We start from the raw sequence: 72,089 nt of genomic DNA, 5'->3' as shown, positions 1-72,089 counted from the left end.
ATTGGTTGCTCCGGCGTGACCAATTCTCTCACATGCCTTTTGCTTCGTAAGATCCATGAGAATAATCCTGATGATTTCAGGAACTTTCTCAGAATGACGGACCCCTTTTTTCACTGTTTGTTGGCTTTGCTGACCCCTTATATCAGCAGACAGGATACCTGCATGAGGCAAGCCATCACTCCGGAGCAGAGGCTAGTCGCTACGTTGCGGTACTTGGCAACTGGGAAAAGCCTGCAGGACAAGTTCTCGACAGTCATCTCCCCCCAGGCTCTCGGGATCATTATCCCAGAGACCTCTTCTGCTATAATTCAGGTCCTGCAGAAGGACTATGTTAAGGTAAGATTTTTCCTTCAACATCACATTTTATTGGATTTAATGTTTGCTAATGTGTTGTATTTTTTTCCTCAATCCCTAATTACCATTATTGCAATATGCTGTGAATGTCCCCTTTGTCCTCATGCATGCTGTAATCTTTTAATGCTCCTTTTTTGCCCTTCATGCATATTTGCCTTCACTAACCTCCCCAGCATGCTAAGCTGAGCCCATATCCACCTAATCTAGTCACTTAACAATGTATTTTGTCAGCTCCATTGTAGTGCTTTACCCTAAACACCCCCTTAAAATGTTTCGAAATGGTATGTGTTTTCTTAAAATTAATTTATAAGCCCCCCGTAAAAATGTTTCCAAATGGTCTGTGTGTCCTTAAATTAATTTATAAGCCCCCCCTTAAAATGTTTCGAAATGGTCTGTGTGTCCTTAAATTAATTTATAAGCCCCCCATAAAATGTTTCCAAATGGTCTGTGTGTCCTTAAATTAATTTATATGCACCCCCTTAAAATGTTTCCAAATGGTCTGTGTGTCCTTAAATTAATTTATAACCCGCCCCATAAAATGTGTCCAAATGGTCTTTGTGTCCTTAAATTAATTTATAAGTCCCCCACCTTAAAATGTGTCCAAATGGTATGTGTGTCCTTAAATTAATTTATAAGCCCCCCCCCCTTAAAATGTGTCCAAATGGTATGTGTGTCCTTAAATTAATTTATAAGCCCCCCCTTAAAATGTGACCAAATGTATTTGTGGCCTTAAATTAATTTATAAGCCCCCCTTAAAATGTGTCCAAATGGTATGTGTGTCCGTCAATTAATTTATAACCTCCCCCCTTAAAATGTGTCCAAATGGTATGTGTGCCCTTAAATTAATTTATAAGCCCCCCTTAAAATGTGTTCAAATGGTATGTGTGTCCTTAAATTAATTTATGAGCCCCCCCTTAAAATGTGTCCAAATGGTATGTGTGTCCTTAAATTCATTTATAAGCCCCCCCCTAAAATGTGTCCAAATGGTATGTGTGTCCTTAAATTAATTTTTAAGCCCCCCCCTTAAAATATGTCCAAATAGTATGTGTGTCCTTAAATTAATTTATAAGCCCCCCCCTTAAATTTTATCAATGGGCCATCAGAGGGGGTGAGGAATCTGATAAGTGAGCCTTATATTTTATTCTTTAAATAATAATTAAAATAAATGTTATACTGATGTTGGGCAAGAATGTTTTTTGTGTAATCTGCTTGCAATGTTATGTGCAAAAGTACTTATATTTTTTTTTCTTGTTTCACTCCCCAGTTTCCTTCAACGCCACAGGAATGGCAGACTGTGGCATCCCATTTTGCCACCCGTTGGGACTTTCCCAACTGTGGAGGGGCTATAGATGGGAAGCACGTCCACATCGTGCCACCACCCCATTCGGGGTCATACTATTTTAAATATAAGGGGTTTCATAGTATTGTGTTAATGGCGGTGGTGTCAGCACAATATGAATTTCTGTGTGTGGATGTGGGGAAGAATGGCCGGATGTCGGATGGAGGAGTCTTCGCCCAGATGGAGTTCTACCAGCGTCTCCAGAGTGGTGGCCTGGGATTGCCACCTGATGTGAATAACATGGAAGGACTCCCCTTTGTCTTCATTGCAGATGAAGCCTTCGGTCTGGGCAAGCACTTGATGAGGCCATTCCCCCAAAGGACCCTCACCCCGGAGAGGAGGGTTTTTAACTACCGGCTGGCCAGAGCAAGAAGAGTTGTGGAGAATTCCTTTGGGATAATGGCCAGCCGGTTCCGCCTGTTTCTGACAGCAATCCATCTTGCAGAATACAAACGTAATCATATTGTCCTAGCATGCTGCATCCTGCACAATTTTTTAAGAAAAAATGCCAGAAATTATATTTCATCAGTTGGGCCTGAGGCCGGACTTGCAGACAATCCTCTGACGGGTCTGGATACTGGCCGTACTGGCTTGGCCCCCCAAAATGCCCGTGAAGTTAGGGAGAAATATGTTACTTATTTTACGGGTAGGGGGGCCATTGCAATGCCAGACAATGTCTGATTTTTATTAATAAAAAAATAATGATCAGATAAAATCTCGAAATGTATTTATTGCTTGCTTTTCTTTTTGCCTGTCTCCTAGGTTCTCCTAGTGCACTTGTAGTGCCAAGTGGATTTTCCTTTAGTAAATAAGCCCCATTGTCACTGTAAACACAAAATTACTTACAAAACTGGTATTAAGCATTGAAAGAAGAAGCCACACATTGTTGATTAGCAAACGTTTTAATCTGTGCACATTCACATGTGCGTTTATAATAATTAATGTTTTTAAATATATATTTCTTTTTTTAACAATATAGTTTTTTTAAATATATATTTCTTTTTTTAACAATATATTTTTTTTAAATATATATTTCTTTTTTTTAACAATATAATTTTTTTTAACCACTTCAGCCCCAGAAGGATTTAACCCCTTCCTGACCAGAGCACTTTTTACAATTTGGCACTGCGTCACTTTAACTGCTAATTGCGCAGTCATGCAATACTGTACCCAAACAAAATTTGCGTCCTTTTGTTCCCACAAATAGAGCTTTCTTTTGATGCTATTTAATCACCTCTGCGGTTTTTATTTTTTGTGCTATAAACGGAAAAAGACCGAAAATTTTGAAAAAAAAACGATATTTTCTACTTTTTGTTATAAAAAAAATACAATAAACTCAATTTTAGTCATACATTTAGTCCAAAATGTATTCAGCCACATGTCTTTGGTAAAAAAAATGTCAATAAGAGTATATTTATTGGTTTGCGCAAAAGTTATAGCGTCTACAAACTAGGGTACATTTTCTGGAATTTACACAGCTTTTAGTTTATGACTGCCTATCTCATTTCTTGAAGTGCTAAAATAGCAGGGCAGTACAACCCCCCCCCCCCCAAATGACCCCATTTTGGAAAGTAGACACCCCAAGGAAATTGCTGAGAGGCATGTTGAGGCCATTGAATATTAATTTTTTTTGTCCCAAGTGATTGAATAATGACCAAAAAAAAAAATTACAAAAAGTTGTCACTAAATTGTATATTTCTCACACAGGCCATGGGCATATGTGGAATTGCACCCCAAAATACATTTAGCTGCTTCTCCTGAGTATGGGGATACCACATGTGTAGAACTTTTTAGGAGCTTAGCTGCGTACGGGGCCCCGAAAACCAAGCACCGCCTTCAGAATTTCTAAGGGCGTAAATTTTTGATTTCACTCCTCACTACCTATCACAGTTTTGAAGGCCATAAAATGCCAGGAGAGTTCAAACCCCTCCCCAAATGACCCCATTTTGGAAAGTAGACACCCCAAGCTATTTGCTGAGAGGCATGTCGAGTCCTTGAAATATTTTATATTTTGCCACAAGTTGCGGGAAAATGACAAACTTTTTTTTTTTTTTTTTGCACAAAGTTGTCACTAAATGATATATTGCTCAAACATGCCATGGGCATATGTGGAATTACACCCCAAAATACATTCAAGCACCGCCTTCAGGATTTCTAAGGGCGTAAATTTTTGATTTCACTCCTCACTACCTATCACAGTTTTGAAGGCCATAAAATGCCAGGACAGTTCAAACCCCTCCCCAAATGACCCCATTTTGGAAAGTAGACACCCCAAGCTATTTGCTGAGAGGCATGTTGAGTCCTTGGAATATTTTATATTTTGCCACAAGTTGCGGGAAAATGACAAACTTTTTTTTTTTTTTTTTTTTGCACAAAGTTGTCACTAAATGATATATTGCTCAAACATGCCATGGGCATATGTGGAATTACACCCCCAAATACATTCAAGCACCGCCTTCAGGATTTCTAAGGGCGTAAATTTTTGATTTCACTCCTCACTACCTATCACAGTTTCCAAGGCCATAAAATGCCAAGATGGCACAAAACCTCCCCAAATGACCCCATTTTGGAAAGTAGACACCCCAAGCTATTTGCTGAAAGGCATGGTGAGTATTTTGCAGCTCTTATTTGTTTTTGAAAATGAAGAAAGAAAAGAAAAATGTATTTTTTGGTATCCCCGTACTCAGGAGAAGCAACAGAATGTATTTTGGGGTGTAATTTCACATATTCCCATGGCATGTTTGAGCAATATATCATTTAGTGACAACTTTGTGCAAAAAGAAAAAAAAAATTGTCTTTTTCCTGCAACTTGTGTCACAATAAAAAATAATGGACTCGACATGCCTCTCAGCAAATAGCTTGGGGTGTCTACTTTTCAAAATGGGGTCATTTGGGGGGGTTTTGAACTGTCCTGGCATTTTATGCACAACATTTAGAAGCTTATGTCACACATCGCTCCTCCGCCCCTGCTGCCCCCATGCTTCGGCATATATCACCTCCGCTGGAGTCACGGCTTTATATATCGTGGGAGCAAACGCTGTTGCTGTCAAGATAAATAAATCTGCGCTGCAGCTGAATGGCGTACCTGAAAACAAAAAAATGGTTAACAATAAAACACAGTAAACAGTAAAGTAAAAAAATTGCATACCTGAAAAGCAAACATGATAAAACATAATAACAATAAAACATTGCAGAATAGAATACAGTAAAAAAGAGCAGAACAATAGAGAGAGAATAGAGAGAGAGAACAATAAAAGACAACTATTTTTGTTTTGTTTTATTTTATATATTTTTTTGTGTTTTTTTTTTTACACTTTTTTTTTGTAACTGTAACTTTTATAACTGTAACCGGTTCCAGGTTCGGGTCTCTCAAAATGCAATGGCATCTTGGGAGACCATGTGAAAGTGTGCCTAGTCTGTGCAATGCTGTACCCTACGCTAATACTCAACTAGTGTATGGTAGCGTTCAAAACATTCACCAATGCAAAGACCAGGATTGTCAGGACAGGAGGGACAATAATAGCGGGTGTCACGCCTATATCCGCGCTTGTTGCAGACACGACATACATATTTTTGGGGGGGGTTCGTTGGGTAGGGGTACTCGGGAGGACATAAAGAAAATGCCTCTCATGCAGCCGACTGCATTTGGTTGGGGATGTGAATGGGGAAAGTACAGGTGCTGCAGAAGTGGTGGGTTCCCAATTAGGATTGGCGAATGCAGCAGGAAGGGCATTATGGCCACGACGGGCCTGTGTTTGTCTTCTTCTTAGTGGCAGCTGGACACTACTTGTGCTTGCCACCTCACCAGCTTGAACTGCACTTATGGGACTCGCCACGTCACCAAGTGTTACTGCAGTGCTGGTTTGACTACGACAGGGGTGTACTAGGCCGCTGGTGCTTGCCAGTTCACCAAAACGCTACCAAAAAAACTGTTAGCGATCGCAGGGATCAGGCCTGACTCTGCGAATGCTGCAGTTATGCATTTAGTGTTTTGTAAGTGACAGTAATCGATCGATGCTGCACTTGGGTGGGCTGGGCTGGGCTGGGCGGAGGGGCAAAAGGCAGGTGCTAGCAGGTATCTGGGCTGATCCCACTAACACTGCGTTTTTGGGAACCCTAAACTGCTGGGGACGCTAGTACAGATCTGATCAGATCAGATATTGATCCATTCAGATACTATACCACTAAGGGAGGTGTATGGTGCATGCGTGGGTGTTAGCGGTACTGGCGCTAACTTGACGCTGCCTGGGGCGATGCAGACCCTATCTGACCCTAAAAATTATATCACTCACCAGGCGATCAGGGGGTCAAACCTTTACTAGGTAATAAACGGTAATAAACGGCGGGTGCCCTGACACTATAAAAAACAAACTAACTAACCAGCGTCACCCGTAACAGTCACAAATGATACAGCAGCAGAGGAAGAATCTTCGTGGGGAGCGATCGCGAGGGGGTGGCCATGAATGAGTGGTCTCCCCCTCAGCCTGGATCGCTCCCCTAACGAAGCTGACGTTTTTGGTAGTGTTTTGATACAGTCGCAAACAGTCAGGAGCTTTTTTACCTGTGAGTCTCACTACTGTACTACTAAATTTACAAAATGGCAAATCGAAGGTACAGTAGTGAAGAGGCGTACATGTTTCTGAGCATGACAGATAGTGAAGAGGAAGTCACTCATCTGTCAGATTCAGGCTCAGAATACGATCCTGTAGACGACAGCGGCTCCATTAAAGATAGCTCTGACGACAGAGTTGTGGTCCCTGCCAAGGTCAGGTGTACCTGACCCCGTTCTTCTTCTGCTGTTGTTGAGGTGCAAGAACCGCAGGTCCCTCGTATGAAGCAGAGCAGTACTAGTGCCGCTATTCCTTCTGGTAAACTGGAAAGCACCAGCGGCCTAGTACACCCTGGTCGTAATCAAACCAGCACTGCAGTATCACATGGTGACGTGGCGAATTCCAAAAGTGCAGTTCAAGCTGGTGAGGTGGCAAGCACAAGTAGTGTCCTGCTGCCACCAAAAAAAAGACAAACACAGGCCCGTCGTGCCCATAGTGCCCTTCCTGCTGCATTCGCCAATCCTAATTGGGAACCCACCACTTCTGCAGCACCCGCACTTCCCCCATTCACTGGCTAACCCGGCATTCAGGTGGAAACTTGATTTTTATTCGCTGTTTTTCACCGAAGATCTCTATAGATCTATTGTGGACCAAAGCAATTTGTACACTGGTCAACACATCGCCACTATTCCCCAGTCCTCCCTTGCCAGAGATTGGAGACAAATTATGGTTTCCGAATTTAAGCTCTTTCTGGGTCTATCCCTCAACATGGGCATAACTAAAAAGAGTGCGCTGCGGTCATATTGGTCCACTGACCCAATTCACCATATGCCTTTGTTCTCTGCCTCCATGACCAGGGCACGATACGAGCAGATCGTGCGGTTCATGCATTTCAACAACAATGAACTCTGTCGTTCTCGTGGAGATCTGGATACGATCGGCACTACAAAAACGGCCCCTCGTAAACCACTTCGACCAACGTTTTTCAGACTTGTTTACTCCCCATTAGGGATGAGCTTCGTGTTCGAGTCGAACGCATGTTTGACTCGAACATCGTGTGTTCGGTCGTTTGCCGAATTACGAACTTAGCTAGATCCTGTTCTTCTCTTCCTAATATACTGACAGGCCGGCAGGTGTTTTTACAGTATTTCCAGTTACTGTACTGTGTACCCTGCACAGTTGCACCTACAGTATAGCTACCTGAAGCCAGGTGCTTGTGTAGGCTCTTTGAAGTATTTCCAGTTACTGTACTGTGTACCCTGCACAGTTGCACCTACAGTATAGCTACCTGAAGCCAGGTGCTTGTGTAGGCTCTTGACGTATTTCCAGTTACTGTACTGTGTACCCTGCACAGTTGCACCTACAGTATGGCTACCTTAAGCCAGGTGCTTGTGTAGGCTCTTGATGTATTTCCAGTTACTGTACTGTGTACCCTGCACAGTTGCACCTACAGTATAGCTACCTGTAGCCAGGTGCTTGTGTAGGCTCTTGATGTATTTCCAGTTACTGTACTGTGTACCCTGCACAGTTGCACCTACAGTATAGCAACCTGTAGCCAGGTGCTTGTGTAGGCTCTTGATGTATTTCCAGTTACTGTACTGTGTACCCCACACAGTTGCACCTACAGTATAGCTACCTGTAGCCAGGTGCTTGTGTAGGCTCTTTGAAATATTTCCAGTTACTGTACTGTGTACCCTGCACAGTTGCACCTACAGTATAGCTACCTGAAGCCAGGTGCTTGTGTAAGCTCTTGACGTATTTCCAGTTACTGTACTGTGTACCCTGCACAGTTGCACCTACAGTATAGCTACCTGTAGCCAGGTGCTTGTGTAGGCTCTTTGAAGTATTTCCAGTTACTGTACTGTGTACCCTGCACAGTTGCACCTACAGTATAGCTACGTGAAGCCAGGTGCTTGTGTAGGCTCTTGACGTATTTCCAGTTACTGTACTGTGTACCCTGCACAGTTGCACCTACAGCATAGCTACCTGAAGCCATGTGCTTGTGTAGGCTCTTTGGAGTATTTCCAGTTACTGTACTGTGTACCCTGCACAGTTGCACCTACAGTATAGCTACCTGAAGCCAGGTCTGTATGAACAAGAAAAATCCCGGACTGCTGCACTCTGAAAAACGATCACCTTTATTCCATCTTTATTCCATGGTAAAAACAACAAAAGTCATCCACACAGACAGGAGATAGCAATATCTAACGCGTTTCACTTGCAAAGATGCTTACTCATAGCTAAAGTGTGAATAGACGTAATTACAAATATATAAGTAGAACAATTACAAAACCACCAATAGAAAAAGTAGTGGCAATTAATCAATTAAATAAATGAACTATAATAGGTAAAAATAGAAAGGACACACCTGTATGGAATCACACAGCCCCAGATATTAAGCTGTCACAATATAACATGCTTGAAAACCATTAACATATAAATGTATATTATCATGCACATTTAGAACATAGAACTCAGCCTAAAATACTGAAATAAGTAAATGAAATACAAATTAAAATATTACTTGCCCCAGGAAACTAAAATGTTTCCTCTACACAAAGCATCAGCCAAAGAAAAAGGTAGAAGAAAACACATAATTGTCAAATTCGTATGACCGCATATTAATATCCCATGCATGTATCTAGACCCATAAATTGACACTGGATGTTGAAAATCCCATTGAAATATACTTGAATTATGTAATATTTGGGCAAAAATAGAAAATAGAAAATGGACTGACAGCTGAGTCATAAGCAAACCCACTATACTTCTGCCGCGTACACACGGTCAGACTTTTCCTCTACAAAAGTCCGACGGACGCCGACGGACCAAATCCGGCGGACAATTCGATCGTGTGTGGGCTTCCCCGGAATTTCAGCGGACTTTTCCAGCAGCAAATCTGACAGATTTTAGATTTGAAACATGCTTCAAATCTTTACGTCGTAACTCCGCCGGACCCAGAAATCCGCTCGTCTGTATGCTAGTCCGACGGACAAAAACCCACGCTAGGGCTGCTACTGGCTATCAACTTCCTTATTTTAATCCGGTGTACATATGAATCCATTGGACTTTTGTGTGATCGTATGTAGGCAAGTCCGTTCGTTAGAAAGTCCGCCGCAAGTCCGCCAAAAGTCCGTCGAAAGTCCGTCGAAAGTCTGTCAGACGGGCTGTCGGACTTTTGTAGCCGAAAAGTCCGACCGTGTGTACGCGGCATTACTGCGATGCTATGGCTATAGACAAATCAACTAGACAAGAATAAACTAGCATTTTAGAAGCCGTAAGTAGTCTCACTGCTCCTGCCGTAACATTATAGCTATAGATAAATTAACTAAAAAAGACGGGTCCAGTCTTCTGACTTTTTACTGGCATTAGAAGCCGTAAGTAGTCTCACTCCTCCTGCCGTAACACTAAAGCTATAGATAGTTAAACTGAAAAGACGGATCCTGCCTAGTAACAATCCTCCTGCCGTAACACTATAGCTATTGATAGCTTAACTAAAAAGACGGGTCCTACCTTTTGACTTTTAACTAACATTAGAAGCTGTAAGTAGTCTCACTCCTCTTGCCGTAACATTATAGCTATAGATAGTTTAACTAAAAAGACAGATCCTGCCTTCTGACTTTTGACCTTATGCAGGAAAATGCCAGGTTAGATGTCTTCCAATTATTAACATTACACCAATTAATGTAAAACTATGCATCGGGCTTAATACCTTTTCAACAAAAAGACTTTTATAAAGGAGAAACCCAGACTTATTGTATATACATGTAAATTTTTGAATACTGATATACGGTGGAAAGCCTAAGTGTAAATATAAATTCTTAAAACTTGACAAACAAGATCCTTATTTATATAAATAACGAAAAATTGTATCATACTTACCGTAATTTTCCTTTCCTGGTGCCTATCCATGGCAGCATACTAGTGATAGAGCTCCGCCTCGACTCCTCCCTCAGGACCAGTGAATAGCATAAATTAAAGACGTAGTCCCTCCCCCAACATTCTCCATCAAATAGGATACCGAGGGTGGGAGCGTATGCTGCCATGGATAGGCACCAGGAAAGGAAAATTACGGTAAGTATGATACAATTTTCTGTTTTCCTGGTGCCTCCATGGCAGCATACTAGTGATAAATAACTAGCTGACACGGGTGGGATAATGCTTAACAATAAATGTTTAATTAGAATGAGACATTGCAGCCTGAACTGCCCTTCTCCCGAACTCAACCGTTGTGAGAGCTCCTGGGTCGATATGGTAGTGTCTGAGGAAAGTATTGCGAGAAGACCAGGTGGCGGCCCTGCACACCGTCTCTAATGACACGTTAGCCCTTGCTTCCCAGGAGGTTGAGACTGCCCTTGTAGAATGAGCGTTCACTCGAATATGGAAGTTCCATATTCTTCAACCTGTATGCCTTCTGGATTAGCTTTACCACCCAAGATGCCAGAGTTCTGATGGAGGCTTCTTTGCCCCTGTATTTACCGAATGGTACAATAAAGAGTCTTTCCGAGCACCTGAAGGATCTGGTGGCCTCTAGGTAGGCTCTGAGCACTCTGGATATGTCCAGCTCGTGACAAGATTCCGAATCTGCCTCAGTAAATACTGGTAGTGCCCAGGGCTCCAAAAGGTGGCTTGGAGTAGTGACCTTAGGTGTGAATCCCCGAAGGGGACGAAGCTCCACTTTATCGTGGAAGAAAGAGATGTGGTCATCACCTATCCCTAACGAGTGGAGTTCTGAGATCCTTCTACCAGATGTAATGGCTAGCAGGAAAACCGTTTTTAATGTTATGTTCCATATTGTCAGATGTTCCACTGGGGCAATTGGATGGTCAGAGAGGACTTCAAGGACCAGGGATAAATCCCACTTGGGAAAAGAGCGTCTGACAGGTGGACGAATCTTTAACACTCCTCTGAGGAAAGTGACTACTAAGGGCTCTTCTGTCCATCTTTTATTTGTTGCGGCAGAAATTGCTGCTACTTGGACTTTGAGGGAACTTAGGCCAAGACCCAGATCAAGTCCTGACTGGAGGAAACCGAGAACACCTGATGTAGAAGGAGAGATTGGATTAAACTCATTTGATGCAGCAAATGACAAGAACTTGTCCCGTATTCTTGAATATATAGCATTGGTTGCTGGTTTCCTGGCTCCTAGGAGGGTTGTTATGACTCCTGGGGAGCATCCTAGGGACTCAAACCTTCGCCTCTCAACCTCCAGATTCGAAGGTTCAGCTTCTGAGGGTCTGGATGAACTAAACTGCCCTGCGTCAGAAGTTGAGGGAAAGGATGGATCCTGATTGGAGAGCTCACACTGAGGCGCATAGCTAGAGGAAACCAGGGTCTCTTTGGCCAATATGGGAGTACTGCCAGTACCTGGACTGTTTCTCTGAGAAGTCTCAGGAGGAACTTGAATATTAATGGCCGGGGGGGAAAGGCATATGCGGTGGTGAACCTCCAGGGGCATGACAGGGCATCTACTTCCTCCGCTTGTGTATACGGAAGGCGAGAGACAAATCTGGTCAGTTTGGCATTCCCCGGAGTGGCAAATAGGTCTACTTGAGGAGGATCCCAGAGGTTGGCAATCTGGTGGAAGACCTGGGGATGAAGAGCCCACTAGTTGTTGTCCAAGAATTTCCTCGACAACGTGTCTGCTTCGTGTTCAACCTTCCCGGGAGATACATCGCCCTGAGGTCTAGGACGTTCTTCTCTGCCCAGAGCATAATCGGCTCTACTTCCCTGAGGAGTGATGTGCTGCGAGTGCCCCCCTGCCTCTGCAGGTACGCGACAGCTGCCCTGTTGTCCAGGCGTACAAGTACTCTCTGGCCCCTGATCTGAGAGGCCAATGAAGTTAGTGCCAAGAACGCTGCTCTCATCTCCAGTATGTTGGATACTACTCCCTGGGTGGGACAGGACCATCTCCCCTGTATCCTGGTTTCCCCGCAATGGGCTCCCCAGCCCTGTCCACTTGCGTCGGACGTAACTGTGATCCAGAAGAGTGAACCCAGATGACGAGGTTTGGAGAGGTTTCCTGGAAGAGTCCACCAATGAAGGCTCCTGCGCATTGCTCCCGTCAGCAGAATTGTCTGAGAGAGTCGCTGTCTCTTCCACTGCGCCAAGAAACCCATCTGAAAATACCTCAAATGCCAATGGGCCCAAGGAATCATCGGTATACAAGCAGACATTGTGCCAATGAGGCTCAGGCATTGCGATGCCGTTAGATACCGGATCGCGATGGTTTTGACCATCTTCTGGATAATAATCCTCATCTTCAGGGAAGGTAATGACACTGTCCCCTCCCGGGTGTCGAACATCGCACCTAGATAGATCGTCCGCTGTGTAGGTGCAAGCTGACACTTCTCTGAGTTTATCAGCCATCCTAGTTCTCTCAGGGACTGGAGAAGAATGTCTTGGTGATACACCAACTGACCCGGACTGCTTGCTAGGAGGAGGATGTTGTCCAAATAGTGGTATATCCTCAAACCCCTCTCCCGCAGGGGAACCAGAGCGGATATTAGAATCTTGGTGAACACCCTGGGGGAGGTGCACAGACCAAAGGGCAGGGCTTGAAACTGCAGGTGGATCCGATCTACTGCAAATCTGAGATACTTCTGAAAGGCAGGTAGAATTGGCACGTGTAAGTACGCATCCTGCAGGTCGATTGAGATCATCCAATCTGTTGGCTGTACTGCCTGAATAATTGTTTGTAGAGACTCCATCTTGAAGCTTTCTGGGTGTATGTGTTTGTTGAGTCTTTTTAGATCGATCACAGGCCTCCATCCACCCGTTCTCTTTGGGACCAGAAATAGAGTGGAATAGAAGCCTGCGAAGCGCTCCGCCCAAGGAACCGGCACCGCTGCTCCCTGAAGTTGGAGTGACGATACGAATTGTCTTAGGGCTTGAGCCTTCAGCAGAGAAGATGGAAAGAAGATGGAAAGAACGAATTTTGAGGTGGAGGATGAGAGAAACTCCAAAAGTGTCCCCATTGGATTGTTGAGAGAACCCAGGGATCCTGGCATCTGCTGGCCCAGACTGGAAGAAAGAATTTTAGTTTGGCTCCCACCGGGAGTGTCTGGGCTAATCTGGCGTCAAAAGGATTGCTTCTGCTCATGTGGAGTCGGAGGGGCCTTCGACTTTCTGCCCAAGAAGGATGCCTGAGTGCCCCTCCAGGGTCTTCTGCCGTCTCTGAACTGCCTTGATTGTCTGAAATCTCTAGGGTTTGACTGGCAGAACCTGGAAGAACCCCCTCTGGATCTTCGCATCCTTCTGTCTTGGGGAAGCATACCTGACTTTCCTCCTGACAGCCTAGATATGGCTTTATCCATCTTGTCTCCAAATAATGCCTTCCCGTCGAACGGGATTTTGCACCAATTATGCTTGGAAGCCAAATCCGCCGTCCAGGGTTTTAACCACAAGGCCCTTTTCGCCATTACTGAGTGCAGCATAGATCTTGCTGAACACCTAATCGTGTCTATAGCTGCTACTCCAACGAAGTCTGCTGACAATCTAATTTCTTCCAAGGCTTTGATTATGTCTTCCTTGGGGACATCCTGGCGTAGAGCTGTTTCAATGTTATCCGTCCAAGCTCTAATGGCATTAGATACGGAGGTGAGGGCGATCGCTGGCTTACATGCCGCTCCTGCAGCTAAATAGCTCCTCTTGAGATCCAGATCGATTCTTCTGTCAAGAGGATCCTTGAAAGAAGCGGAATCTTCCATAGGCAGGGTAATATTCTTTGCGAGTCGCACCACTGATGCGTCTACCACCGGCATGGAGTTCAGTGACTGTGTTCACGACTCTGGTAGGGGATACAATTTATTGAAACGGCCCAATGACAGTTTTTTATCAGTTCTTGACCATTCGTTTTGAATGACTTGGCTAATTTCTCCCATCAAAGGGAAGAAAGCCTGTTTCCTTTTAAGGAATGGGAAGTAGCTTTTTGCTTCCTGGGGAGCTTCTTCAGTATCCTCCCAAGCTATTGCAGCTCTAACTGCCTGGATAAATGGTTTTACCAATGAATGGCTGAAGCCAGAAGGATCTGACTCATCTGACGAATCGCACTAGAGGTCTTCAGGTGGGGAATCTCTGGCCAGTCGGCCTGATGGAGGTAGAGGCGTACTGGCTGCAGAAGGACCAGGAAGAACAAGTTCAACATCCTGAGCCTGGGATGTCTGCGGGACTGGCTGGGCAGGAACCAAGGCCGCAAGCTCAGAGAAGGAGTCCTTCATAGTTCTTTTGATCAGGTCCACCACCTGTTGGTTTTCTAACTCAAGGCTGGACGCATAGTCCGCGAAACAGTCCTTGCAGACTACTTTATTCGGCAGCGGACTAGCCCCACAGGTCCAGCACTTCTTCTTCTTATAGGATCTAGGAGAGGGGGACCGGTCCCGTCTTCTGGATCTTGATCTATGTCGTGAAGAATGGGACTCACGTCTTGATGAGCGGGACCGGTGGCGTGAAGAACGAGATCTGCGACTTGGGCTGTCGTCATCGTGGTGCCTTGAGGATTTTTCGGTCCTCTTGGAGTGGGCAGGGCTATGATTTTAAGAAAAATCATGTCAGGCCAGCGAGCGCACTTTTTTTTTTTTTTTTTTTTATACTCACGTATAGGTGGTCCCATACCTAACGGAGGTGTGAGGATCTTTGTTACGAGATGAGTGGCTCATTTCGGAGTTGGGCACAAGGATCAGCTGCCGAAACAAAAAAGGAAATTGCAGAAAAAAAAAGGTAAGGAAAGAAAAAGAATGTTTTTTTTTTTTTTTTTTTTATATAAGGTATATATTTCATTTTATTCTTCTTCTCTTTTTTTTTTTTTAAAACTTACCACAGAGCAGCTCAGAGAGACCTTAGCAGGGCAGCCGAGGAAACTCTGACCACCAGTCCCCAAAGCCGATCCTAAATAGCCTAAGGGTGGGTGGGGTAGTCCCATAAACCCCCAGTCTCTCTGCCCCCTTTTTCTTTTCTTTTTTTTTTTTTTTTTAAGAAAAGGGCAAAATTTGCCCTTTTTCCAGTATCAAAGATGGCCGTCGCGGCGTCGAGAGACCACGCACGCGCCCGCGCATGCGCAGTAGAGCCGCCGCTGAGAAGACACCGGGAAGCCGAGAGCGACGGCTGTTTAGCTTCCCGGCTCGCGCATGCGCAGCACCACGAAGGGGACGCCGAGCCACGCTGCCTGCAAGGGGAACGAACAACAACACTGCCCCCAAAGCAACAGGACAACGGATGTTGCCAGAAAAACCACCAGGTAACAAAAGGAATATGTTACAGCCTACTATCTCTATATTTCATTCAAGGGAAGGAAAGGAATAACACAAAAGAAAAAAGGGGGGGGGGGAAGAAGACAAAATGCAACTTTCTTTCTTTTTTTTTTTTTAAAATGAGAGATGGAAAGAAAATGAAAAAATCACAGGCCTGGCAGAAAGGGAGCTGATCCTTTTGCGACTCCTCCGCCATCATCAAAGGATATGGTGGCAGACTGCGTTCCAGTGAGGAAACTCTGCAAGAAGACCCCAACAGATCCACAGAGGGGTTCCCAGTCTTATTAGCGCTGTGAGCGGCCCAAGAACAGGGACTGCGCACGGGAAAGGCTAAACCCGGCGGATGCTGCCAACTGCAGAGGTATGGACATACTGCTACTCTTCACCAGCACAAGAGGTATGAGGAAAAAAAGGAGAATGTTGGGGGAGGGACTACGTCTTTAATTTATGCTATTCACTGGTCCTGAGGGAGGAGTCGAGGCGGAGCTCTATCACTAGTATGCTGCCATGGAGGCACCAGGAAAAACTCATACAGGTATTATACAATTAGGTTCCTGTTAGAGTATGTGTATGGCCATCAGACTGCTGGAAACACAAAAATAAATAAAAATAATTACATCGCCTGAACCCTGGGCTAATATACCGTATCGTTTATAATAGCCCTAGCCTTGAGTCTGACCCACATTGCTAAATTTGGGCAATATATGGCAACATGGTTTAACCCTAAACATATTCCAACTCATCAAAATTATTGCCATAATTGGACGGAAAGTCATTCTGCCCACTGAAAAAACGGAACCCACTCTCGGTGATAATAACCATAGAGTGGGGGGGAATGCATAGCATATATCTAGAGCTAGTTTCCTTTCACTCTCAGTGAATACGCAGCAAGTGAAAATGGAGCCATGACTTTCTGTGGTTATTAACACTAAACAAATAAAATTATTAGTGTATATCTAAACGATGTCTCACGAACGGATCCAAGAGAGCTGCAAAATGAAAGAAAAGATGGATAAATAAACAACTGATTTAAAGGCTACTCTTAGCTACAAGCTGTACTGCTTTTTTAACCCTTGATTAAAGGCTAAATGCCTATATGACCTTCCAACGGATTGACACTAGTAGGTTACTGATATACACATATAAAGTGTCTCGACGCTAAACAAATTCGGAGACTCCAAACACATCGAGGAGGATATATGCTCAATTTAAAGACTAATAAAAACTAAATTACGTGCCTCATAAAAATCAGAAATTTATTCATAAAAATGGGAAACGTTCCATTCAAAATTAAGGCCAAATGGAAGACGAGTATTTAAAATAAAGATCCACCGACCTTCTCGTTTGCACAATAAATTAAATTTATCTCCTCCTCTTGGTGGTCTCAAAATTTTATCAATAGCTTGAATGGACAGGCTGGAAGTATTTTTATTATGAAAGTCATTCCAGTGCCGTGCAACACTGGTATTGTGATTTTTCTCAATATCATAGAGGTGATCGTATAATCAATCCTTCAATCTACGTATAGTCCTACCTACATACTGAATAGAGCATGTAGTGCATGTAATAGCATAAATCACGTAACGAGTGTTGCAATTGGCAAAAGAATGAATCTTATGAGATTTGCCTGTTGATGAGGAAATAATAACGTCTCCCCCTTTTATAAATGGGCAATAAGAGCAATTATGTGTTCCACATTTGAACGTGCCCTTAAACTGCAGCCAGTTTTTTATATTCATTTTACTTGAGAAAAGGCTGGGTGACAGTAAACTTCCTAGGGATGGTGCCCTCCTAGACACGGTACGGATCCCACCAGTCAAAATCTGAGAATAGATGGGGTCATGTGATAAAACGGAAGGATGCTTTTTGACTATTTTGCGTACTTTGTCATATTGAAGACTATACGGGGTGGTAAAAATAGGGGTAACATAGGTCCCACTTTTACCATTTGGTTTTCTAATTCCGTTTCTCGGTTTTTCTCCTAACAGTTTTTCTCTTGGTGTCTCAGAAGCTATGGTCAGACCCCTATTAATCATTGATACTGAATAGCCTCTCTCTTTAAATCTGGAAGTCATGTTAATAGCCTCGGAGACAAAATCAGACCCCCTACTGCACAGTCTCTTTAGCCTCAGAAACTGGCCAACCAGGATGCTACGAATAGTGTGACCCGGGTGGCTATAGTCAGCCCTGAGAATCGTGTTCCCTGCGCTAGGTTTTCTAAATAAATTTGTAACTATTTCATTGCCAGTTCCTGTAAGCATAACATCTAGAAACTCAATCTTGTGAGGATCCAACTTGCCAGAAGGCAGGACTTGTCTTTTTAGTTAAACTATCTATAGCTATAATGTTACGGCAGGAGGAGTGAGACTACTTACAGCTTCTAATGTTAGTTAAAAGTCAAAAGGTAGGACCCGTCTTTTTAGTTAAGCTATCAATAGCTATAGTGTTACGGCAGGAGGATTGTTACTAGGCAGGATCCGTCTTTTCAGTTTAACTATCTATAGCTTTAGTGTTACGGCAGGAGGGCTGAGACTACTTACGGCTTTTAATGCCAGTAAAAAGTCAGAAGACAGGACCCGTCTTTTTTAGTTAATTTATCTATAGCTATAGTGTTACGGCAGGAGCAGTGAGACTACTTACGGCTTCTAAAATGCTAGTTTATTCTTGTCTAGTTGACTTGTCTATAGCCATAGCATCGCAATAAGTATAGTGGGTTTGCTTATGACTCTGCTGTCAGTCCATATTCTATTTTCTATTTTTGCCCAAATATTACATAATTCAAGTATATGTCAACGGGATTTTCAACATCCAGTGTCAATTTATGGGTCTAGATACATGCATGGGATATTAATATGCGGTCATACGAATTTGACTATTATGTGTTTTCTTCTACCTTTTTCTTTGACTGATGCTTTGTGTAGAGGAAACATTTTAGTTTCCTGGGGCAAGTAATATTGTAATTTGTATTTCATTTACTTATTTCAGTATTTTAGGCTGAGTTCTATGTTCTAAATGTGCATGATAATATACATTTATATGTTAATGGTTTTCAAGCATGTTATATTGTGACAGCTTAATATCTGGGTCTGTGTGATTCCATACAGGTGTGTCCTTTCTATTTTAACCCATTATAGTTCATTTATTTAACCACTTGCCAACCGCCTAATGACGATATACATCGGCAGAATGGCACGGGCAGGCAAAATCACGTACCTGATACATGATTGCCTTCCCGCGGGTGGGGGGTCCGATCGGACCCCCCCGGTGCCCGAGGCGGTCGGCTTTGGTCTGGGAGCGTTCAGTGATGAGGGGGAGGCCATCCATTCGTGGCCCCCCCCTCGCGATCGCTCCCAGACAATCAGAATCTTCCCCTGCGTCTGTATAGTACACAGAGGCAGGGGATGTGACGTCATCTCTCCTCGGCCCGGCATTTTCCATTCCGGCGCCGAGGAGAGAAGACTGCAATGTGAGTGCACAACACTACACATCACAGTAGAACATGCCAGGTACACAAAACACCCCCCTTTACCCCCCGATCCCCCCCCGATCACCCCCCAATCACCCCTCCCTCCCGTCACACTGACACCAAGCAGTTTTTTTTTTTTTTTCTGATTACTGCATGGTGTCAGTTTGTGACAGTTAGTGTGTTAGGGCAGTTAGTATTAGCCCCCTTTAGGTCTAGGATACCCCCCTAACCCCCCCATATAAAGTTTTAACCCCTTGATCACCCCCCGTCACCAGTGTCACTAAGCGATCATTTTTCTGATCGCTGTATTAGTGGCACGGGTTACGCTAGTTAGGGAGGTAAATATTTAGGTTTGCCGTCAGCGTTTTATAGCGACAGGGACCCCCATATACTATCTAATAAATGTTTTAACCCCTTGATTGCCCCCTAGTTAACCCTTTCACCAGTCATCACCGTATAACTGTTACGGGTGACGCTGGTTAGTTCGTTTATTTTTTATAGTGTCAGGGCACCCGCCGTTTATTACCGAATAAAGGTTTAGCCCCCTGATCGCCCGGCGGTGATATGCGTCGCCCCAGGCAGCGTCAGGTTAGCGCCAGTACCGCTAACACCCACGCACGCAGCATACGCCTCCCTTAGTGGTATAGTATCTGAACAGATCAATATCTGATCCGATCAGATCTATACTAGCGTCCCCAGCAGTTTAGGGTTCCCAAAAACGCAGTGTTAGCGGGATCAGCCCAGATACCTGCTAGCACCTGCGTTTTGCCCCTCCGCCCGGCCCAGCCCAGCCCACCCAAGTGCAGTATCGATCGATCACTGTCACTTACAAAACACTAACCGCATAACTGCAGCGTTCGCAGAGTCAGGCCTGATCCCTGCGATCGCTAACAGTTTTTTTGGTAGCATTTTGGTGAACTGGCAAGAAACAGCCCCAAGCAGCGTCAGGTTAGCGCCAGTAGCGCTAACACCCACGCACACACCGTACACCTCCCTTAGTGGTATAGTATCTGAATGGATCAATATCTGATCCGATCAGATCTATACTAGCGTCCCCAGCAGTTTAGGGTTCCCTAAAACGCAGTGTTAGCGGGATAAGCCCAGATACCTGCTAGCACCTGCGTTTTGCCCCTTCGCCCGGCCCAGCTCAGCCCACCCAAATGCAGTATCGATCGATCACTGTCACTTACAAAACATTAAACGCATAACTGCAGCGTTCGCAGAGTCAGGCCTGATCCCTGCGATCGCTAACAGTTTTTTTGGTAGCGTTTTGGTGAACTGGCAAGCACCAGCCCCAAGCAGCGTCAGGTTAGCGCCAGTACCGCTAACACCCACAAACGCAGCATATGCCTCCCTTAGTGGTATAGTATCTGAACGGATCAATATCTGATCAGATCTATACTAGCGTCCCCAGCAGTTTAGGGCTCCCAAAAATGCAGTGTTAGCGGGATCAGCCCAGATACCTGCTAGCACCTGCGTTTTGCCCCTCCGCCCGGCCTAGCCCAGCCCACCCAAGTGCAGTATCGATCGGTCACTTACAAAACACTAAATGCATAACTGCAGTGTTCGCAGATTCAGACCTGATCCCTGCGATCGATAACAGTTTTTTTGGTAGTGTTTTGGTGAACTGGCAAGCGCCAGCTGCCTAGTACACCCTGGTCGTAGTCAAACCAGCACTGCAGTAACACTTGGTGACGTGGCGAGTCCCATAAATGCAGTTCAAGCTGGTGAGGTGGCAAGCACAAGTAGTGTTCCGCTGCCACCAAGAAGAAGACAAACACAGGCCCGTCATGCCCATAATGCCCTTCCTGCTGCATTCGCCAATCCTAATTGGGAACCCACCACTTCTGCGGCGCCCGTACTCCCCCCATCCACATCCCCAACCAAATGCAGTCGACTGCATGAGAGGCATTTTCTTTATGTCCTCCCGAGTACCCCTACCCGACGAACCCCCCCAAAAAAGATGTAGTGTCTGCAGCAAGCGTGGATATAGGCATGCAACCCGCTATTATTGTCCCTCCTGTCCTGACAATCCTGGTCTTTGCATTGGTGAATGTTTTGAGCGCTACCATACACTAGTTGAGTATTAGCGTAGTGTACAGCATTGCACAGACTAGTCACACTTTCACAGGGTCTCCCAAGATGCCATTGCATTTTGAGAGACCCGAACCTGGAACCGGTTACAGCTATAAAAGTTACAGTTACAAAAACAGTGTAAAATAAAAAAAAACACAAAAAAAATATAAAATAAAAAAAAATAGTTGTCGTTTTATTGTTCTCTCTCTCTCTCTTAGGTATCATTCTTTTCAGCCAGCGGTCGGCTTTCATGTAAAATCAATCCTAGTGGCTAATTAGCCTCTAGACTGCTTTTACAAGCAGTGGGAGGGAATGCCCCCCCCCCACCGTCTTCTGTGTTTTTCTCTGGCTCTCCTGTCTCAACAGGGAACCTGAGAATGCAGCCGGTGATTCAGCCAGCTGACCATAGAGCTGATCAGAGACCAGAGTGGCTCCAAACATCTCTATGGCCTAAGAAACCAGAAGCTACGAGCATTTTATGACTTAGATTTTGCCGGATGTAAACAGCGCCATTGGGAATTTGGGAAAGCATTTTATCACACCGATCTTGGTGTCGTCAGATGCTTTGAGGGCAGAGGAGAGATCTAGGGTCTAATAGACCCCAATTTTTTCACAAAAGAGTACCTGTCACCACCTATTGCTATCATAGGGGATATTTACATTCCCTGAGATAACAATAAAAATGATAAAAAAAAAAAAAATTAAAGGAACAGTTTAAAAATAAGATGAAAAAGCAAAAAAATAATAAAGAAAAAAAAAAAAAAAAAGCACCCCTGTCCCCCCCTGCTCTCGCGCTAAGGCGAACGCAAGCGTCGGTCTGGCGTCAAATGTAAACAGCAAAAGGTATCACCGCGAAGGTCAGATCGAGGGCAGTGATTTTAGCAGTAGACCTCCTCTGTAAATCTAAAGTGGTAACCTGTAAAGGCTTTTAAATGCTTTTAAAAATGTATTTATTTTGTTGCCACTGCACGTTTGTGCGCAATTTTAAAGCATGTCATGTTTGGTATCCATGTACTCGGCCTAAGATCATCTTTTTTATTTCATCAAACATTTGGGCAATATAGTGTGTTTTAGTGCATTAAAATTTAAAAAAGTGTGTTTTTTCCCCAAAAAATGCGTTTGAAAAATCGCTGCGCAAATACTGTGTGAAAAAAAAATGAAACACCCACCATTTTAATCTGTAAGGCATTTGCTTTAAAAAAATATATAATGTTTGGGGGTTCAAAGTAATATTCTTGCAAAAAAAATAAATTTTTTTCATGTAAACAAAAAGTGTCAGAAAGGGCTTTGTCTTCAAGTGGTTAGAAGAGTGGGTGATGTGTGACATAAGCTTCTAAATGTTGTGCATAAAATGCCAGGACAGTTCAAAACCCCCCCAAATGACCCCATTTTGGAAAGTAGACACCCCAAGCTATTTGCTGAGAGGCATGTAGAGTCCATGGAATATTTTATATTGTGACACAAGTTGCGGGAAAGAGACAATTTTTTTTTTTTTTGTTGCACAAAGTTGTCACTAAATGATATATTGCTCAAACATGCCATGGGAATATGTGAAATTACACCCCAAAATACATTCTGTTGCTTCTCCTGAGTACGGGGATACCACATGTGTGAGACTTTTTGGGAGCCTACCCGCGTACGGGACCCCGAAAACCAAGCACTGCCTTCAGTCTTTCTAAGGACATAAATTTTTGATTTCACTCTTCACTGCCTATCACGGTGGAATGCCCAGGTGGCACAAACCCCCCCAAATGACCCCATTTTGGAAAGTAGACACCCCAAGCTATTTGCTGAGAGGTATAGTGAGTATTTTGCAGACCTCACTTTTTGTCACAAAGTTTTGAAAATTGAAAAAAGAAAAAAAAAAATGTTTTTTCTTGTTTTTCTTCATTTTCAAAAACAAATGAGAGCTGCAAAATACTCACCATGTCTCTCAGCAAATAGCTTGGGGTGTCTACTTTCCAAAATGGGGTCATTTGGGGGGGTTGTGCCACCTGGGCATTCCATGGCCTCCGAAACTGTGATAGGCAGTGAAGAGTGAAATCAAAAATTTACACCCTTAGAAATCCTGAAGGCGGTGATTGGTTTTTGGGCCCCCGTACGCGGCTAGGCTCCCAAAAAGTCCCACACATGTGGTATCCCGATACTCAGGAGAAGCAGCTAAATGTATTTTGGGGTGCAATTCCACATATGCCCATGGCCTGTGTGAGCAATATATAATTTAGTGACAACTTTGTGCAAAAAAAAAAAAAAATTGTCACTTTCCCGCAACTTGTGTCAAAATATAAAATATTCCATGGACTCAACATGCCTCAAAGCAAATATCTTGGGGTGTCTACTTTCCAAAATGGGGTCATTTGGGGGGTTTTGTGCCATCTGGGCATTTTATGGCCTTCAAAACTGTGATAGGTAGTGAGGAGTAAAATCAAAAATTTACGCCCTTAGAAATCCTGAAGGCGGTGATTGGTTTTCGGGGCCCCGTACGCGGCTAGGCTCCCAAAAAGTCCCACACATGTGGTATCCCCATACTCAGGAAAAGCAGCTGAATATATTTTGTAGTGCGTACTCCTCACAGTGTTCAGCTAAAACTACAAGTTAGTGTAGTGCGACCTCTGCACAGTGTTCAGCTAAAGCTACAAGTTAGTGTAGTGCGTCCTCTGAACAGTGTTCAGCTAAAACTACAAGTTAGTGTAGTGCGTCCTCCTCACAGTGTTCAGCTTAAATTACAAGTTAGTGTAGTGCGTCCTCCTCACAGTGTTCAGCTAAAACTACAAGTTAGTGTAGTGCGTCCTCCTCACAGTGTTCAGCTAAAGCTACAAGTTAGTTTAGTGTGACCTCTGCAGAGTGTTCAGCTAAAGCTACAAGTTAGGGTAGTGCGTCCTCCTCACAGTGTTCAGCTAAAGCTACAAGTTAGTTTAGTGTGACCTCTGCACAGTGTTCAGCTAAAGCTACAAGTTAGGGTAGTGCGTCCTCCTCACAATGTTCAGCTAAAGCTACAAGTTAGTTTAGTGTGACCTCTGCACAGTGTTCAGCTAAAGCTACAAGTTAGGGTAGTGTGTCCTCCTCACAGTGTTCAGCTAAAGCTACAAGTTGGTGTAGTGCGTCCTCCTCACAGTGTTCAGCTAAAACTGCAAGTTAGTGTAGTGCGACCTCTGCACAGTGTTCAGCTAAAGCTACAAGTTAGTGTAGTGCGTCCTCCTCACAGTGTTCAGCTAAAACTACAAGTTAGTGTAGTGCGACCTCTGCACAGTGTTCAGCTAAAGCTACAAGTTAGTGTAGTGCGTCCTCCTCACAGTGTTCAGCTAAAACTACAAGTTAGTGTAGTGCGTCCTCCTCACAGTGTTCAGCTAAAACTACAAGTTAGTGTAGTGCGTCCTCTGAATAGTGTTCAGCTAAAACTACAAGTTAGTGTAGTGTGTCCTCCTCACAGTGTTCAGCTAAAGCTACAAGTTAGTTTAGTGTGACCTCTGCAGAGTGTTCAGCTAAAGCTACAAGTTAGGGTAGTGCGTCCTCCTCACAGTGTTCAGCTAAAGCTACAAGTTAGCTTAGTGTGACCTCTGCAGAGTGTTCAGCTAAAGCTACAAGTTAGGGTAGTGCGTCCTCCTCACAGTGTTCAGCTAAAGCTACAAGTTAGTTTAGTGTGACCTCTGCAGAGTGTTCAGCTAAAGCTACAAGTTAGGGTAGTGCGTCCTCCTCACAGTGTTCAGCTAAAGCTACAAGTTAGCTTAGTGTGACCTCTGCAGAGTGTTCAGCTAAAGCTACAAGTTAGGGTAGTGCGTCCTCCTCACAGTGTTCAGCTAAAGCTACAACTTAGTTTAGTGTGACCTCTGCACAGTGTTCAGCTAAAGCTACAAGTTAGGGTAATGCGTCCTCACAGTATTCAGCTAAAGCTACAAATTGGTGTAGTGCGTCCTCCTCACAGTGTTCAGCTAAAACTACAAGTTAGTGTAGTGCGACCTCTGCACAGTGTTCAGCTAAAGCTACAAGTTAGTGTACTGCGTCCTTTGAACAGTGTTCAGCTAAAACTACAAGTTAGTGTAGTGCGACCTCTGCACAGTGTTCAGCTAAAGCTACAAGTTAGTGTAGTGCATCCTCTGAACAGTGTTCAGCTAAAGCTACAAGTTAGTGTAGTGCATCCTCTTCAAAGTGTTCAGCTAAAACTACAAGTTAGTGTAGTGCGAGCTCTGCACAGTTTTCAGCTAAAGCTACCTGTCGAAGGTTGGTGGTGTTTTCCTGATCCTATCACTACCGCAGGCAGCTAAATAAGCTACAAGTTAGTTTTTTGCGAGCTCTGCACAGTGTTCACCTAAAGCTACCTGTCGAAGGTTGGTGGTGTTTTCCTGATCCTATCACTACCGCAGGCAGCTAAATAAGCTACAAGTTGGTTTTTTGCGAGCTCTGCACAGTGTTCACCTAAAGCTACCTGTCGAAGGTTGGTGGTGTTTTCCTGATCCTATCACTATCGCAGGCAGCTAAATAAGCTACAAGTTAGTTTTTTGTGAGCTCTGCACAGTGTTCAGCTAAAGCTACCTGTAGAAGGTTGGTGGTGTTCTCATACTACAGGCAGGCAGTTGATTTTGCTAGCTGCAATATCAGATATATATATATATATATATATATATATATATATATATATATATATAAAAGAGGGCAAGCAGGCTCTGTGTCTAGAGGCAACAGTGCTGGTTGTGGAGACGGTGCATCCTCATCAGCACGTGGCCGTGTGGCACGCTTGGCCTTTTTTTCGGCAGCTGGCCGTGTTCAGCCGCAACATGCGGAAGTCTTGGTCGAGTGGATGTCCAAGCCGTCCTCATCCTCCTCATCCTCTCTCACCCATGCTCAGGGTACTTTGTCTGGCAAAGAAGCTGCCAACGCGGCCTCTTCCCTCGGCTAAATGGCATCAGTGACTCCTTCCCTAGCCCCACCATGTTCTCCTGAGGAGTCCCTCGAACTGTTTGACCACAGTGTTGGGTACATGCTCCAGGAGGATGCCCAGTGTTTAGAAGGCTCTGATGATGATACTGAGCTAGATGAAGGCAGTAACGTGAGCACGGACAGAGGGGGTGCCCAAGAAGGACAGCAATCTGGCAGTCATGCTCCCCCTGCTGCAGCATACTGCCAGGTTTGCTCCAGTGATGAGGAGGGAGGGGATGATGAGGTCACTGACTCAACGTGGGTGCCTGATATGAGAGAGGAGGCGGAGGAGGCACATCACCAACGAGGCAGGATGCCCTCCAGGGGCCAGCCTAAGGGCAGCACACTGACTGCATCACACCCCAAAGCTCCGCATGTGCAGGGCGCTGCTGTCTCTGTGCGTTATTCCAAAAGTTCTTTGGTGTGGGCCTTTTTTGAGATGAGTGCATCAGATCGCACCGTTGCTATTTGCAACATATGTCTCAAGCGTATCTCACGTGGCCAAAACATCTCCCGCTTGGGCACCACATGCTTGACCAGACATATGTTGACCTGCCATGCAGTTCGTTGGCAAGCGTATCTAAAAGACCCACACCAAAGAACAAAGAGGACCTCTCCTTGCTCCTCATCAGCTGAGATCTCCAACCCCACTATACCTTCAGTCCTCTCTGAGACCTGCACTGAGAGGAATGAAGGTGTAGAATTGGGTGTGTCACAGCCAAGTACTTGTGGGCAATCTGCTTTCGGTACACCGATGTCAGATTGTACCAGGCAAATTTCCCTGCCCCAGCTGCTGCACCGCCGAAAGAAGTTCGCTCCCAGCCATCCACATGCCCAGCGGTTGAATGCTAGCTTGGCAAAATTGCTAGCACTTCAAGTGCTGCCTTTTCAGTTGGTAAACTCTACCCCCTTCCGTGAGTTTGTGGAATGTGCGGTTCCTCAGTGGCAGGTACCCAAATGCCACTTTTTCTCACGGAAAGCAATTCCGGCTCTCTACTGGCATGTGGAAGGCAATGTCTTGGCCTCGCTGGACAGGGCGGTCAGCGGTAAGGTGCATATTACCGCTGACTCATGGTCCAGCAGGCATGGAGAGGGACGTTACCTAAGTTTCACCGCGCATTGGGTGACTCCGCTGGCAGCTAGGAAGGATGCAGGACAAGGTGCAGTAGTGTTGGAGGTTGTTCCGCCACCATGCCTCCAAAATGCCACTACTAATGATTGTAACACACCTCTCTCCTCTACCCCCTCCTCTTCTTCTTCCTCCATGGCCTCTTCCTGTGCTTTGTCCTCGGAACCAGCGGTGCTCTGTAGCCGTTCAAGGGGCTACGCAAGTATGCAGGCCAAAAGATGCCATGTGGTGCTTGAGCTGGTGTACTTGGGGGACAGGAGCCACACTGGGGCAGAGGTTCTGTCAGCTCTGCAGGGGCAGGTTCAGAGGTGGTTGACGCCGTGCCAACTTAAGTCAGGAATGGTGGTTAGCGACAATGGCACCAACCTCCTCTCTGCCCTCCGACAGGGACAAATGACCCATGTGCCCTGTTTGGCTCACGTCCTTAACTTGGTGGTGCAGCGGTTCTTGGGCAGGTACCCGGGCTTACAGGATGTCCTAAGGCAGGCCAGGAAAGTCTGTGTGCATTTCCGCCGGTCATATAATGCCAGTGCTCGGCTGGCAGACCTCCAAAAGGAGTTTAACCTGCCCAAGAACCGCCTAATCTGTGACATGCACACCAGGTGGAACTCAACGTTGGCCATGCTGCAGCGGCTGCACACGCAGCAGAGGGCTATCAATGAGTACCTGTGCGACTATGGCACCAGGACAGGGCAGGGGAACTTGTTTTTTTTCCCCACGCCAGTGGGCCATGATCAGGGATGCATGCACTGTCCTGTCACCATTTGAGGAGGCCATGAGGATGGTCAGCAGTGACAGTGCATGCATCAGTGACACTGTCCCCCTTGTCCACCTGTTGGAGCACACGCTGCGTGGAATAATGGACAGGGCACTTGAGGCAGAACAGAGGCAGGAGGACTTCCTTAGCTCTCAAGGCCCCCTTTAACCCAACAGTGTTCCTGCGTGCCCGCCGATCACACAGGAAGAGGACGAGGAGGAGGAGGATTGTATCAGTATGGAGGTGGAGCCTGGCACTCAGCATCAGCAGCAGTCTTTAAGGGATCAGTCCCAAGAAACACATGGACTTGTACGTGGCTGGGAGGAGGTGGCTGCGGACCATGTCGTCCTTAGTGACCCAGAGAACTCTGGACCGAATGCCTCAGCAAACCTACGCTGCATGGCCTCCCTGATCCTGCAAAGCCTGCGTAAGGATCCTCATATTCGTGGTATCAAGGAGAAGGACCAATACTGGCTGGCAACCCTTCTTGATCCACGTTACAAGGGTAAGGTTGCGGACCTTATCTTGCGATCGCAGAGGGAGCAGAGGATGAAGCATCTTCGGGAGGCCTTGCAGAAAGGTCTGTGCAACGCGTTCCCAGAGACTGGGAGGTTACAAACTCCTGTTTCTGGACAATGTGTTGCTGAGGCTTCGGTCAGTCAAAGAAGGAGCAGTGGAGAAGGTGGCCGTCTGACCGATGCGTTCAGACAATTTTTTGGTCCGCAGCCCCAAGGTATGATCGGTTCCAGCAACCATCGCCAGCGTCTGTTTTACATGGTGCAGGAATACCTAGGGGCAAGATCTGACTTGGACACCTTTCCCACCAAAAATCCTCTGGGTTACTGGGTCTTGAGGATGGATCACTGGCCAGAGCTTGCACAGTATGCAATTGAGCTACTGGCCTGTCCTGCATCCAGCGTTCTTTCGGAACGCACGTTCAGTGCTGCTGGAGGCTTTGTAACCGATCACAGGGTGCGTCTGTCCACCGACTCGGTTGATCGACTGACCTTCATAAAAATGAATCAGTCTTGGATCACCACCAGCTACCAAGCACCTGATGCTGATGTAACCGAGTAATTTTTTTTGAAATGTCAGATCCCTTCAAAGACTGCCTATGCTGATGCTGAGTGACTATCCTGAGTAATTATCCTCTTCCTCCTCAATGATCACGCTGATAGCTTGTAAGAACATTTTTGGTTCTGGGCGCCACCACCAGTGCCTAAGGCCCAATTATTCAGCCCCTGTTTAACAGGGGCGTGTAATTACAATTTTTGATGCAATACTTTGCAGCAGGGCTCGTTTCTGCATTCCAACTAGAGTATCTGTGAGGGGTTGCAGTGTTGTGGCACCAGCATCAGTGCCTAAGGCCTAATTTTTCAGCCCCTGTTTAACAGGGGCGTATAATTACAATTTTTGATGCAATACTTTGCAGCAGGGCTCAATTCTGTGTTCCAACGAGAGTATCTGTGAGGGGTTGCAGTGTTGTTGCACCAGCACCAGTGCCTAAGGCCCAATTTTTCAGCCCCTGTTTAACAGGGGCGTGTAATTACAATTTTTGATGCAATACTTTGCAGCAGGGCTCGTTCCTGCGTTCCAACTAGAGTATCTGTGAGGGGTTGCAGTGTTGTGGCACCAGCACCAGTGCCTAAGGCCCAATTTTTCAGCCCCTGTTTAACAGGGGCGTGTAATTACAATTTTTGATGCAATACTTTGCATCAGGGCTCGTTTCTGCATTCCAACTAGAGTATCTGTGAGGGGTTGCAGTGTTGTGGCACCAGCACCAGTGCCTAAGGCCCAATTTTTCAGCCCCTGTTTAACAGGGGCGTGTAATTACAATTTTTGATGCAATACTTTGCAGCAGGGCTCGTTTCTGCGTTCCAACTAGAGTATCTGTGAGGGGTTGCAGTGTTGTGGCACCAGTGCCTAAGGCCTAATTTTTCAGCCCCTGTTCAAAAGGGGCATGTAATTACAATTCTTGATCTAATATTTCACAGCAGGGCCCGTTTCTGCGCCCACCAAGAGCGAGTGAGGACTTACAGTGTTGTGGCACTAGCACCACCACCACCACCACCACCACCAAAGGCCCAATTTTTCTGCCCCTGTTCAACAGGGGCATGTAATTACAATTCTTGATCTAATATTTCAAAGCAGGGCCCTGTGAGGGCTTACAGTGTTGTGGCCACAACAACACCTAAGGCCCAAATTTCTGCTGAGTATATAGGGCAGGCCCCTACTTTCAAACATCCAACTTACAAACGACTCCTACTTGCAAACGGAAGGAGACAACAGGAAGTGAGATGAAATCTACCTCTAGGAAGGGAAATTCTCTCCTGTAAGAGTTAATATGGGGAAAACATTTCTCCTTTCCACTGATGATTTATCACCAATCCTTGTTTCACAAAAACCCCAAATTTTCAAAAAGCATTTGTCATTGGGACAAAAAGTGAAGTGAAATCTTCTGAAGAGGAGCACAGACAGCAAAACAAATGTCACAAGGGTGATAACCCTTCCCTATGTTTTCAGAAAAGCTTAAAATAGATTTTTTGGCTGGAGCTAAACACGTTAAAAATGTACCAGTTCAAAATTACAAACAGATTCTACTTAACAACAAACCTACATTCCCTGTCTTGTTTGCACTGCCTGTATACTGCTGTTCAGAGTATATATGGGCCTGGTGGCCCCACGCCTTTTTAATTTAGGTGTGGGGTTCCCCTTAATATCCATAAAAGACCCAAAGGGCCTGGTAATGGACTGGGGGGTACCCATGCTGTTTGTCTCACTGATTTTCATCCATATTGCCAGGACCCAACATTACATTAAAGCCGCAAGCAGTTTTAAATGACTTTTTTTCCTTTAAAAATGACATTTTTAGCAGGGACTATTCTAAGCACGGGAAACACGCGCCACTTTACAGGCATACTATAGACACCCCCCAGGTACGATATTTAAAGGAATTAAAGTTTTTTTTGCATTGATACATGTCCCCTGGGGCAGGACCCGGGTCCCCAAACCCTTTTTAGGACAATACCATGCAAATTAGCCTTTAAAATGAACACTTTTGATTTTGAACATTCGAGTCCCATAGACGTCAATGGGGTTCTAACGTTTGTGCGAATTTTCGGTCCGCTCGCAGGCTCTGGTGCGAACCGAACCGGGGGGGTGTTCGGCTCATCCCTAGTAGCTGGTTTCTCAAGCACCTCAGGTGTAGCTGCCTGTGCCTGTAGTACCTGTACAGAAGATATTTGTTGCATTTCCAGCACGAACACCTCTTTGGCCTGCCTGTCAGCATCTGCATTTGAGAAGAACCGATCTTTATACCTAGAAGAAGAAAAATACAAGACATTAGACAACGTCATGCAAGCAAAGCAATAACTGTGGAAGCTTGCTGTGGGGGCACTGCTAGAAGGAAAGGTGACGGCGGGGGACACGGCAAAAACAGTTGTCTGGCTTGCTCTGTGCAAAACCATTACACAGAGGCAGATCAGGTAAATGTGTTTGTAATTATCGATTTTGTTTTGTGTTTTTTATGAAGGTGAGATTTACAGTGTTATCACTTGCATTACAAAAAATTTTTTAATGCAAGCAAGTGATAATAACACTGTAAAATATCACCTTCATCCAAAAAACAAAATACAAAATCATATCATCAATATTCAAATAAAAACAATGCAAAATAGCAGCCAGCAATAATTGATTACATTGGATCGAGTAAAGTAGCAATGCAGTAAAGTGGATTTTGCTCCATGTCAGAGAACCGTTTCTGCAAAGCACCAAGCAATGTGTTCTTCATCGTTTTAACACCCTGGTCCTCATCCACTTCTTTAGATAATAATCGCTGTAGCACAGTCACTGCAGGAATTACATCCGAGGCAAAAGAATCTGAACAACTCACATGCCGAGTCAACTCTTCAAAGGGAGCCAAGATGTTGATCATCTTCTCCATGAGATTCCACTGATTTGCAGTGATCATTGCAGGCAGCTCATGTTCTGACACATATACTTCAATGGCCCGTTTGTGCTCTATCAGAGACTGCAGCATGTAAAAAGTGCTGTTCCAGCGAGTCTGAACATCTTGTTGAAGTCTTTTAATGGGTTGACCAAGCTGGATCTGAATATCTTGCAGCCGAGGATATGCCAGGTTTGAATGTTTAAAGTGCCCAACTATTTTGCACCCAACTCCCACAGCCTCCGTAATGCTGCGCTGTGATAAAAGCCCCTCTGAGACAGCCAGCTGAAGTGTATGTGCCACACATGAAATACTCTGAAGACCAGCATCTTGTACACCTTTTATCATATTTCTGCCATTATCACAGACTACCACATGGACAGTAGGCATGTGCATTTCGTTTCGTTACGAATCGAAATTTGGACGAATTTTTCATTATTCGGAAATTCGGATGCATCCGAATTTCCAAATGACAAAAGTAAAGAATTTAAACGAATCCGAAAAAAAACGAACGAATTCGAATCGAATTCGAAAACATATTCGAATCGAATTCGAAAACATATTCGAATCGAATTCGAAAACATATTCGAATCAAATTCGAAAACATATTCGAAAACATATTCGAATCGAATTCGAAAACATAATCAAATTAAAAAAAATAGAAAACGTTTTTCTAAAAAAAACAATAAGGTAGAATATAAAATAATAAAGCAATAGAATATGTATATATATTTATATATATATATATATATATATATATATATATATATGTTTTTTTATGCTTTTCTTTTCTATTATTTTATATTCTATAATAGTATTTTCAATTCAAATTCAAATTCATTCTATACGAAATTCGAATTTCGGAACATGGCTTCTGAAGTTTGAATTTCGTATAGAATGAATTCGAATTTGAATAGAAAAGATTAGAACAGAAAATAATAGAAAAGTATAGACTAGAAAAACAATAGAACAGAATAGAAGAAAATATAATATATATATTATATTTTCTTCTATTCTGTTCTATTGTTTTTCTAGTCTATTCTTTTCTATTATTTTCTATTCTATTCTAATCTTATACATTCAAATTTGATTTCGGTCTATATGAAATTCGAATTTTGGAAGATGTTATATATATATATATATATATATATATATATATATATATATATATATATATATATATAATTTTCTATTCTGTTTCATTGTTTTTCTATGCTATTCTTTTCTATTCTATTCTAAACTTTTCTATTCGAATTTGAATTCATTCTATACGAAATTCGAATTTCGGAAGATGGCTTCTGAAAGTGGAATTTCGTATAGAATGAATTCGAATTTGAATAGAAAAGATTAGAATAGAAAATAACAGACTAGACAAACAATAGAACAGAACAGAATAAAATATAATATATATAATTTATTCTATTCTGTTCTATTGTTTTTCTAGACTCTATTCTAATCTTTTCTATTCAAATTCGAATTCATATGATAAGAAATTCAAATTTCGGAAGATGGTTTTATATATATATATATATATATATATATATATATATGTATGTGTGTGTGTGTGTATGTATAATATATATACATGTATATGTATAATATATATATATATATATATATATATATATATATATGTATATATATATATATATATATATATATATATATATATATATATATATATATATATATATATATATATATATATATATAAAACCATCTTCCGAAATTTGAATTTCTTATAAAATGAATTCGAATTTGAATAGAAAAGATTAGAACAGAGTAGAAGAGAAAAGACTAGAAAAACAATAGAACAGAATACAAAAAATTATATATATTATATTTTATTCTGTTCTATTGTTTGTCTAGTCTATTATTTTCTATTCTAATCTTTTCTATTCAAATTCGAATTCATTCTATACGAAATTCCACTTTCAGAAGCCATCTTCCGAAATTCAAATTTCGTATAGAATGAATTCAAATTCGAATAGAAAAGTTTAGAATAGAATAGAAAAGAATAGCATAGAAAAACAATGAAACAGAATAGAAAATTTTATATATATATATATATATATATATATATATATATATATATATATATATATATAACATCTTCCAAAATTCGAATTTCATATAGACCGAAATCAAATTTGAATATAAAAAATTAGAATAGAATAGAAAAGAATAGACTAGAAAAACAATAGAACAGAATAGAAGAAAATATAATATATAATATATATATATATTATATTTTCTTCTATTCTGTTCTATTGTCTTTCTAGTCTATTCTTTTCTATTATTTTCTGTTCTAATTCGAATTCATTCTATAAGAAATTCAAACTTCAGAAGCCATGTTCCGAAATTCGAATTTCGTATAGAATGAATTTGAATTGAAAAGACTATTATAGAATATAAAATAATAGAAAAGAAAAGCATAAAAAAACAATAGAAGAGAATAATACAAAAAAATTACCGTATTTATCGGCGTATAACACGCACCCCAAGTTTAGGAGGGAATTTTAAGGAAAAAAAAACTTTTAGGAGGGAAGTTTAAGGGAAAAAAACTTACATTTAAATGCCCATCATTGCAGCCTTCTCAGTGCAGCCTTGCCCCAGTGCAGCCATGTCAGTGCAGCCTTGTCAGTGCAGCCTTGTCAGTGCAGCCTTCCCAGTGTCCATTGCAGCCTTATCCCAGTGCAGCCTTGCCCCAGTGCAGCCTTGCCCCAGTGCAGCCTTGCAGCTCGCAGTTTGAAAATCCTGTGATCCCCTGCGATCCTGAGCTTCAAAATCGCCGACCGCGACTTGAAAATGGTGCCGCCGGCGCCAAAATACACAGAGCCGGGCCTCGGCTCTTCTCGGCGGCTCTCGTTCACTTTCGGCTCCACTCATAGTCCCGCCCGGGATGGGCGTGACTGTGAGCGGAGCTATCCGAACCTAGCCGAGTACACTCGGCTAGGTTCGGGCGGCACTCGAGTGAAGCCGAAAGTGGCCGAGAAGAGCCGAGGACCGGCTCTGTGTATTTCGGCGCCATTTTCAAATCGCGGTCGGCGATTTTGAAGATCTGTCAGCTCAGGATCGCAAGGGATCGGCGTATAACACGCACCCATGATTTTCCCCTGATTTTAAGGGGAAAAAAGTGCGTGTTATATGCCGATAAATACGGTATATATATTTATATATATTTTTTTTATTTTTATTTTTTTTCTATGCTGGTCTATTGTTTTTCTATTCTTTTCTATTCTTTTCTATTTTATTCTAATCTTTTCTATTTGAATGCGAAATCATTCTATACGAAATTTGAATTTCCGAAAATGGTTATACAGAAACAGAATGAAATAGAATGAAATCGAATTCTAATAGAAAAGACTAGAACAGAAAAACAATAGAACAGAAAAAAAAAAAAAAATATTAATATATATATATATACACACACACATCTTCCGAAATTGGAATTTGGTACAGAATGAATTCAAATAGAAAAGATCAGAATAGAACAGAAAATAATATAAAAGAATAGCATAGAAAAACAATAGAACAGAATAGAAAAAAATATAAAATATTCTATTCTAATCTTTTCTATTCGAATTCATTCTGTACCAAATTCCAATTTCGGAAGATGGTTTTATTTATTTTTATATATATATATAAAATATTTCTTTCTATTCTGTTCTATTGTTTTTCTATTCTATTCTTTTCTATTAGAATTTGATTTCATTCTATTTCTATATAACTATTTTCTGAAATTCGAATTTTGTATAGAATGAATTTGAATTCAAATAGAAAAGATCAGAATATAATAGAAAATAATAGAAAAACAATAGAACAGAATAGAAAAAATATTTTTATATATATATATATATATATATATATATATATATATATATATATATATAAAACCATCTTCCAAAATTCGAATTTCGTATAAAATTAATTTGAATAGAAAAGATTAAAATAGAGTAGAAAGAATAGACTAGAAAAACAATAGAACAGAATAGAATAAGATATAATATATATATTATATTTTATTCTGTTCTGTTCTATTGTTTTTCTAGTCTATTCTTTTCTATTCAAATTCAAATTCATTCTATACGAAATTCTAATTTTAGAAGCCATCTTCCGAAATTCGAATTTCGCATAGAATTAATTCAAATTCGAATAGAAAAGTTTAGAATAGAATAGAAAAGAATAGCATAGAAAAACAATGGAACAGAATAGAAAAAAAATATAATATATATATTTAACCATCTTCCAAAATTGGAATTTGGTACAGAATGAATTTGAATTCAAATAGAAAAGCTTAGAATACAATATATTATATTTTTTTCTATTCTGATCTATTGTTTTTCTATGCTATTCTTTTATACTTTCTATTCTATCCTAATCTTTTCTATTGGAATTCGATTTCATTCTATACGAATTTCAAATTTCGCAAAATGGTTATATATAGTTTACTTTTTCAAATTCAGTTATTGTTTTTTTCGAATTTTATAGTTTTTTTCGAATGTGGTAGAAATTTTTCAAATTTGACAGTTTTTTTCGAATGTGGTAGAATTTTTTCGAATTTAATATTTTTTTCAAATGTAGTAACATTTTTTTTTAATTTGATAGTTTTTTTCGAATGTGGTAGAATTTTTTCGAATTTGACAGTTTTTTTCGAATGTGGTAGAATTTTTTCGAATTTGATAGTTTTTTTCGAATGTGGTAGAATTTTTTCGAATTTGACAGTTTTTTTCGAATGTGGTAGAATTTTTTCGAATTTGACAGTTTTTTTCGAATGTGGTAGAATTTTTTCGAATTTAATATTTTTTTCAAATGTAGTAAAATTTTTTTTGAATTTGATAGTTTTTTTCGAATGTGGTATAATTTTTTCGAATTTGACAGTTTTTTCGAATGTGGTAGAATTTTTTCGAATTTGATAGTTTTTTTCGAATGTGGTAGAATTTTTTCGAATTTGACAGTTTTTTCGAATGTGGTAGAATTTTTTCGAATTTGATAGTTTTTTTCAAATGTGGTAGAATTTTTTCGAATTTGATAGTTTTTTTCGAATGTGGTAGAATTTTTTCGAATTTGACAGTTTTTTTCGAATGTGTTAGAATTTTTTCAAATTTGATAGTTTTTTTCGAATACGGTCGAATTTTTTTGAATGCGGTCGAATTTTTTCGAATGCGGTCGAATTTTTTCGAATTCGAATACGAAACGAAACGAATTCCGAAAACGAATGTAATGAATGCAACGAATTTAACTAAACGAATTAAGTTAAATAACGAATCGAAACGAAACTAAACTAAACAAATTTTTTCATCCTGCACATGTCTAATGGACAGAACTTTTGGGAATCGCCCAAGTGTCAAGCATTTCTTCTAGTATGCTTCTTATAGCTTGGCCTGTGTGAGAGCCTAGAAATTTTTTTGCGTGCAGCATGACTTGGTGCAGAGTGAAATTGGCATCAATTCACTGTGCAGTTAAGCTAATTACAGACACAGGACTCACACTACTGCTCCAAATGTCCATGGTGAAACTGATAGCCTTTATGTCCTCCTGTTGCATGTTGGTAATGTGTTTTTTCACTGTGTTGTGTAATTGTGGCAACATGACATCTGTGAAGATTCATAAGTCGCCAAAAACCCACATTGTCAACTATTGATAGTGGCTGATCATCAAGAACGATGAATTGGGTAACTACTTCAGAAATGTTTTTAGCCCTTGGGTTATCCATGGAAAATTTTTCACGTCTGGCAAGGGTTTGCTATAGTGTCAGCTGCCTTAGTAAAGAGCTAGTGACAGCTGTAAATTCGCCATGTTCAGTCTTGTGTTTCATTTTGAGGTGTTTTATGAGATTACTGGTATTATAAGTATATAGGTATATTTTGAACCTCCTCTGGATATTTTGGCAGAACAGAGTTTGCAGTCTGCAATGTGTTTGTTGGTTTCATCAATTTTCAAATTTCCAGACAGCTGAAATTTTGCTGGTGGCAGTGGCATCCGTTTGCATTGCACTTAAAGCCAGAAATAAGTAAGTCTCTCCACCTCCTTAAGGGGGAAAAAAAAATGAGGAAAATGGGGAAAAAATTTTGAGCCCAAATGTTTTGTTTTCTGATTTTTTCACACATGATGACACCTACTATGTTTTTGAATAATGAAGCTGCTCTCACCGGTGCTTGTTGTTTGTTCCTGCTGCATCCAGCATCTTGGTATGGCCAAGTAAACCAGCGGGGATGATGACATCCATCTGTCGGGTACAACGGACGGTATCTCTACAATACAAAAAGCAGAGGATGGTCTCAGAAAGGCACATGCAGGAAAATGTTAGGCAAGAGACAGTGATGATTTATGTAACAGCAGCAGTCATTTACCGCCATGATGGACATGTTAGGCAACAGAGACAATGTGGGACACTAAGTTATGTAACACACACAAACACAGGCTGGCCGCCATGCTGGACAGTGGACATTATGTTAGGCAAGAGAGAGAGAGAGAGAGACAATGTGGGACAAACTAAGTGTAACACAGGCCGGCCGCCATTTTAGGCAAGAGAGAGACAATGTGGGACAAACTAACTTAAGTATAACACAGGCCGGCCGCCATGTTAGGCAAGAGAGAGAGAGACAATGTGGGACAAAACTAACTATAACACAGGCTGTCCGCCATGTTAGGCAAGTGAGAGGGAGACAATGTGGGACAAAAACTAACTTAAAGCGGAGTTCCACACAAAAATGGAACTTCCGCTTTTTAAGACAGGTATTTGCACCCACTTCCGGCATAGACTCCCATGGGAGTCTATGCCTCTTCCTGTCCCTCCACGCTGTCTCCTGGGAATCACACAGCTCCCAGGAGAGAGCGGGGACCACTTGGGACGCGCAGCGCGACTCGCGCTTGCGCAGTAGGGAACCGGGAAGTGAAGCCGCAACGCTTCACTTCCTGATTCCCTCACCTAGGATGGCGGCGGCAGCTGCCGAGAACCGAGCGGGTTCTCGGCGTCGCCTGCCGACATCGCTGGACCCTGGGACAGGTAAGTGGCCACGTATTAAAAGTCAGCAGCTGCAGTATTTGTAGCTGCTGGCTTTTAATACTTTTTTTTTTGGCGGTTTAGGTGGACCCCCGCTTTAAGTATAACACAGGCCGGCCGCCATGTTAGGCAAGTGAGAGAGAGACCATGTAGGACACAAAACTAACTTAAGTATAACACAGGCCGGCCGCCATGTTAGGCAAGTGAGAGAGAGACAATGTGGGACACAAAACTAACTTAAGTATAACACAGGCCGTCCGCCATGTTAGGCAAATGATGATGTAAGCTAGTAGTACTGTACAGCGATCACCGGCCACGGGACACATAAGAAGAAAGCAATCAACAGTTAGAAATAGAAAAGAGCACTCACTGGCCGCCATGAGGGGACATAGTGTAAGGAGGATGCTCGCCATGTGGGGCAGCCATGTAGCAGGCGCAGCAGCAAAACACATGTCTGTCATGAGGGAAACAGCACTCACCGCCGTGTGGAGAGGCCGCAACCTTATCCGGTTCCCGAGCTCCGCCCAAGCTGACGTCACTTCCGGTATCAGTTTCTGGTATCGGTGAATTTTCACGAGTACCGATACCCCTGAAAATGCCAAGTATCGGCACCAATATTGATACCGGTATCGGTATCGGTGCATCCCTAAAATGTTATATAACATGCTAAATTTTAAGTCTTGAAGTTTTCTCCAGAAAATACTAATCTCTCTTACTTTCTTCTCTGCTCTCCTCTTCTTCTATTGGGCTGTGGCTCCCCCCCCCAGCCCCGATCCAGCTGTACCTCCACGGATCACTGGGCGGTTTACGACCCCTGGAACAGGGACTCAGATGACTCCATGTCCAAACGAGGGTAAGTATGCTCTGCAGAACCATGATAGCGGTTGACCACCTAACAAATTATAACATCATCACACATAATGTGCAGGGTTTCAATTCCCTCGTCAAAAGAACAAAATCTTTCCTATATTACCATAAACAGAAATCAGATATATTGATGTTACAGGAGACTCATTTCTCCTAAACCTCGACCCCAAGATATCTCAGCACAAAATATCCACAGTTTTATACCTCTTCTGGTCCGGAGAAAAAACTTGGAGTAGCCATATGCTTCTCTCGCAGAGTACCATTTGTCCCCACCACCATAATTAAAGATAAACAGGGTAGATATATAATGGCAGTGGGCCACAATACCAATCAGTTAATTACCCTTATCTCATACTACACCCCAAGCACGGACCAAATGGAATTCTTTCACAAAATGTTCACAGTACTACTTCCAAAAAGTACAGGGGCAGGTGATTCTGGGAGGGGACAGTAACCTACCGTTAAATCAATTGCTAGCTAAATCGTCACCCAGTAAACCAACATATAATCGCGTGCCCAGAAACAGCAGTAGCCTAGCACGGCTGTTGCACAGCAGTGACCTTATAGATGCATGGAGAGAGGACAACCCCTCTGCTAGGGACTATACCTTCTATTCCCACGTCCATGGAACATATTCCAGAATTGAGCACATTTTTTTAGGGTCCCCACTATTACCGTATATAACCTCAGTCAGAATACTAACCACACCATGGTCAGACCACTTGCCAGTCAGGCTATCCCTATCTAATTTATGGGAAAAACCCTACCCATCGCCATGGAGACTAATCGCAATGTTGTTAAATGACCTGGGAATGATAGCAGAAATAGAGAAGGAGATACACCTATTCTTTCGGGAAAATCTATGCATAACTACTTCCCACATAATAAACTGGGCAGCTCACAAGGCCACCATTAGAGGCAAACTACTTCAACTGGCCGCTAGACACAAATGATCCCGGGATAGCACTGTGAAACAACAGGAAAAGGTATTACACGACCTCCTATTAGAACAAAAAGTATCACTATGGGTTGACATTAGATACAAAATAAATGAGGCTAGATTAGCGTTGAACCTCAGTCTTACTACACAGGCAGAAAAGCGAATATGGTGGTCACGGCATAGGTACTATACGATGGGAGACAAACCCACCACACTACTAGCAAGAAAATTAGCTCCCCGCCCCTACACATCAGCACTACCAAAGCTGAAATTACATAATGGGTAGTTAAGACAGAACCGAGAAAGAATAGTCACTGAATTCACAAGATTCTACACCAAGTTATATAGCGTTTAATAGGACCTAACAAAATGGAGGAATTTTTTAGACACATTCCTCTTCCCAAATTGACAAGGGAACACTCGGATTTAATGGACCAGGAATTCTCAGAAGCAGAAGTAATTCAGGCAATCAGAAGTCTTAACCCCTCTAAGGCCCTGGGTCCAAATGGGTTCTCAGGACAATACTATAGAAAATTCAAAGAGGTTCTGACCCCACATCTTTGTAACTTTTTTAATGCAATAAGGCAGAGCATGGCACTTCCAGCCCAAGAAAACACCGCATTTATACATGTTCTTTTGAAACCGGGAAAAGATCACGGGTGTTGCGCGAATCACCGCCCCATCTCGTTGATCAACACAGACTTAAAAATTGTGACAAAGATCCTGGCGGTCAGACTGAACTAATTTTTAGCAAAATATATTCACCCAGATCAGGCGGGCAATGGAACGGGGCGTCAAATGACGGATCAAACAAGGAGGGTTATAGATACTATTTCTGCGGTCCACTCAGACTGGGACGAGAAGGGCCCAAGACGGGGAATGCTGCTATCCTTAGATATTCCTGCCTTAATGAAAACATTTGGTTCAAACCATTCCTTGAGGGTTTTTCCTCGGGAGGAATGGAAAAAAAATATCAAACAATCTGCTTAGCATTTTTATAAATGTTATGAAGGTCTATGTACATTATGCATACATCACTCTAGGGCGACAGTTATGTAGGCCAAATTATTATACTCTGCTTTAAAGTATTTTCTTTCTATGCATTATACTGTATAAATAAACCATTGATGCATTATATATGTATACCCTGCAAGTCCTGTGATACATATTTATGTCTGTTTTTGTTTGGTACAAAAAAAGAATAACTAAAAATGCTATCTAACCCTGTCATACCATCGAATATCTGTTGCCATTACTTCTCGTTTCCAAAGCTGTTGATTGCTTCTTAGTAAAATACACCAATAATTGATGGACACTATTTAATTTATTGTGGTTCCATGCTTATGTACTTTTTCTTAATTTCGATTCTTCATCCATGTCTATAGATTTAACATTAGTTTTTTGCATCCCCCCCATGCTAACAGCCTGAGGATTGCCCGGCACACAAAGCTGCCCGGGCTATGCAACCCGTGGCGGCACTGTGTGAGGCTACGGTCATTGCGGACACCTATGACTGACTTCCATCTTGCGACCCCAGTGGACATGTGCAGTCCACTGGGGAAGTTTGCTGTGTCAGTGGGTGGAGTGGGAGTGGCCTAGTTCCAAGTTACGTGCGTGTTTGCGCATGCGCGCCGTGGAAGGGGCGGGGCACACCCAAATCGGGGGGCCATCCACGGCTAATTTCTGTCTCCTCTCTCTCCAACACTATCAGCTGTTGCGATTAGTTGCGAAAGCTGATTGGAGAGGGAGGGCTATATAATAGTACTCTGGGAGTCAGCCCGACATCCACCGCACTCAGCTGTTGGATGCCGGTTTGAGCTGTCATGATTTCAGAAGCTGTTTGTTATAAAGGTAAGAAATTGCTTTATGGCACTATATCACCTGTTCAAATAGACTTAAGCCTCCCATACTCTGTATAACTATCTACAATGACATAACTTATATTTGGCAGCATTAACCTTTAGTGGTCCTAAGTCTATTAAGACTATAAAAAATTAATATTAATTTACTCAATATGGGACCGCTGATAATATACAGGAGTGAGAGAATACGGGTCTATTTAATACTAACATCATTACCCTTCACTAATCTCTACTACTACTTCTTTCAATTAATATATCATAAATTAATAATGTATTTATTTATTTTAATAAAATCAAGCGACTTAACTAATAATTCATAATAAAAAAATATAATGTTTCTCTCATTATGTACATTAAAAATGAATGATATAAATAATTTAACTAATTGATCAATAAATTATTATATTTTTTAGCTACGATCAGCTACTTATATATTACAATCACCATTTGCTGCTGACTTCTCAACGGCTACTGTCAGGTCAACTGAGGTCAGGTGACAGATGCACCCCGTTGGGATCAGGAGTGCACCACAAGGTAGTGGACCCTACGGCTGACTGCTGCGGATGGGAGTCAGGGTGGTAAGGAAGGCAGGATGGCTGGAACACCAACATGGATCCCCCTGGGGTTAGACCGTAAGATTCCCTATGGCGCGGAGTCTAAGAGCCAGCAGGTGTTCACCAGAGCCTCTAGTGGTGAGGATGGAGTGGGCTGCAACTGGCTCCAGGTCGCGACCCCCAGGGTCCCTTGGCTCACGCCCACAGTAGGCAACAGGAGGATAGGGATAGTAAGGGAATAAGCCAAGGTCGGGGCCACAAGCAGACCGGCACAACAGAGTACACACCAAAGGTTCAGGGTCACAGGCAAACAGGGATAGTCGGGGACACGCCAAAAGGTCAGGGTCACGAGCAGACAGGAATAGTCGGGAACACGCCAAGGTCGGTAACAGAGACAAACGAAGAGCACACGGCAAGCAGGAAGCCAAACACACAATTAATACATAATGGTTGATCAGCACCGCTGGTTCGCAGTGCACAGGTTAATATAGGGTTCCCTGATAGGGCCTGGGGTGGAGCCATGCTTAGAGGAGAGGTTATAAAAACACCCAGGTGTGAGTGGCTGGCCTCTTAATCTGAACACATGAGATGAGGTAAGCTGACAGAGAAAGATTACTGCATAACCATGACAGTACCCCCCCCTCTTACGAGGCCTCCCCCTCCCCTGCCTGGACCCAGGCTTAAAGGGAATCTCCAGATGAAACCTCCTCAACAGACGCGCACAAAGATCTCAGATGCAGTGATCCAAGACCTCTCCTCAGGACCACACCCTATCCAATGTACGAGGGAATGAAGAATACCTCTACGGCGCCGGGAATCCAGAACTTGACTAACCTTGTACTTTAGATTATCCTCAGAGACCGAAACCGAGGTAGGGAGAGGACTTATTGAGGACTAAAGGCTTCTTAGGAATGGGTAAGAGTATGAGAAGACCATCAGGAGTCTGAGCAGGGTCCCCCAGACCCTCAAAGATGAGCTGGACATCCAGCACAGGATCATCAGACTGGGCAGAGGTCAGTGAATCCCTGAGACCAGGTTGGTTAGAAGGTGATGTGTCACAGGAGTCAAGCTGGATAGCTGAAACACAAGCAGAATGCAGAGAGTCCTGAAAAAATGGTTGAAAACTCCACCTGGCCGAATAGGGCAGTCTATCCAAAGGATGGATTGAGCCTCTTAGACAGGTTTGAATGGACATAGTAGTAGTAGGGTGAGACCAAGTTACAGAAGGTCCTGAATAAGAAAAAGCAGGAAGCTCACTGGGCATTGGCTGGACTTGCATAACTGGTGCAGAGGCCGACTGAATAGTATCGCCAGGTGTAGCGACTATCTCAATCGCATCACAGGGCGTAGCAACTGTGGAACTTGCGGACAAGTTAACCTGGCTGTGCGTTCAAGGGACTTTAGGGACAGGCAAAGGTAAATGGTTATTCAAACTGGAGTGAATGATCGGCTCAGGTTCATAGGTGGGCTCCTCAGCCAGAGTGCCACATGATCTAGAGAGTGCATCAGTCCGACTATTGCAGGACACATCCCAGAAATCGATATATACAGCGGGAAGAGCAGAAGATACTGGGATGGTGACAACAGGAAGTTTCTCTTTTGGGGTAACCTTGAGTAGGCAGGACAAGGAACAGGAGGAACCCCAAGCCAGGATCTGTCCAGCAGTCCAGTCAATGTGTGGAGAATGGAACCGTAACCAAGGAAGACCTAATATGATAGGAGATGAAGCCTTAGGTAAGACAAGGAAGGATATCCACTCCTGGTGGAGTGTCCCTACCGACATCTTAACAGGGAGGGTCTGAAAGCGGATAGGGCCTCCTGAGCATTGAAAGGAGCAAAAGGGTAAGTCTCATGGAAGATGCAGTTTCCCAATCCATGAAGTTGCCAGCGGCTCCGGAATCCAGATGTGCCGAGACCAAACGGGCGGAAGCGCCGACATGAAGGAACACAGAAAGGAGTAGACGAGAAGGTGAAGGTGATATTTCAGTGTCTAATACTCCACCTACCAGATGTATTAGCCCCGAGCGTTTTTCTGGACGAAGAGAACAAGTGTCACGAAAATGACCTTTGGCCCCACAATAGAGGAACAGGCCCAGAGTTCTGCGCCTAGCGTGTTCTTCCAGAGATAACTTGGTCCAGCCAAGTTGAATAGGTTCCTCAGCAGGCAGGGGGTGCTCCTCGGATCAAAGAGAAGGGACTGGGAGCTCAGACTGCCTAAAGAACAGGGAGTGCAGACGTCTTTTTTCCAGGGCCCTCTCTTGAAAGCGAACATCGATCTGGTTACACAAGGTGATGGCACCGTCCAGATCAGCAGGAAGGGATCTTCCTGCTAATTTATTCTTCACTCTACAGAACTGAAGAGCATACTGTCCCACAGAAGCTGACTCTTGACAGAGACGTAAAAGAGCGCTAGCTGCTGATGAGACACGACACAGTTCCTCGAAGATATTCCGAAAAAGTTTCAAGAAATCAGACAGGCTAGAAACCACTGGATCATTTAGTTCCCACAGAGGAGCAGCCCAAGCTAGCGCCTCGCCGGATGGGAGGGATATAATATAGGCTACTTTCGCCCGATCAGACAGGAAGTTTTGGGGCTGAAGTTCAAAATGAATTGTGCACTGGCTAAGGAACCCCCTGCAAGCCTTGGAGTCCCCAGAGAAACGGCCCAGAGCTGGCAGTTGTAATGAATGTGTGGCTGCAACTGGTGCGATAGGTGCAGCAACAGATAGCTGTTGAGGTTGTTGAACCGGGGGTCCTAATGAGGCCTGAACCTGTTCAAAACGGGATGCCAAATCCTGAAGGAATCGCATCACCTAGGTCTGATGCGATTCCTGGGTCTCAAGTCTGCGAACTAAGCCCTGCAATGGATCATCTGCGGGTAGCTGCACATCAGCCGGGTCCATGGCTGATCAAACTGTCAGGTCAACTGAGGTCAGGTGACAGATGCACACTGTTGAGATCAGGAGTGCACCGCAAGGTAGTGGACCCTACGCTGACTGCTGCGGATGGGAGTCAACTGGAACTGGCTCCAGGTCGCGACCCCCAGGGTCCCCTAGCTCACGCCCACAGTAGGCAATAGGAGGATAGGGATAGTAAGAGAATAAGCCAAGGTCGGGGTCACAAGCAGACCAGGACAACAGAGTACATACCAAAGGTTCAGGGTCACAGGTAAACAGGGATAGTCGGAGACATGCCAAAAGGTCAGGGTAACGAGCAGACAGGAATAGTCGGGAACCTGCCAAGGTCGGTAACAGAGACAAGCGAAGAGCACACGGCAAGCAGGAAGCCAAACACACAATGAATACCCAATGGTTGATCAGCACTGCCGGTTAGCAGTGCACAGGTTAATATAGGGTTCCCTGATAGGGCCTGGGGTGGAGCCATGCTTAGAGGAGAGGTTATAAAAACACCCAGGTGTGAGTGGCTGGCCTCTTAGTTTGAACACATGAGATGAGGTAAGCTCACAGAGAAAGATAACTGCATAACCATGACAGCTATTCTCAGGTATTTTCAACATCCCTCCATAAGACCAATACCCATTTACTTTTCAAAAGAATTTTTTTAATTCACAATAAGAGAAAAAATACAGCACTTTATTTTATTTTTATTATTTTGCAGGACCTGCCAATTGGCCCCAGTGAATCTTCAGATTATACCCTGCTTATGCGTTTTTTGGGGGGTGGGGTTAAGAGAGTCTTTTTGTCTCTCTTTCCTACAATTACTACATTTTTTGAACATCTTTCTTTGATTGGGCATGGATGTAAAACATCCTTTAAAACAACTACACTAAGCCTTTGGAGCTGAGAATCTACCTGGCATACCTGTCCTGAATCTCTGTTGTTTTTAATCAGAATAGTATGGAATGCTAATTCAGCAACTCATTACAAATACATAAGTGTACAATGTGAAAATTGTTTGTGGATCATTGTATATATGTATGATGTCATATATGCTTATCCTCTTCTCTTTAATATGTCTTTCTAGAATAGAAATTTCTCTTGCTAATACTCACCCCTGAGGAAGGACATACGTGCACTCTGAAACGCGTTGGGTTCAAGAGTATTTTGTACTATTGTATGTATACTGATGTATACTCCTTATGTTACATGTTGCATGATTCATATTTTTTTATACCTTATATTTAATAAACTATTTTTGTATCAAAACACCACCTTACTCTCTATGTGCCTTAAAAGTCCATCACTAGGGGTTTTTGTTTCTTAGATATTCATAAGGCATTCAATTCCCTGTCTTGGGACTACCTCTTTTTTGTCCTGGCCCGACTGGGAATCGGAACTCACTTTCTATCCACACTTCAAACTCTTTACGGTTCCCTGACAGCGGCGGTAACGGTTAAAGGTTATTTCTCAGGCCCAATTACCATCCAAAGAGGGACACGTCAAGGCTGCCCTCTGTCTCCGCTACTTTTTGTGCTGGCATTAGAACCACTTGCAATAAAAATACGAGCCTCGTTAGATGTCAAGGGAATAACGTGTGGGGATAGCATACATGGCTGCATCCTCTTTGCGGATTACACATTGATGCTGGTCTCATCCCCCATCACCACCCTTCCCATCCTATACTCCATACTCAAACCATTCTCCATAATCTCAGGCCTCAAAATCAAACACAACAAATCACAGGCCATGAACATTTCATTAGAGGAAAATACAATCCCTACCCTAAAACAATCCTATAAATTTATATGGAAGACTGATGCCCTCCCATATCTAGGGATAAACCTCACCCCATCCTGGAATACACTATACTCACAAAACTACCCTGCCCTGTTTAAAAGCATAGGGGCTGATTTGACGAGATGGTCGCTCCACCCGGCGTCGTGGTTTGGCAGATTACACTCGGTTAAGATGAATGTACTACCGTGAATACTCTATCTCTTCAGAACGCTACTAGTGGCACTAGCCAAATCAGGCTTGAAATAGTTTTAAACAAAACTTTTATCATTTACCTGGGGTGGTAAGTGGCCTAGGGCGAACAAACGCACGCTATATACTCCCTAGAGAAAAGGTGGACTAGGTTTCCCAGACTTGTTGAAGTACTACTACGCAGCACAGCTGGCCCACATTACTACATTTCATAGCTCACAACCTCATCCAATCTGGAGGCAGATAGAGGCCGGAGCCTGTAGGAAAAACTCTCCTCATCCTTTGGTTATCTCCGAAACAACGACCCTAAATTCTATGTCCGGCACTTTCTATCTCTTTGAGCATATGGTACATACTACTAAACTCTCACAAATTTAAATCCCTGCATATCCCACTAGCCCCAATATTGGGAAACGTGAACTTCACCCCAGGCCTCACCCCTAGAACATTTGAATGGTGGACGAACAAAGGGCTATTGAGAATTAGATGCCCCTATGCATCCATAGGGGCATCTTAACGAGAAAGGCGATAGAGGACAAACATCAGTTACCGACCTCAGAACTTTTTCATTATACGCAGATTGTACATATCTTGACCACTATATCAAGGAACTCAGACATAGCTACGATGACCCCTATGGAACATTTGTGCATGAAATCTGATAAGATCAAAGGGCATATTTCTGAAATGTATACAGTCCTAACAAATTTTTCTGAAAAACTTGATTATATGAATGGATGGGAGGCAGATTTCCAGGAGAGTTTCGAGCTGGACGAGTGGTACAAGATAGCCCAGGGGGCCACGAAAGCCATCATAAATACATCACTTATAGAAGCAAATTACAAAGTCATAATGAGATGGTATATGGTCCCGGCAAGACTGGCAACCTTTATCCCTGAGGCGTCCCTGCGGTGTTTCCGTGGTTGTGGACAATGGGGCACGATGTACCATTTGTGGTGGCAGTGCCTCAAGGTGAGGCGTTACTGGATTAGGGTGTATAATTTTATATACACCCTCACCCAGGTAAACCTTGTTAAATCTCCTAGACAAGCACTGTTGGGTGCCGAGATAGAACCAGCCTCGAAAACCGAGACGTCTCATAGCATATGTATTTACAGTAGCAAAAATTATAATAGCAAAATCATGGAAATCGGCGGTAGTGCCGTTCGATCAGCTCAAATATAAACTCTCCTGGATTATGCTTAATGAACGAATGACTGCAATCCTAGCCGATAAAATGCAACAGTTTGAAAAGATTTGGAGCCCTCGGGTCCAGTACTTAACAGGGGACTCCAAAGCCATATCGGCGTAGAAGGTCCGGTGGGGGGGCTGCGAGGCCACTTTCTAAATGTCAAACTCTTTACTCCTTTTTTTTTTAAATAGAGATGTTTTATTAAAAGACAAAGCAGGTTTACAAAATCACTTGGATAAGAAATCACATTCAAGCATGTACAGTGGTCAAGTTAAACGTCAACACAATTCTATGACTCTAGATTCGTGCATCAAATTCTTACAGTTACAGAGTCAGCCAGTTTCTATCATTAGCCAGGGTTGACGTTCAGCATGCTAGTGTACATGTTATCTAGCTAAGTTCCTATTCTGGATATCTGAAAGGGTGAACCAAATCGGGGGGGTGGGGGCTAAAGTCAATGCCACAAGTACAAAACTAGGGGTAATTTCGGACTTCTCCAAAAATACTCAACCGTTGGCATCAATCCACCCCGACCACACTTTATCGAACTTTGCAGGACATTGTCTACTTTCATAAGTAAGCCTGTAAAGGGGTAGTACTGTGTTTACAGAAAGGGTCCAGGACTCCCGACTGAGTGTTTCTACTGACTTCCATTTGAGGAGAATATCTCTTCTGGCATAGAACAGGGAGAATGTCAAGAACAGCTTGGTGTATCTGTCCCCCTGAACTTCCTCCAGGTGTCTCAGAAGAAGTGTCAGGGGGTCCAGTGGGACTTGAGTTCCGGACACATCACTCAGGTGCCAGAATGAGCCTATTTCCTGTCTACATCTGGGGCAAAGAGGGTCCCTTTGAGGAAATATCTGGGCTAATCTTTGCGGCGTGAAGTAGGCCCTGTGTAAGAATTTGAGTTGTATGAATCTGTCCCTTGCCGCTATCAGTGACGGGATGTATGTGGAGACACACTTCTCCCATTTCTCGTCATCTAGGGTGTGTATATCAGTCTTCCATTTGTCAAAGGAGCGGGTAAGCTTGGTGTCATAAGCTACTGTCAGATAGAGGTAGAGAGAGGATAAAGGTCGTCCCATTGTGTTGGAGATCAAAAGTCGCTCCACTGAGTCTGACTTCAGTGTTATTTTCTCTGCAAATTGGGCCTTAAAGGCGTGCCTAGGCTGCCAGTATCAGAATTTCCACTTCGCCCGTATCGTGTACAGGGATTTCATGTCCTGGAAGGACATAAGTTCGCCTTCTCTTACTATGTGTTTGAGAGTCATTATCCCCTTCCCAGCCCACACTGAGGGGTCTGGCAAGGATTTAAGATGAGGCAGGAGAGGATTTCCCCATAAGGGTGTTTGAGGGGATATGTGAAAGGGTTTCGCATATATCACCCTATCCTCCTGCCAAGCTTTTATTGTGGTTTTCATAGGGGTTGTAACAGCGGGATCAGCCTGTCTGCCTTTGAATGCGAGGTTGCTAAGTGCGGCATTTGACCCCAGCACAGCCGCCTTCAGTGTAACTGCCGGGTTCTGTCTGGGCTGGGAGAACCACCACTGAACAATGACCAAGACGGCTGCCCAATAATAAATTTGAAAATTGGAGAGCGCCAAACCACCGCTGGAGAGGGGGATTTATAGTATCTGCTTCGCTACTCTGGGAGGCCTCCCAGCCCAGGCAAAGGACCCCAGCTGCCCCTCCGTTCTCCTGAAGAAAGCCCTTGGAATGTTAATCGGGGTGTTTCTGAAGAAATACAGAAACTTGGACAGGAGCACCATTTTCAGTAGGTTAACCCTATCTACAGGTGTCAGGGGCAGGGAACGCCATGCCGCACATTTTGTAGTGACCTGCTGCACAAGGGGTTGGAGATTGAAGTCTGCAGTGATTTTTATCTCCAAGTATTTAATTTGCTCCACCCACTTAAGCTGCGTCTGGGAGGTAGGTTAGGTTTGGCTGCAGAGTGAAAACTGTTCAGATTTATCCCAGTTGATACGTATTCCCATAAATTTGCTAAAGTGATTAAATAGGACCAGTACTTTCCGAAGGGAGGTGGATGAGTGAGCTAAGTACAGTAGGACATCGTCGGCATATAGAGAAATTTTTTCATGGATAATCCCAACTTGTATACTGTGCACCTCGGGATCCGCTGTAATGAGGGCGGTCAAAGGTTCTATGGCCAGGGCGAACAGGCCTTGGGACAGGGGGTAGCCCTGTCTCATACCCCGGATCAGCAGGAATGGTTATGAGAGGCAGGCATTGATATATACTCTGGCCTGGGGAGCAGTGTACAGCAGTTTAACCCATGTGATGAAATTCTGACCAAACCCAAATTTAGCCAGAACGGCCCAGAGGTATCTCCACTCAATGGAGTCAAAGGCCTTTTCGGTATCTAGGGAGGCCACCAGTCCTTCCCCCTCCGCCGCCGCTCTGGCTATGTGGGTAAATAGTCTTCTGAGATTTATATTAGTGCCTCTACCGGGCATAAATCCTGTTTAATCAGGGGTGCACTAACTCTGTAATAACCGTATTCAGTCTGTTTGCCAATACTTTAGCCAATATATTAGCTTCAACATTTAGCAGCGAAATTGGTCTATAGGAGGGGCACAAAGAAGGATCTTTTTCCGGTTTCAGGATTACGATTATGACTGCTTCCCCCATGGAGTGTGGAAGTGATTGTAGGTCTTCAGCCGCAGTCAGCATTTTGTGGAGTCTATTGGCTAGTATGTCAGGGTATTGTTTATATAGCTCTACAGGTATCCCGTCAGGTCCAGGGGTCTTGCCTGGCTGCATAGATTTAACTGCTTTAAGTGTCTCTTCCAGGGTGCGGGGCCTGTCCAGTCTCATCCTATACGTGTCAGTCAGGACAGGAACGTCCACCTCGTGCAGGTAAGTTGTCAATTCATCTTTTCTAAATGTCACCTGTGATGTATAGAGTGGTAATAAGTGACAAAGGAGTGGTTAATTTCTTCCGACGTATAGAGGAGGTCCCCACTAGGGCCAAGGATATGAGGGACACTGATCCCCCGTTTGCTCTCTAGAGAGCCAAGCAGGAAGTTTGCCTGACCTCTCCCCTTGCTCGAATATACGTTGGGATTGTGCAAGTAACTTTTTCTGAGTTAGGGAAGTGAGAAGGGAAAGAACCTCTCTGGTCAGGGTTTGCAGTGTGATGTAGTGTTGGGGGTCACGTGTTCTAATATAGAGTGCCTCCTGAGTGATAGCTGCAGTCTTCGCTTTAACCAAGGCAGAATGTCTATCTCTCCTAATTGCAGCTAAAATGGATTGGTATTATCCCCGTGTGAATGCCTTAAAGGCGTCCCATACTTCCATAGGTGTTGCAGTGCCCGGGTTGTCTGCCCAGTAGCCCTCTATCACCTTACTAAACTGGGAGTCTACGTCCTGGTCAGAAATCCAAAACCGCAAGTCTCCGAAGTCTGGCTGGGGAGCCTGGGTCACCCATGCTCACCAACAGGGGGGCGTGATCTGATATTCCTCCGGGCAGTATCCTGACGTCTTTAACTTTGGACAAGACTGATTGTGTAGCATCAATTAAATCTATATGTGAAAAGGAACAGTGTGATGCAGAGTGGCAGGTGTACTCTTTACTCCTTTACTTCTCTCTCAACCTATCACTCTTTATGTTTAACAATCTATTCTCTTCAAATCTAACTAAACTCTGACAAATTAATGAGGGTCATATTGCAGAGATATAAAAACGTTACACTTGTCTAGGCATAGACCCCACACAAAAAGAACTGACCTAGAAATAATAAAACAAGTTGTATCTCAGGTGGCAAATGTTAGTACCATCTTATAGAAAAGTTTATATATATTATAATGTGTGATGCTGCAAATATCACCATGAAACTGTTTACTTACATTGTATTTTTTATTTACTATGGAAATTGTGAAAACTTGAAATAAAAACCATTGAAACAAAAGATGTAGTTTTGCAACTTGACAGAGTAAGGCTCCAACTGGCAACTGAAGAGTAGAGTCAGTGGAGAGGGCAATGGGGAAAGTCAGCAAGGAGAGTCTTAGGAAGACCAGCTCTTTGTGCCCTGAGATAACGTCAATGATGAAAGAAGAGCTCAAGGGGAAGTAGAGCAATATGGCAACCTCACTTCACATGTTGGGCTCCTTCATAAATTAGCAGTAATATGCAAATCCGGCATTGGGATATAGTTAAGGGGCTCTTAGCAAACGTTAGAGCTAGAAGGGACTTCAGGCCATATAGTGTGAGTCAGTGAAGACAAGTCATACAACAAAGACCAACAAAACAAAAGGAGAACCATATAAGGCATGTAGGCCATTATACTTGCTGTAACTTGGACCCCATAGGCCATGTGTGTCGTGCACTTCATTGACCATCCAGCCAAGACACTGCGGCCTCTGGAGATTTGAAGAACTTGGTCCTGTCACTGTCCGCCACATGGAGCTTACTCGGGTACCGGAGGTTGAACTTGAGACCTTGCTCCCGAAGCCTCTTGCGAACCTCGGGGAAGGAGTGATGGCATTGCTGGATCTCTGACAAATAACCAGGGAACAGCAGGATCTTAGAATTTTCTTAACGCAGATCTTGTTTCACTCTGGCGACCACCAGGATCCAGTTGCCATCTCGATAATTAAGCAACCGAAGCAGGAAGGGTCTTGCAGGCGCGCCAGGAATTGGAGGCACCGGGGGGACCCTGTGAGCTCTTTCCATGACAAATGTGAGTGGCATAGCAGGAGGGTCCAGCAACTGTGTGAGGAATTTCTTTTCAAACTCAGCAGGTCTGGGGCCTTCCGCCTTTTCAGATAGGCATGGAGTTCTCTGGAGTCTTATCTGGTGGAGTCTTCTAGCTTGGAGATACGATCTTCCACCTCTGAGAACCTGGACCTGAATTTGTCCATGTCATGATGGATCAGGCCAATGTCCATCGCCAGGTAGTCAATTTTGACTGTCAGGGTATCCTTACAGGCTCAGATTGCCTCCAGGATGTCTGCTGAGGTGGGTGCAGCCGAACTCCCAGGCTCCAGGGCTGTCTGTGTGCTGACAGACATTGTGGCTGCCTGCTGCCTCATGTCTAAGATGGCCATCACTGAGGAAAAGAGGCGGGGAGTGCTTGGTGGATTATGGGAGGAACAGAGCTTGCCAGAGGACAGCAGTGGAGCCCGTGGTGTGCCAGAGGGCTTCTTAGAGCCCAGGATAGTGGTTTGGGAGAGCCGGACGAAGAAAGGAAGTTCCCAGGAGAAGGATAGGATGGTGTCAGGATCGAAGCTCGGCTGCCTCGCGTTCACTCTGTCTCACATCCCAGCCATGCCCCCTCTGGCTGTATGTTTAGGGTCGTTGCCCTGCTGGAAGGTGAACCTCCACCCCAGTCTCAAGTCTTTTTTATACTCTAACAGGTTTTCTTCTAAGATTGCCCTGTATTTGGCTCCATCCATCTTCCCATCAACTCTGACCAGCCTTCCTGTCCCTGCTGAAGAAAAGCATCCCCACAACAATATGCTGCCACCACCATGTTTTACGGTGGGCATGGTGTGTTCAGGGTGATGTGCATTGTTAGTTTTCCACCATACATAGCGTTTTGCTTTTAGGCCAAAAAGTTTGATTTTGGTCTTATCTGACCAGAGCACCTTCTTTCACATGTTTGCTGAGTCCCCCAATGGGTTTTTTCGCAAACTGCAAACAGGACTTTCTTTCAACAAAGGCTTTCTTCTTGCCACTCTTACATAAAGACCAGATTTGTGGAATGCATGACTAACAGTTGTCCTGTGGACAGATTCTCCCACCTGAGCTGTAGATCTCTGCAGCTCCTCCAGAGTTACCATGATTATTCTGATTAATGCTTTTCTTGCCCAGACTGTCAGTTTAGGCGGACGGCCATGTCTTGGTAGGTTTGCAGTTGTGCCATAATCTTTCCATTTTCAGATGATGGATTGAACAGTGCTCCGTGAGATGTTCAAAGCTTGGGATATTTTATTATAACTTAACCTCTGGGCACTTAAACCCCCTTCCTAACCAGACCAATTTTCAGCTTTCAGTACTCTCACATTTTGAATGACAATTACTCAGTCAGGCAACATGCTACCTATATTAATTTTTTGTCCTTTTTTCACACAAATAGATCTTTCTTTTGGCGGTATTTGATCACCACTGGGTTTTTTATTTGATGCGCTATAAATGAAAAAAGACTAAAAAATTTGTAAAAAAAAAGCATTTTTCTTTGTTTCAGTTGTAAAATTTGGCAAATTAGTCATTTTTCTTCATAAATTTTGGGCAAAAGTTATACTGCCACATATCTTTGGTACAAATAACCCAAATCAGTGTATATTATTTGGTCTGTGTGAAAGTTATAGAGTCTACAAGCTATGGTGCTAATCACTCAAAATTTATCTCACCTGATGTACTGACAGCCTATGTTATCTCTTGAGACACTAACAAGCCAGGAAAGTACAAATACTCCCAAATGACTCCTTTTTGGAAAGTAGACATTCCAAGGTATTTAGTAGGGATGAGCCGAACACCCCCCGGTTCAGTTCGCACCAGAACCTGCAAACGGACCGAAAATTTGCGCAAACTTTAGAACCCATTTGAAGTCTATGGGACTCGAACGTTATAAATCAAAAGTGCTAATTTTAAAGACTAATTTGCATGGTATTGTCCTAAAAAGGGTTTGGGGACCCGGGTCCTGCCCCAGGGAACATGTATCAATGCCAAAAAAAGTTTTAAAAACGGCCATTTTTTTGGGAGCAGTGATTTTAATGATGCTTAAAGTGAAAAAAAAGTGAAATATTCCTTTAAATTTTGTACCTGGGGGGTGTCTATAGTATGCCTATAAAGTGGCGCGTGTTTCCCGTGCTTAGAACAGTCCCTGCACAAAATGACATTTTTAAAGTCATTTAAAACTGCTAATGTAATGTCGGGTCCCGGCAATATGGATGAAAATTAGCGAGACAAACGGCATGGGTACCTCCCCCAGTCCATTACTAGGCCCTTTGGGTCTTGTATGGATATTAAGGGGAACCCCGCACCCAAATTAAAAAAAGGAAAGGCGTGGGGCCCTCAGGCCCTATATACTCTGAACAGCAGTAAACAGGTGGTGCAAACAAGACAGGGACTGTAGGTTTCTTGTTAAGTAGAATCTGTTTGTAATTTTGAACTAGTACATTTTTAAAGTGTAGCTCCAGCCAAAAAATCTATTTTAAGCTTTTTGGAAAACATAGGGAAGGGTTATCACCTCTGTGACATTTGTTTTGCTGTCTGTGTACCTCTTCAGAAGATTTCACCTCACTTTCTGTCCCAATGACAAATGTTTTTTGACAATTTGGGGTTTTTAGTGAAACAAGGATTGTTGATAAAGCATCAGTGGAGAGGAGACACATTTTTCCCATATTAACTCTTACAGGAGAGAATTTCCCTTCCTAGGGGTAGATTTCATCTTCCTGTTGTCTCCTTCCGTTTGCAAGTAGGAGTCGTTTGTAAGTTGGATGTTTGTTTTCAATCTCTCTTTATTAGATTTTCACTCAGTAATTAATACCAATACATACCAATTAAGCATAAACATCTTTGCATCGTATCCATCATACAAAAAGGTACATATAATGATATTTTAATATGCCGATCCATAAATTAATAAACAAGTTTATTCATTATCCCTCCATTTCTACCTTCCCTGTTACAACCGTGTTTGTACCTATATTTCATCCATACTACTTTCATACAACCAGCCAATCAAGACAACAAGAAAAGAAAAAAAAAAAAAAACCCCAAGATCCCGTTCCTTCCATTTATATAAATTATGACCGAAACTCATCCCATTTTTGCCAGACTTCTGGTATTTGGCTTGTTATAAAACCTTCGTCTCTTATCTGTTTTTCCATATATTGAATTTCGTTCATTTCACATATCCATTCCGCTACTGTTGGGCTCCTTGTTTCTTTCCAATTTCTTGCTATCAGTGTTCTGGCTGCGGATGTCATGTGATGGATGATATCTGTTTTGATTGTTTTTATTGATTTTGATGTCAAAGAAAGTAACGAGATTTCCATACTTGGGGTCTCCTCTACTCCTGATACTTTGTAGTAAATCTCGAATATCTTGATCCAGAATCCTCTCACCAGACGACATCCGTACCATATATGTTCCATCGTTCCTCTTTCTAATTTACATCTCCAGCATAAATCTGTATTTCCTTTATTGATTAAATTTAATGCTACTGGGCTCCTGTACCATCTCATTGCGATCTTATAGTTTCTCTCTTGATATCTGTTTGCTATGGTTGTTCTATGTATAATTTCAAAGATTTTTTCCCATTCTTCCTCTGGTAAAGAATTTCCCATTTCTGCTTCCCACTTCTTTATGCTAGTTATCTCTCTAAGGGGGTCAGAAGGAAGTAGTTCATCATATATCTTCGATAATTATTTAGTTGGGACTTGTTGTTCAACTAATATTTTTTCAAATTTAGTTAGCGGTCTATTTATCTTGGATATTTTGGCCTCTATAAATGTCTGCATTTGCTGGTATTGCAGCCATTTATTTTTACTTTCCAGTCCCAGTTCCCGCAGCCCGGGTAGCTTCCCATTCACAAGTACTTGTACCAATCTTGCGTGTTCGATTTTATTCTGTTTCAAATAATTTGTAACCCCCATAGTTGGAGGGAATTCGGGATTGGAAAATAATGGGGTCATAGGTCCGATCATTGTGGAAAGATTCCCCCCTAGAGCTACGGCAGCCCAAATTTTTAATGTAACGTTTACAAAAAGTGTTGGTTCGTTTTTTTCTGGTCTTAAATGGGGTTTTATCCATGGAAGAACTTTTAGTTGGGATCCTATTATTTCTTCTTCCAGGCTGACCCATTGCTTTGTTTCTTTATTATGATACCAATCTATTATACTGGTCAATGATGCTGCCTGTAGGTATTTTACAAAATCCGGTAATGCAAGTCCCCCGTTTCCCTTTTTTCTAATTAGGTTTTCTCTTTTTATCCGGGGTGTTTTGTGAGCCCAAATAAAATCGAGACCATAGCCTTTCTTAGTTCCAACATCAGTTTTTTGGGGGGGTCTAATGGTATTGTTTAAAAAGTATATAATATTTTTGGTAGTATGTCCATTTTTATTATATTAATTCTTCCCGTCCATGAATACATTAACTTATCATATTTCTGTAATAATTTAATAGCTTTGAGGATTGTCTCCTCATAGTTCAACCCCTGTAGTAATTTCATATCTTTTGTTATAAAGACTCCTAAGTATTTAATTGCATTTTGCTTCCATTTAAATGGAAAATCCTTTTGCAGGAGTGAGTATATTTTTTCATTTAATGATATATTCAGCATTTCTGATTTATCATAATTGACTTTAAAATGGCTTAATTCCCCGAATCTTTTAAATTCTTTCATTAAATTTGGGATAGTTGTAATGGGGTTAGTTATGTATATTAATAAATCGTCTGCATATGCAGCGAGCTAATATTCTTTATCCCTCACCTTTATCCCTTTGATATCTCGAATATTTATAATTGCGGTAATTAGATGTTCCATTACTAATACAAACAACAAAGGGGAAAGGGGGCATCCCTGACGGGTTCCATTTGATATTCTTATATCCTCTGATAATACCCCATTTACTCTCACTTTGGCTTTTGAGTTGGAGTACAGTGCGACAATACTACTAAGCATTTTCGGACCCATACCTAATTGTATTAGTGTTTCTTCCAAGAACCGTCATCCTACCCTGTCGAATGCTTTTTCCGCATCGACAGCCAGAAGGCATGTTTGGATGGCGGCTCTTTGGGCGTATTCCACCAGTGTGCAAGTCTTTATGATATTATCCTTGGTTTCTCTACCTTTCGTAAATATTGCTTGGTCTAACTTTATATAATTAGGTAGAATTGGTGTTAATCTATTTGTTATGATTTTAGAATATAACCTTATATCTATATTAGTTAGGGAGATGGGTCGATAATTTTTACATAGTGTATGGTCCTTCTCTGGTTTTGGGATTAAAGTAATGTGAGCTTCTGTGCTTTGTGGTACAAAACCTTGTGTATTAGATATAGAATTGTATGTTTCCTTCAAGATGGGAATGATTGTGTCCTGGAAATTCTTATAAAATCTAGTGGTATACCCGTCAGGTCCTGGACTTTTTCCTGGAACCAGTTCCGTAATAGCTTGCTGGATTTCTTCTATTGAGATGTCTTTTTCCAGGGCCTCAAATGTTTCTTTGGGGAACCTCGACAGAGCTGTCTCCTCAATATATTTTTTAATCTCCTCCCCTTTCTTTTCCTCTTCCTTATTCCCTCAGTGTGTTTTAATATTGTACAGATTAGAATAATATGTATGAAATTCTTTTAATATTTCTTTTGGGTCGTATGTCAATTCCCCGTCTGTCTTTAATATTTTTATTATGAAAGTTGAGGGTTGTTGATCCTTTAGTGTTTTAGCCAGTATTTTCCCCAAGCACAAGTACCATTGTGCTTTATTTTTATCCCTTATCCTAAGAGATTCCTCATCGAGCATGGCTTGTAATTCCAATCTTTTATTTTTTAACTTTATTTTATCTAACGGGTTAAGACTCTGTTTATGTTTTTTATCCAATTTCTCTATTTCCATTATTAATTGAGATTTTTTTTGTTCCTTTCTTTTTTTTAATCTTGAGCCATGCTTGATGAACGTCCCCCTTAGTACACATTTTAATGTTTCCCATTGCGTGGGAATTGATGTTTCATCAATCTCGTGTACTAACAAAAACTCCCTTATTGTTTTACGTATGTCCTCTACGCATTCTTTATCTTTAAAAAGGTTATCGTTTAATCTCCAATTACCCTTTGTTTTTACATGTTCTATTACTTTAATTTCCAAATATAGCGGGGCATGATCTGACCATAAGAACTATATCTGATGATGGAGTCATCATCATTTCAGAGTGGTTAATAAAAAAATAATCTATCCTGTGATAGGAATCGTGTATATTTGAGTAATATGAATAATTATTTTCCGTTTGATGTTGGGCCCTCCACTTATCCACCAGTTGGTACTTTGCTAATAACCCTTTAAATTCCTCTATTTGACTATTATTTCTCTGAGCATGGACGTTAGTTGTATCATTTTTTAAATCCATAATAAAATTTAAGTCCCCACCCAAAATCACTGTACCTTCCGCTTTTTCCATTGTATTATTTAAAGCCCTCATCCCATTCCTAATTTAATCGTAATTTGGTAAGTATAGGTTGATAATTGTAAAAAATTTTCCGAATATCGCTACTTTTATAACCAAGGATCTACCATCCTTGCCCTTATAGTTTTGCAATATTTGATGGGGTACATTCCTATGGAATGCAATAGATACCCCTCTTGATTTAGAGTAAGGAAATCTCTCGTGTACCCAAGTATTGTAATTTCAGTTATTAAGTTTCAGAATGTGATCTGAACGAAAATGTGTCTCTTGAAACAAGATAATATCTATTTTTTGTTTATTAAATAAATGTAGAATTTGGTTTCTTTTATTAGGAGAGTTAAGGCCTCTTGCATTGAAGGAACAGAATTTAACCTCCCCCATAAAAAAAAAAAAAGTAAGTTGGATGTTTGAAAGTAGGGGCCTGCCCTATATACTCTGCAGAAATTGGGGCCTTAGGTGTTGGTGTTGCCACAACACTGTAAGCCCTCACAGTTACTCTTGGTGGGTGCAGAAACAGGCCCTGCTGTGAAATATTAGATCAAGAATTGTAATTACATGCCCCTGTTAAACAGGGTCAGAAAAATTGGGTCTTTGGTGGTGGTGGTGGTGGTGCTGGTGCCACAACACTGTAAGTCCTCACAGTTACTCTTGGTGGGCGCAGAAACGGGCCCTGCTGTGAAATATTAGATCAAGAATTGTAATTACATGTCCCTGTTGAACAGGGGCAGAAAAATTGGGCCTTAGGCACTTGTGCCACAACACTGCAACCCCTCACAGATACTCTAGTTGGAGCGCAGGAATGAGCTCTCCTGCAAAATATTGCATCAAAAATTGTAATTACACGCCCCTGTTAAACAGGGGCTGAAAAATTGGGCCTTAGGCATTGGTGCTGGTGCCACAACACTGCAACCCCTCACATCACAGATACTCTAGTTGGAGCGCAGGAACGAGCCTTGCTGCAAAGTATTACATCAAAAATTGTAATTATACGCCCCTGTAAAACAGGGGCTGAAAAATTGGGCCTTAGGCACTGGTGCTGGTGCCACAACACTGCAACCCCTCACAAATACTCTAGTTGAGCGCAGCAACGAACCCTCCTTGCAAAATGTTGCATCAAAAATTGTAATTATACACCCCTGTTAAACAGGGACTGAAAAATTGGGCCTTAGCCACTGGTGGCAGCGCCCAGAACCAAAAGTATTCATAAAAGCTATCAGCATGATCATTGAGGAGGAAGAGGATAGTCACTCAGCATAACAGGATAGTCACTCAGCATCAGCATATGCAGTCTTGAAGGGATCTGACATTTAAAAAAAAATGATTCAGTTACATCAGCATCAAGTGCTTGGTAGCTGGTGGTGATCCAAGACTGATTCATTTTTATGAAGGTCAGTCGATCGACCGAGTCGGTGGACAGGCGCACCCTGTGATCGGTTACAAAGCCTCCAGCAGCACTGAATGTGCGTTCCGAAAGAACGCTGGATGAAGGACAGGCCAGTAGCTCAATTGCATACTGTACAAGCTCTGGCCAGTGATCCATCCTCAAGACCCAGTAACCCAAAGGATTTTCAGTGGGAAAGGTGTCCAAGTCAGATCTTGCCCCTAGGTATTCCTGCACCATGTAAAAGAGATGCTGGCGATGGTTGCTGGAACCGATCATACCTTGGGGCTGCGGACTAAAAAATTGTCTAAACGCATCGGTCAGACGGCCACCTTCTCCACCGCTCCTTCTTTGACTCACCAAAGCCTCAGCAACACATTGTCCAGAAACAGGAGTTTGTAACCTCCCACTCTCTGGGAACGCATTGCACAGACCTTGCAAGGCCTCCCAAAGATGTTTCATCCTCTGCTCCCTCTGCGATGGCAAGATAAGGTCTGCAACCTTACCCTTGTAACGTGGATCAAGGAGGGTTGCCAGCCAGTACTGACCCCTCTCCTTGATACCACGAATACGAGGATCCTTCCGCAGGCTTTGCAGGATCAGGGAGGCCATGCAGCGTAGGTTTGCTGAGGCATTCAGTCTGGAGTCACTAAGGACGACGTGATATGCAGCCACCTCCTCCCAGCCACGTACAAGTCCATGGGTTTCTTGGGACAGTAAATGATCCCTTAAAGACTGCTTCTGATGCTGAGTGCCAGGCTCCACCTCCATGCTGACACAATCCTCCTCCTCCTCGTCCTCTTCCTGTGTGATTGGCGGGCATGCAGGAACACTGTCTGGATAAAGGGGTCCTTGAGAGCTAAGGAAGTCCTCCTCTTCCTGCCTCTGTTCTGCCTCAAGTGCCCTGTCCATTATTCCATGCAGCGTGTGCTCCAACAGGTGAACAAGGGGGACAGTGTCACTGATGCATGCACTGTCACTGCTCACCATCCTTGTGGCCTCCTCAAATGGTGACAGCACAGTACAGTGCATGCATCCCTGATCATAGCCCACTGGCGTGGGGAAAAAAAACAAGCTCCCCTGACCCTGTCCTGGTGCCATAGTCGCACAGGTACTCATTGATGGCCCTCTGCTGCGTGTGCAGCCGCTGCAGCATGGCCAACGTTGAGTTCCACCTGGTGGGCATGTCACAGATTAGGCGGTTCTTGGGCAGGTTAAATTCCTTTTGGAGGTCAGCCGAGCACTGGCATTATATGACCTGTGGAAATGCACACAGACTTTCCTGGCCTGCCTCAGGACATCCTGTAAGCCCAGGTACCTGCCCAAGAACCGTTGGACCACCAAGTTAAGGATGTGAGCCAAACAGGGCACATGGGTAAGTTGCCCCTGTCACAGGGCGGAGAGGATGTTGGTGCCATTGTCGCAAACCACCATACCTGCCTTAAGCTGGCGTGGCGTCAACCACCTCTGAACCTGCCCCTGCAGAGCTGACAGAACCTCTGCCCCAGTGTGGCTCCTGTCCCCCAAGGACACCAGCTCAAGCACCGCATGGCATCTTTTGGTCACCCAGTGCATGGTGAAAGATAGGTAACATCCCTGTCCATGCCTGCTGGACCATGAGTCAGCGGTAATATGCACCTTACCGCTGATCGCCCTGTCCAGCGAGGCCAAGACATTGCCTTCCACATGCTAGTAGAGAGCCGGAATCGCCTTCCATGAGTGAAAGTGGCATTTGGGAACCTGCCACTGAGGAACCGCACATTCCACGAACTCACGGAAGGGGGCAGAGTCTACCAACTGAAAAGGCAGCAGATGAAGTGCTAGCAATTGAGCCAAGCTAGCATTCAACCGCTGGGCATGTGGATGGCTAGGAGTGAACTTCTTTCGGTGGTGCAGCAGCTGGGGCAGGGAAATTTGCCTGGTACAATCTGACGTCGGTCTACCGATAGTAGATTGCCCCCATGTACTTGGCTGTGACACACCTAATTCTACACCTTCATTCCTCTCAGTGCAGGTCTCAGAGAGGACTGAAGGTATAGTGGGGTTGGAGATCCCAGCTGATGAGGAGCAAGGAGAGGTCCTCTTTGTTCTTTGGTGTGGGTCTTTTAGGTACGCTTGCCAACGAACTGCATGGCAGTTTGAAATATGTCTAGTCAAGCATGTGGTGCTCAAGCGGGTGATGTTTTGGCCACGCGAGATACGCTTGAGACATATGTTGCAAATAGCAGCGGTGGGATCTGAAGCACTCGTCTCAAAAAAGGGCCACACCAAAGAACTTTTGGAATAACGCACAGAGACAGCAGCGCCCTGCACATGCGGAGCTCTGTGACGTGATGCAGTCGGTGTGCTGCCCTTAAGCTGGCCCCTGGAGGGCATCCTGCCTCGCTGGTGATGTGCCTCCTCCTCCTCCCTCCTATTAGGCACCCACATCAGTGACCTCATCATCCCCCCCTCCTCATCACTGGAGCAAAGCTGGCAGTATGCTGCAGCTGGGGGAACATGACTGCCAGATTGCTTTCTTTCTTGGGCACCCCCTCTCTCTGGGCTCACGTTACTGCCTTCCTCTAGCTGGGTACCATCATCGGAGCCTTCTAAACGCTGGGCATCCTCCTGGAGCATGTACCCAACACTGTGTTCCAACAGTTCAGGGGACTCCTCAGGAGGACATGGTGGGGCTAGGGAAGGAGTGACTGATGCCATTAAGCCGAGGGAAGAGGCCGCATTAGCAGCTGCTCTGCCAAAGTATCCTGAGCCTGGGTGAGAGAGGTTGAGGAGGATGAGGACGGCTTGGTCATCCACTCTACCAAGTCTTCCGCATGTTGTGGCTCAACACGGCCAGCTGCCGAAAAAAAGGACAAGCGTGTCCCACAGCCACGTGCTGATGAGGATGCACCATCTCCACGACCAGCACTGTTGACTCTAGACACAGAGCCTGCTTGCCCTCTTTTATTGGCTTGTGACTGTCTGCCTCTCCTTGTTGGCCTTCCAGACATACTAATGGCCTGCAGTGAGATGTAGCTGCACAAAGCTGGGATGTATATATATATATATGATACTGCAGCTAGCAGAATCAACTGCCTGCCTGTAGTATTATTAGTAGGGATGAGCCGAACACCCCCCGGTTCGGTTCGCACCAGAACCCGCGAACGGACCGAAAGTTCGCACGAACGTTAGAACCCCATTGACGTCTATGGGACTCGAACGTTCAAAATCAAAAGTGCTCATTTTAAAGGCTAATTTGCATGATATTGTCCTAAAAAGGGTTTGGGGACCCGGGTCCTACCCCAGGGGACATGTATCAATGCAAAAAAAACTTTTAAAAACGGCCGTTTTTTCGGGAGCAGTGATTTTAATGATGCTTAAAGTAAAAAAAAAAAAGTGAAATATTCCTTTAAATATCGTACCTGGGGGGTGTCTATAGTATGCCTGTAAAGTGACGCGTGTTTCCCATGTTTAGAACAGTCCCTGCACCAAATGTCAATTTTAAAGGAAAAAATCTCATTTAAAACTGCTTGCGGGTTTAATGTCATGTCGGGTCATGGCAATATGGATGAAAATCAGTGAGACAAACGGCATGGGTACCCCCCAGTCCATTACCAGGCCCTTTGGGTCTTGTATGGATATTAAGAGGAACCCAAATTAAAATAAGGAAAGGTGTGGGGCCACCAGGCCCTATATACTCTGAACAGCAGTATACAGGCGGTGCAAACAAGACAGGGACTGTAGGTTTGTTGTTAAGTAGAATCTGTTTGTAATTTTTAACATTTTTAACGTGTTTAGCTCCAGCCAAAAAATCTTTTCTAAGCTTTTTGGAAAACATAGGGAAGGGTTATCACCCCTGTGACATTTGTTTTGCTGTCTTTCCTCCTCTTCAGAAGATTTCACCTCACTTTTTTGTCCCAATGAAAAATGTTTTTTTTAAAATTTGGGTTTTTTTGTGGAACAAGGATTGGAAAGCATCAGTGGAAAGGAGAAATTGTTTTCCCATATTAACTCTTACAGGAGAGAATTTCCCTTCCTAGGGGTAGATTTCATCTCACTTCCTGTTGTCTCCTTCCGTTTGCAAGTAGGAGTCGTTTGTAAGTTAGATGTTTGAAAGTAGGGTCCTGCCCTATATACTCAGCAGAAATTTGGGCCTTAGGTGTTGCTGTGGCCACAACACTGTAAGCCCTCACAGGGCCCTGCTGTGAAATATTAGATCAAGAATTGTAATTACATGCCCCTGTTGAACAGGAGCTGAAAAATTAGGCCTTAGGCACTGGTGCTGGTGCCACAACACTGCAACCCCTCACAGACACTCTAGTTGGAACGCAGGAACGAGCCCTGCTGCAAAGTATTGCTTCAAAAATTGTAATTACACGCCCCTGTTAGACAGGGGCAGAAAAATTGGGCCTTAGGCACTGGTGCTGGTGCCACAACACTGCAACCCCTCACAGACACTCTAGTTGGAACGCAGGAACGAGCCCTGCTGCAAAGTATTGCATCAAAAATTGTAATTACACGCCCCTGTTAGACAGGGGCAGAAAAATTGGGCCTTAGGCACTGGTGCTGGTGCCACAACACTGCAACCCCTCACAGACACTCTAGTTGGAACGCAGGAACGAGCCCTGCTGCAAAGTATTGCATCAAAAATTGTAATTACACGCCCCTGTTAGACAGGGGCAGAAAAATTGGGCCTTAGGCACTGGTGCTGGTGCCACAACACTGCAACCCCTCACAGACACTCTAGTTGGAATGCAGGAACGAGCCCTGCTGCAAAGTATTACATCAAAAATTGTAATTACACGCCCCTGTTAAACAGGGGCTGAAAAATTGTGCCTTAGGCACTGGTGGTGGCGCCCAGAACCAAAAATGTTCTTACAAGCTATCAGCGTGATGATTGAGGAGGAAGAGGATAATTACTCAGGGATAGTCACTCAGCATCAGCATAGGCAGTCTTTGAAGGGATCTGAGATTTCAAAAAAAATTATTCGGTTACATCAGCATCAGGTGCTTGGTAGCTGGTGGTGATCCAAGACTCATTCATTTTTATGAAGGTCAGCCGATCGACCGAGTCGGTGGACAGACGCACCCTGTGATCGGTTACCACGCCTCCAGCAGCACTGAATGTGCGTTCCGAAAGAACGCTGGATGCAGGACAGGCCAGTAGCTCAATAGCATACTGTGCAAGCTCTGGCCAGTGATCCATCCTCAAGACCCAGTAACCCAGAGGATTTTCGGTGGGAAAGGTGTCCAAGTCTGATCTTGCCCCTAGGTATTCCTGCACCATGTAAAACAGACGCTGGCGATGGTTGCTGGAACCGATCATACCTTGGGGCTGCGGACCAAAAAATTGTCTGAACGCATCGGTCAGACGGCCACCTTCTCCACCGCTCCTTCTTTGACTGACCGAAGCCTCAGCAACACGTTGTCCAGAAACAGGAGTTTGTAACCTCCCAGTCTCTGGGAACGCGTTGCACGGACCTTTCTGCAAGGCCTCCCGAAGATGTTTCATCCTCTGCTCCCTCTGCGATGGCAAGATAAGGTCCGCAACCTTACCCTTGTAACGTGGATCAAGGAGGGTTGCCAGCCAGTATTGGTCCTTCTCCTTGATACCACGAATACGAGGATCCTTACGCAGGCTTTGCAGGATCAGGGAGGCCATGCAGCGTAGGTTTGCTGAGGCATTCGGTCCGGAGTCCTCTGGGTCACTAAGAACGACATGGTCCGCAGCCACCTCCTCCCAGCCACGTACAAGTCCATGTGTTTCTTGGGACTGATCCCTTAAAGACTGCTGCTGATGCTGAGTGCCAGGCTCCACCTCCATACTGACACAATCTTCCTCCTCCTCCTCCTCCTCTTCCTCCTCGTCCTCTTCCTGTGTGATCGGCGGGCACGCAGGAACACTGTCTGGATAAAGGGGGCCTTGAGAGCTAAGGAAGTCCTCCTCTTCCTGCCTCTGTTCTGCCGCAAGTGCCCTGTCCATTATTCCACGCAGCGTGTGCTCCAACAGGTGGACAAGGGGGACAGTGTCACTGATGCATGCACTGTCACTGCTCACCATCCTCGTGGCCTCCTCGAATGGTGACAGGACAGTGCATGCATCCCTGATCATGGCCCACTGGCGTGGGGAAAAAAAACAAGCTCCCCTGACCCTGTCCTGGTGCCATAGTCGCACAGGTACTCATTGATGGCCCTCTGCTGCGTGTGCAGCCGCTGCAGCATGGCCAACGTTGAGTTCCACCTGGTGGGCATGTCACAGATTAGGCGGTTCTTGGGCAGGTTAAATTCCTTTTGGAGGTCAGCCGAGCACTGGCATTATATGACCTGTGGAAATGCACACAGACTTTCCTGGCCTGCCTCAGGACATCCTGTAAGCCCGGGTACCTGCCCAAGAACCGCTGCACCACCAAGTTAAGGACGTGAGCCAAACAGGGCACATGGGTCATTTGTCCCTGTCGGAGGGCAGAGAGGAGGTTGGTGCCATTGTCGCAAACCACCATTCCTGCCTTAAGTTGGCGTGGCGTCAACCACCTCTGAACCTGCCCCTGCAGAGCTGACAGAACCTCTGCCCCAGTGTGGCTCCTGTCCCCCAAGCACACCAGCTCAAGCACCGCATGGCATCTTTTGGCCTGCGTACTTGCGTAGCCCCTTGAACGCCTACGGAGCACCGCTGGTTCCGAGGAAGAGGCCATGGAGGAAGAAGAAGAGGAGGGGGTGGAGGAGAGAGGTGTGTCACAATCAGCATTTTGGAGGCGTGGTGGCGGAACAACCTCCAACACTACTGCACCTTGTCCTGCATCCTTCCCAGCTGCCAGCAGAGTCACCCAATGCGCCGTGAAACTTAGGTAACGTCCCTGTCCATGCCTGCTGGACCATGAGTCAGCGGTAATATGCACCTTACCGCTGACCGCCCTGTCCAGCGAGGCATGGACATTGCCTTCCACATGCCGGTAGAGAGCCGGAATCGCCTTCCGTGAGAAAAAGTGGCGTTTGGGTACCTGCCACTGAGGAACCGCACATTCCACAAAATCACGGAAGGGGGCAGAGTCTACCAACTGAAAAGGCAGCAGTTGAAGTGCTAGCAATTTTGCCAAGCTAGCATTCAACCGCTGGGCATGTGGATGGCTGGGAGCAAACTTCTTTCGGCGGTGCAGCAGCTGGGGCAGGGAAATTTGCCTGGTACAATCTGACGTCGGTGTACCAAAAGCAGATTGCCCACAAGTACTTGGCTGTGACACACCTAATTCTACACCTTCATTCCTCTCACTGCAGGTCTCAGAGAGGACTGAAGGTCTAGTGGGGTTGGAAATCTCAGCTGATGAGGAGCAAGGAGAGATCCTCTTTGTTCTTTGGTGTGGGTCTTTTAGATACGCTTGCCAACGAACTGCATGGCAGGTCAACATATGTCTGGTCAAGCATGTGGTACCCAAGCGGGAGATGTTTTGGCCACGCGAGATACGCTTGAGACATATGTTGCAAATAGCAGCGGTGCGATCTGATGCACTCGTCTCAAAAAAGGCCCACACCAAAGAACTTTTTGAATAACGCGCAGAGACTGCAGCGCCCTGCACATGTGGAGCTTTGGGGTGTGATGCAGTCAATGTGCTGCCCTTAGGCTGGCCCCTGGAGGGCATCCTGCCTCGTTGGTGATGTGCCGCCGCCTCCTCCTCCTCCTCCTCCTCCTCTCTCCTATCAGGCACCCACGTTGAGTCAGTGACCTCATCATCCCCTCCCTCCTCATCACTGGAGCAAACCTGGCAGTATGCTGCAGCAGGGGGAGCATGACTGCCAGATTGCTGTCCTTCTTGGGCACCCCCTCTGTCCGTGCTCATGTTACTGCCTTCATCGAGCTCAGTATCGTCATCAGAGCCTTCCAAACGCTGGGCATCCTCCTGGAGCATGTACCCAACACTGTGGTCAAACAGTTCGAGGGAATCCTCATGAGGACATGGTGGAGCTAGGGAAGGAGTCACTGATGACATTGAGCTGAGGGAAGAGGCCGCTGCTTTGCCAGACAAAGCACCCTGGGCATGGGTGAGAGAGGATGAGGAGGATGAGGACGGCTTGGTCATCCACTCGACCAAGTCTTCCGCATGTTGCGGCTCAACACGGCCAGCTGCCGAAAAAAAGGCCAAGCGTGTCCCATGGCCACGTGCTGATGAGGATGCACCGTCTCCACGACCAGCACTAGACACAGAGCCTGCTTGCCCTCTCTTATTGGCTTGTGACTGTCTGCCTCTCCTTCTTGGCCTTCCAGACATACTAATGGCCTGTAGCTGCACTAAGCTGGGATAGAACACCTGTAATTTTCTTCAGGTAGCTTTATATACTGTAACCAGACAAGCCTGCCTGTCAGTAGGAAGATAACAGGAACGGATCTAGCTGTACACTGTGAGCAGGACGCACTGTACTAAATGTAAATAGTCTAGCTGCCTGACCGTGGTACTAATAGGATCAAATAGAACACCTGTAATTTTCTTCAGGTAGCTTTATATACTGTAACCAGACAAGCCTGCCTGTCAGTAGGAAGATAACAGGAACGGATCTAGCTGAACACTGTGAGCAGGACGCACTGCACTAAATGTAAATAGTCTAGAAGATAACAGGAACGGATCTAGCTGAACACTGTGAGCAGGACGCACTGCACTAAATGTAAATAGTCTAGAAGATAACAGGAACGGATCTAGCTGAACACTGTGAGCAGGACGCACTGCACTAAATGTAAATAGTCTAGAAGATAACAGGAACGGATCTAGCTGAACACTGTGAGCAGGACGCACTGCACTAAATGTAAATAGTCTAGAAGATAACAGGAACGGATCTAGCTGAACACTGTGAGCAGGACGCACTGCACTAAATGTAAATAGCAGGAATGGATCTAGCTGAACACTGTGAGCAGGACGCACTGCACTAAATGTAAATAGTCTAGAAGATAACAGGAACGGATCTAGCTGAACACTGTGAGCAGGACGCACTGCACTAAATGTAAATAGCAGGAACGGCTCTAGCTGAACACTGTGAGCAGGACGCACTGCACTAAATGTAAATAGCAGGAACGGATCTAGCTGAACACTGTGAGCAGGACGCACTGCACTAAATGTAAATAACAGGAACGGATCTAGCTGAACACTGTGAGCAGGACGCACTGCACTAAATGTAAATAGTCTAGAAGATAACAGGAACGGATCTAGCTGAACACTGTGAGCAGGACGCACTGCACTAAATGTAAATAGTCTAGAAGATAACAGGAACGGATCTAGCTGAACACTGTGAGCAGGACGCACTGCACTAAATGTAAATAGTCTAGAAGATAACAGGAACGGATCTAGCTGAACACTGTGAGCAGGACGCACTGCACTAAATGTAAATAGCAGGAACGGATCTAGCTGAACACTGTGAGCAGGACGCACTGCACTAAATGTAAATAGTCTAGAAGATAACAGTAACGGATCTAGCTGAACACTGTGAGCAGGACGCACTGCACTAAATGTAAATAGCAGGAACGGCTCTAGCTGAACACTGTGAGCAGGACGCACTGCACTAAATGTAAATAGCAGGAACGGATCTAGCTGAACACTGTGAGCAGGACGCACTGCACTAAATGTAAATAGAAGGAACGGATCTAGCTGAACACTGTGAGCAGGACGCACTGCACTAAATGTAAATAGTTTAGAAGATAACAGGAACGGATCTAGCTGAACACTGTGAGCAGGACGCACTGCACTAAATGTAAATAGCAGGAACGGCTCTAGCTGAACACTGTGAGCAGGATGCACTGCACTAAATGTAAATAGCAGGAACGGATCTAGCTGAACACTGTGAGCAGGACGCACTGCACTAAATGTAAATAACAGGAACGGATCTAGCTGAACACTGTGAGCAGGACGCACTGCACTAAATGTAAATAGTCTAGAAGATAACAGGAACGGATCTAGCTGAACACTGTGAGCAGGACGCACTGCACTAAATGTAAATAGTCTAGAAGATAACAGGAACGGATCTAGCTGAACACTGTGAGCAGGACGCACTGCACTAAATGTAAATAGTCTAGAAGATAACAGGAACGGATCTAGCTGAACACTGTGAGCAGGACGCACTGCACTAAATGTAAATAGCAGGAACGGATCTAGCTGAACACTGTGAGCAGCACGCACTGCACTAAATGTAAATAGTCTAGAAGATAACAGGAACGGATCTAGCTGAACACTGTGAGCAGGACGCACTGCACTAAATGTAAATAGCAGGAACGGCTCTAGCTGAACACTGTGAGCAGGACGCACTGCACTAAATGTAAATAGCAGGAACGGATCTAGCTGAACACTGTGAGCAGGACGCACTGCACTAAATGTAAATAACAGGAACGGATCTAGCTGAACACTGTGAGCAGGACGCACTGCACTAAATGTAAATAGTCTAGAAGATAACAGGAACGGATCTAGCTGAACACTGTGAGCAGGACGCACTGCACTAAATGTAAATAGTCTAGAAGATA

Source organism: Aquarana catesbeiana, linkage group LG01 (genome assembly GCF_042186555.1).
Source record: "Aquarana catesbeiana isolate 2022-GZ linkage group LG01, ASM4218655v1, whole genome shotgun sequence".
NCBI lineage: Eukaryota > Metazoa > Chordata > Amphibia > Anura > Ranidae > Aquarana > Aquarana catesbeiana.
Note: the sequence above shows the minus strand (reverse complement) of the source record.